Source organism: Carassius carassius, chromosome 36 (assembly GCF_963082965.1).
Source record: "Carassius carassius chromosome 36, fCarCar2.1, whole genome shotgun sequence".
NCBI classification, from domain to species: domain Eukaryota; kingdom Metazoa; phylum Chordata; class Actinopteri; order Cypriniformes; family Cyprinidae; genus Carassius; species Carassius carassius.
In genome coordinates, this window is record NC_081790.1 from 6,694,582 (window position 1) to 6,766,670 (window position 72,089).

General features: G+C 33.9%; 6 protein-coding genes across 12 annotated transcripts in view; 4 read left to right on the top strand and 2 right to left on the bottom strand.

Moving 5' to 3' along the window:
- nedd4l (NEDD4 like E3 ubiquitin protein ligase) overlaps nt 1-3,586 on the bottom strand; it is an 80,277-nt gene extending 76,691 nt beyond the window's left edge. For 4 of the 6 annotated variants that reach the window (XM_059526011.1, XM_059526010.1, XM_059526012.1 and 1 more), the window contains exon 1: nt 3,226-3,585. In XM_059526011.1, the coding sequence (XP_059381994.1) occupies nt 3,226-3,270 (45 nt within the window). In that variant the 5' untranslated portion in view covers nt 3,271-3,585. Of the gene's footprint in view, nt 1-3,225 lie in introns of all 6 variants that reach the window. The other 2 variants (XM_059526008.1, XM_059526007.1) reach the window with 1 other exon arrangement.
- An 8,343-nt stretch (nt 3,587-11,929) lies between these two features.
- prlra (prolactin receptor a) lies at nt 11,930-34,552 on the top strand. Its single transcript, XM_059526015.1, has 9 exons — nt 11,930-12,107; nt 22,586-22,679; nt 24,782-24,914; nt 26,524-26,693; nt 27,569-27,735; nt 28,468-28,609; nt 29,638-29,734; nt 30,415-30,484; nt 31,049-34,552. Exons 2-9 carry the CDS (start codon nt 22,616-22,618, stop codon nt 32,018-32,020), a joined length of 1,815 nt encoding a protein of 604 aa, XP_059381998.1. The 5' UTR covers nt 11,930-12,107; nt 22,586-22,615; the 3' UTR covers nt 32,021-34,552.
- A 915-nt stretch (nt 34,553-35,467) lies between these two features.
- agxt2 (alanine--glyoxylate aminotransferase 2) lies at nt 35,468-48,842 on the top strand. Its single transcript, XM_059526017.1, has 14 exons — nt 35,468-35,600; nt 36,334-36,422; nt 36,516-36,706; nt 36,918-37,041; nt 38,172-38,266; nt 38,385-38,478; nt 38,864-38,957; nt 39,653-39,753; nt 42,073-42,165; nt 42,594-42,726; nt 44,305-44,393; nt 44,884-45,033; nt 46,559-46,657; nt 47,891-48,842. Exons 1-14 carry the CDS (start codon nt 35,501-35,503, stop codon nt 47,990-47,992), a joined length of 1,554 nt encoding a protein of 517 aa, XP_059382000.1. The 5' UTR covers nt 35,468-35,500; the 3' UTR covers nt 47,993-48,842.
- A 646-nt stretch (nt 48,843-49,488) lies between these two features.
- dnajc21 (DnaJ heat shock protein family (Hsp40) member C21) lies at nt 49,489-60,226 on the bottom strand. The gene is made up of 12 exons (XM_059526016.1): nt 59,822-60,226; nt 59,538-59,631; nt 56,741-56,864; nt 56,223-56,351; nt 54,974-55,278; nt 53,658-53,827; nt 53,162-53,255; nt 51,826-51,984; nt 51,480-51,528; nt 51,226-51,389; nt 51,029-51,107; nt 49,489-50,110 (listed from the first exon to the last, which is right to left on the bottom strand). Exons 1-12 carry the CDS (start codon nt 59,916-59,918, stop codon nt 49,952-49,954), a joined length of 1,623 nt encoding a protein of 540 aa, XP_059381999.1. The 5' UTR covers nt 59,919-60,226; the 3' UTR covers nt 49,489-49,951.
- Nucleotides 60,227-60,782: 556 nt separating this feature from the next.
- LOC132116547 (drebrin-like) lies at nt 60,783-66,404 on the top strand. Its single transcript, XM_059525426.1, has 8 exons — nt 60,783-61,008; nt 64,086-64,141; nt 64,219-64,322; nt 64,399-64,473; nt 64,706-64,849; nt 64,992-65,069; nt 65,750-65,952; nt 66,110-66,404. Exons 1-8 carry the CDS (start codon nt 60,914-60,916, stop codon nt 66,402-66,404), a joined length of 1,050 nt encoding a protein of 349 aa, XP_059381409.1. The 5' UTR covers nt 60,783-60,913.
- A 4,227-nt stretch (nt 66,405-70,631) lies between these two features.
- LOC132117014 (uncharacterized) overlaps nt 70,632-72,089 on the top strand; it is a 4,165-nt gene continuing 2,707 nt past the window's right edge. The window contains exons 1-2 of one of the 2 annotated variants that reach the window (XM_059526018.1): nt 70,632-71,030; nt 71,907-72,089. The exon at nt 71,907-72,089 is cut by the window's right edge and continues 71 nt beyond it. In XM_059526018.1, coding sequence (XP_059382001.1) covers nt 70,643-71,030; nt 71,907-72,089 — 571 coding nt within the window. In that variant the 5' untranslated portion in view covers nt 70,632-70,642. Of the gene's footprint in view, nt 71,031-71,897 lie in introns of both variants that reach the window. The other variant, XM_059526019.1, reaches the window with a different exon arrangement.

Consider the following 72,089-nt stretch of genomic DNA (forward strand, 5'->3'; position numbering starts at 1 on the left):
GCAACTACAGCTCATGTATTTTTAATGAAGATGATGTGACAGCATGTACTGTAGCTGTATCACATTCCATGCTCATGATGCCAAGCGTGAGTGCGTAATCAAGTAAACGTTTGCGTGTCTTCCCTCAATGTAAACCAGATGCATTTTAGCATATTCACAGGCCAAATCATAAGATTATTTGAACAATGTGCATCCAAATTGAATGTGCATCCAACCTAAGCCTTCACCTTAGGTGTGCATGTCTAATCTATACAAGGCAATAAATCTGTAAGATGGTCCAACAGAAATAAAACAAATGGGGGTCTACAATTCTACAGGAGTTCAGTCAACAAAAGGTCTATAGGAATTGACAGACTGTTTCTATCGGAAAGCTTGTCATTCCTGTGTAAAGACAGTGTCTTGGGAACGGAGATCTATAGGAGCATGAGAAAGGCATGATCAAGGCCAGCAAAGAGACAGGAACTCAGGGAGCGAGTGATGGGATCCCACAGGACTGAGAAAATGTTGTGTGGTAAACAGACCCGCTGACAGGGCTGAGTCCCAGCCAACTTGACGGATACTTGCCGCATACTAATGAAGCGTTGCATGTCTTCTGTGTGTTGTGCGTGTCTGTCATCCAATGATTTGGGATAACACAATAGCATGATGGTTCTTTGGAGGAAAAATACTTTTGATGAATCAATAACTTGTATTGAGATTGCTAGTGTAACCCTGTGTATTACAGTAACACTTTATCAAATCAACTACAACCAAAGTTGCTAAAATAAATTAACACTTATGTGAAGCACCACTTCTGTTAAGGGCCATACACACTAAGTGTGTTTACATGTACCCAAACACCTCAATCGATCCAAACAAAATTTTGATTGGATTAAATGGAATGGTGTAGACCTGAGATAATCCGATCAACAGGATTGGGGAAAAAATAAAAATAAATAACAGTTTTCTCAGTCGGATTCAAAAGAACCTTGCTGTCAAGCGATTAATCACTATACTAATAATTGCATACAAAAAAGTTTTTATTTGCATAGTGTGTTCTGTGTATATTTATTATGAATATATTTTGAAAATATTTGCATGTCTAAATTTATATAATTTATATTATAAATAAATATATTTAATATATAAACATAACATATCTTTCTGAAATATATGCATGTGTGTTTATTTACACATAAACACACTCCACACATTATTTTGGATGCTATTAATCATTTGACAGCACTACACACACACACACACATATATATATATATATATATATATATATATATATATGTGTGTGTGTGTGTGTGTGTGTGTGTGTGTGTATGTGTGTATATATATATATATATATATATATATATATATATATAACTTTTTGCTCATGGCAACTCTGATTAGCTACATTATTATGAGGATTATCTGTTTTGTTCTGAATTCAAACAATTCATAAACAGACCTTCAGGATCTGAAATTGGAAAATATTACTTAAAGTAATGATTTAACAGAAGCGGTGAAAGATCATTTATTCTGTATTGGATGTAAACAAAACAGGAGGGTGGGGAACTGGTTCTAGCCATCAGCTTTTGATTAAATGGAGGCAGATCTGAAGGCAAGCTTGTAGTTTTATTAATTGTCTTTTGTAAGAAATGAGTTCAGTTGGATTAGATGATTGAAGAAGACCTGCATACTTCACTAGACAAAAAAAAATCTCAAATTTCACGGGAAGATCCATTTATGGCATTTTTACAATTAGCTACCATATGCATGGATGAATCACTCACAATTAGATCTATAACATGCATTTAGGAAATGGATAGGGTGAATTTTCACTTTAATCAAATCAAGTTTACACACATCAGGAGAACTTCCTCAGAAAGTGAATCAAGGCATGTTCAGTCTTTCTCCTGCTGTTTAACGTCCAAACACAAACATACTTTGATCATCCGCCGTTTAACCTGTTGATGAACATCTAGCTAGTAACATTCCTCTCTGTTTACATTAAACATATTAAATCACTGCAAAAATTATTCATTAACTTCTTTAGTCTTACGTTACAGTTTCAGGGTTTGGACGGCAAGTTCTTAAGTACTTTTCCACCTAAGAACCTGGTATGCTATACGTGCTACAGTAAGTCAAATATCTTTCTATAAATTGCTGACTGGCAAACTAAATGTGATAAAGACTTAAATATGTACCTGCCAACTTGTAATGACAGTAATACATGACTCAGATCTCTCCTTTGGACTCAAATAAAAAAAGCCTACATAAAAAAAGATAATAATAACTTCACTGATATTTACACCTATGAACACGTGGCCTTGAACTATATCATCATCATTAGCATTAAAAACTAAAAGACTGATCTAGTATGTCACGAAAAGCAGTAGTAATGACTAAAAAAGGCATTAACAGGGATCCAAATGAATCATAGGCGAACACCTGCTTCCTAAGACGGTCCTCAGGCTCTCAAGAAAGTTGACCTGAATTTTCAGATGGTTACACCAGGGTCCTGTTATGACAAACAACATAGTGTTTTGGTTGCTACATAATCTGTTGTAACATTATTCAAAACAACATAAAAATGGTTTCAGCTAGTAACTACAGATAAATCTTGATTATGATCCATTCATATTTGGCCCACATGGTTGCTTCAAGGCAGTGTTATGAAAATGCGGTGCTACCAACAACACTGTATTACGAATGCAGAATAAAATAAAAATAAAACACTCATCCTTTAGCCAATTATACTGTCAGTGTCAACAATAACAACATCCAAAAGCATATCAAATATGGTGGTACAGCATAAAACAAACCCAGAAATCTTGAAATGTCAGCCTGATATTTGACAGATGAGCTGTCAATCATAAAAATCAAAACATTATGCTTTAAATGACTTGAATCAAGAACAGATTTGGGTATTAGTAGGGAAATATAAGGATTTCAAGATTCCTTTACACTCCTAACATTATTTATCTAATTAAATTATATGGAAATGTGGGAAGCACAAAATGATCGTCAGTATCGGATTATATAAATACTTATTGTGATACTAAAATAATTATCTTAGGTTTGATAAAAATTTATCCTGATAATTTGTCACATTGGAACTGAAATCTGAATTGAAAACTGAAATCAGGTTATGAAAAACAATAAACATTTAATAACTAACGTTACAATATGGTGGGAGGCATGCACTGTCTTAAAGATGGTATAGTTGAGAAAAACAGTAACGTTACTTACTTCATCCTCGGAGAGTCCATAAATGGGTTCAAAATTCGTAGCCATAAAGCCAAATAGCAATTTAATACACACATACACAAAAACACACACACCCGCTCGTGTGAAAGATGGAACAATAGCAAAGTGTGTTCTCCTCAAATCTCCTGTGAATGCAAGTTGATCCAAAGCAACGAAGTCAGAGTCCAAAAATTATTATCCTTTTAAACCATATCGTGACGGAAGATGTACGTCCACCGGTTTAATCTCATTTAACGGTTGAAATTAAGTGGATACACGCTTAATTTTCCCAACAATGTGATTTCCCTTCGTCAAGTGCAAAACGCGAATCATTCACTTCCTCTCAGGATCCGAGACACTCCCCGCTGAAATGAGTGACAACTTATCTCGCCAATCACAGCGTTTACCGAAACTCAGGGAGGACAGACTATCCAATCCCTGTTGATTGGGGGCGGGGCAACATGGTTGGACTTTTGTGGAGTAATCAAGGATGGGTAGTTTCCTAGATCCCAATATTGTATCCATAGGTAATTGACGTTTTATTATATTACATACATTTCTGTCTGTCTGTCTGTATGCATATATTGTGTTAATTAACACAATAAAAATATTCAAAAAAATAAATAAATAAACACTTAGTTTATTTAAAAACCCAGTAATTAAGCTGTTTGAGTCTTGCAGCTAGTAACAGGACTCCTATAGCAGGGCTCTTGCACCCTCTACAGTTAAAAGAGCGATGTTACCAACATGTGCCAATTTATGATTAACAACCAAAACTGGGCAAAGTCCAACTGTTATGCATCATTCATGATTCATCGTACGTGAAATAGCCCAGAGAAACGGAACTAAAATATGTTTTCTGCTGGTTTCTACTGGTGTTAATTGCTTTTGGCTTTTCTACACTAAAGTGATGTTCAACAGACTGAAAATGAACTTGAAGATCAAACAGTGTAATTTAGAGGTGAAAACTGTAAAGGAGTCTGAAAATGAAAAGTTGAAAATAGTCATTAATTATTCTCCTAGATTTAATATGACTCTTTGGGGTTAAATGGTCTAATAAGTGTTCTAAATTAATAAAAAGAAAATACATTTACAAAAAAAATACTGTTAAAAACGAAAATACACAAAAGTTGGAAACCAAGTTCACAAGAAGAGGCTGTTCAAAAGTGCAAATGCTGAGTTACCTTGATTAATGTGTGTGTGTGTGTGTGTGTGTGTGTGTGTGTGTGTGTGTGTGTGTGTGTGTGTGTGTGTGTGTGCGCGCGCGCGCTACAGCAACTAACATATCTTTTTGGATTATCCGCCTTATTGTTTTATGACGAACATTATATCAACCAATAAAGCAGTTACAATACAAAATAATAATACAAATAACATAAAAGTGGCTTCTGACATGTGAATGTACATTTATGTAGGCCTACATAAAATTTAGTTAACAAGATAAGGAAGTAGAATTAGTTTCTCGGTAAATGAATTTTTTTTTTTTTTTTTTTTTTTTTTACAAATCCAAACAAAACATTTTCCCAAAGTAAAGTAAAATCTTTATCAATACTCTCAATAACAAACAAGGCAGGTCTTTTCACACCAATTTAGGGTAGTGCCATAATAAATGTACTATAGCCTCTGGGTATCTTTTATCTTATAAAAGAAATAGTATCCACCTTAATTTGATATTTTCTTTGAATGACAAATAACACGAAGAATAACTGTGCAGTATTGCACAACAAATCAGTGCGATTATGATAGTGAATTAAAACCACTTAATAACATGCAGATGAGTTTGCTACTGTATATCAAGCAGCACATTGGACTGTTTTTGTACAGGTAAAATAACTGTAAGATAATGATACCGGAAGTGTCGCACATTCAAGTAGCCTAAATGGCCTGCGTTTACGTTAAAAATACGGTGGATACATTCACATACATTTCAATGTATTAATCTCAATGTAGAAAAGAACAATTGGTATATGTTGTTTTAGAAGTTTCTCTGTGTACCAGTAGATGTCCTCATATTGCCGCTTAAAAACTCACTTTGGCCTGAACCAGTGGTAAAAACTCTGTGGTATAATTAATCAGGTAGGGCTTTACTTAGTTTCCAGCTCATTAATAAGTTCTAATGACTTATTATTATCAAATAAAACATTTGCCAAATGTATATTCAATTTATAGATATATTAAGACTTGCAGCTTGGTTTATTATATTACTTTGAGAATGTGGTACTGAGTTCAATAAAGCTTTTAAGATGCTTTTATTGACTCAAGAGCCTGACACAGCATTAAATATAGAATAAAACTGTGCGTAATCTTCGGATAACCTTAAATTACTAAATTTGGAATACATTAAGCCAGTAGACATAATGTCAATGTTCAAGAAAAAAATAAAATAAATCCATACCACAATGTCAATTCTAGATGGTAAAATTACGTAACACCAATACACACTGAGTAGGACAGAGAAGGATTTTTTTGCATTACCCTCACCAAACCATGAGCGCAAATTCAGTCTCTGGTTGGGAAACAGTTACTTGTTGGAGGGTTTCCGGATGTGGTTAATAGAAATCACCGGTGCCAGCCAGGTGCACAGGTGTGGGAAGTTCTCAATTCTGAAACAAAACAGATTCATGAGCTGCATTTAATCTTCCTATGTTCCTGTTTTTCAAACGCAGCTGTTCTTTAAGGTCTTCATCACACACATTAATGACTTCAATCACTCCTAAAGCAGAAGGGGCCCGAGTTCATTGACAGGACCATGATGTTAATGGATGTTGACAGATCCAGTTCAGTAGTTTGTGGTTTAGCACAAAATTCTAAGTAATTGTAAAATCCTGGATTTATTGCAGCATTAAAGAGACGATAAATGCTGTCATTTACAGTAGGGTAAGAGGAAGGACTTTTAAGTTGAGTCTTTTATTCATTTTATTCATGCAACAGATAGTGATTGATCCGCTATTCTCATAAGCATTTGTGAAATATACAGATTATTCAAATGTTTTTCAAGTATTCAAAGAACCAATGTTGACATTAGGATACTACAAAAACTGTAACAAGAAGCAAGACTCTTTTGGGAGAGTTTTGGAATGGGGAAGATGTACTGTTCTACAGAAGATTTGGCAATAAGACAGATGACTGACAGCGGCAGAGAGCACATGGCAGTGCACATGATCAGTGTTGGACAGCTGGCGTGAGCCTGACATGCAGTCGACCCTTTCTGACCGTGATGATGGCTCAATCTCACAGATTAGAGGAGAGAGAACTGAGCCTGTGTGCACATTAATTCAGAAGTCAGGTGCATGCCAAGAATACAGAACATACTGTATTTAAACATACAGTAGGCCTACCATTAAATAGATTGGGGTCAGTAAGATTTTTTTGTCTGTTTGTTTGTTTGTTTAAAAAAAAAGCATCTTATGCCAACAAAGGCTGCATTTATTTGATCAAAAGTAAAGTAATATGATTAAATATAATTCTGATTTAAAAAACTATTTTCTATTTTGATCTTTTTTAATGTTTTATTTATTCATGTGATGCAAAGCTGAATTTTCATTAGCATTACTCCAGTCTTGGTGCTCAAGAAGCATTTGAATACATGTTTTGCCACTTAATATTTTTGTGGAAACAGTTTTTTCAGGATTCTTTAATGAATAGAAAAAAAGCATTTGCTTGAAATAAAATTCTTTTGTATCATTATTAATGAGTCCTTGCTGAATAAAAGTATTAATTTCTTTATTTTCTTTTTTTTTCTTAATTAAAAACGTTTGACACTAAACTTTTTAATAGTAGCATAAATCTCTAAAAATGTTGTAGTAATATTGTATAGTAACGGGATAGGTTATCCAATGAATGCATGTCCACCGCACACTTGAATGAATTTATCAACATGTATTTATTTAATTAAATAATATGTAATATTAATAAATTATTAAACCTTATTTAAACAAACATTTAAAATAACAATGATTCCACAACAACTAATACAACAACCAAGTGGCCAGAAACAGATAACTGTATATGTTATTTTGTCTCAATTTTACATCTGTAGTGGCTCGTTTCTGGGTTAAGCTCAGCTTGAAATCTTTTGTAGCCATCATTGCCCACCTCCTATTTCTCTCTTGTAATTCTCTCTCTTGGTAATTAGCATTCACTTTTTATCCATACAGACTTATAGTACAATAACCTTAAGCATAGTCCCCAAGAGGTGACCTTGTTTAAGTGCTTCACTCTAGGACACAATTCAATAACCACACAGTGCACGGGACAGCCAACATTAGGATTAAATCTGTGATGTTTTGATGCCACTCGAAATTCTTCCAAATTCAGTGTGTGTGTGTGTGTGTGTTTTTGCATGCAAGCATGTATACATGTTTCTGTGTGTATTATTTACATTTATTCATTTACATTTATTCATTTAGCTGACGCTTTTATACAAAACGACTTACAATTGCTATATATGTCAGAGGTCGCACACCTCTGGAGCAAATAGGGGTTAAGTGTCTTGCTCAGGAACACATTGGGGTGTTATTTATAGTGTTCCTGTACCTCAAGTGGTAGAGCATTGTTCTATCAAGCGCAAGGTTGGGTGTTCGATTCCCCGGGAACACATGATAAGTAAAAATTGATAGCCTGAATGCACTGTAAGTCTTAAATTTAATTTATTATATTATATTACATATTATATCATGCAACCAGAAGCCAACTCTCTCCTTATTCAGGTCAGTAAAATCCAAACTCATCAGCAAACGGTGATCCTTGCCTAAAATAATTAATGTGTTCATAGTGTTCACTAGTATTATAAATAAACTACTGCCCTATACACCATCAAAAAGCCACCTTCACTTATGACTTCACATTATGAGCTTGTTTTATGACTTATGAATATGTTTTCCAGCCCATTCCATCTACCCATAAACTGGTACGGCTAGTCTCTCAGCTGATCAGAGAAACATTATTTGGCAGAGGTCACTGTGTTTTTTTATGCCTGTGTTTGCTTCAGATGCTCACAGGCAAACTCGTTTGATCTTTGAGTTATGATTTCCTTCTGTCTGCTAGGGTTAAGTGTTTCAAGCACATGGGCTTGAGTCATGTCATGCCACTTGAACATGAGCCATGGAAAGGTTGAAAAAGTCAAGTTTTAGTTTTATAACAGGTGCTTTGGCTCAGTGCTTTGATCCTTTTCCATTTTAAAATAACAATTTTAGTCCATCAATGACTTGAATTTTACCTTAAAAGAATAGTTCACTGAAAAATGGATGTCATTGTTCATTTTTAAGTTTGAAAACTCCATTGCCCTTTATATGATATTATATATACTGTATGTATATGTGTGTGTCTGGTGTGTGTGTGTGTGTGTGTGTGTGTGTGTGTGTGTGTGTGTGTGTGTGTGTGTGTGTGTGTGTGTGTGTGTGTGTGTGTGTGAATGGGATTTATAAATGAAAAATATGAAATAAACATTAAAGCTTTCCGATTCACCTAAAAACTGAAAGAAAAAAAAACTTTAAATCACAAATTCTGAGTTTATCACACAGAGTTCATTCAGATTAAATTTAATTTATTCAATTGAAACTTTACCTCTGGATGAGTTTGTAGTATATTTTTAATGACTTATGGAATGTTTTCTCATCCACTCAGTACAAGTGCACTGAACAGTGGATCCTTTACTCAGCATTAGAATTTACTGGAGATCATTAGAATTATGCTATTATATTGGACTAACAGAAGCAATTTCGTAATTAATTATAATTACAAAATTGCCACTATAAATAAATGACACATTGGCAATAATGTCTTCTGTATATTCATTTTGGGGAATTTTATTTTAGGAATTACAATACATATAATACAATATTCTTCATATAATTTAATACATTTAAATGAGTACTGTATGCTGTTAAGAGTTTTTATTAATGCATTAAAATCAAAGTGGTTAATATCATATTTATCTATTTTATCTGTTCTTTTTTCCTATTCTGGTTGTGTATGTACAGGTAAGCAGTCACATGATCAAATGATTTCACAGGTCAACAAACTCAATGTCTTCAGGTTCAGTGAGTTCAAGGAGTCTGGTAAGTCTTAAGGATTTGCAAAAAAGCACAGTAGCAGTAGGATTTGCACTAAAAATGGATACATATGCTATAATATTTTTGATTTATTATTTTGCCATTCAGTTGTTTCTTTCTTTATTAAATGGCACCTTTGAGTCATACAATTTGATACACGTACAAAGTGGAGGAGGTTTGGTTGGATTAGGTACGGTAAATTTTTCTTATCAAACACATCTAGTCACATCTGCTTTAATCCTTTGTGTTATATATGTTTATTGTATTTTTATGCAATGCAGTTAATGCATTACATAAGTCATTCAGTTAAATGTTAAACCCCGGTTAAAGATTGATAATGGTGTGAAAACAAGGATTTTCACTTGCCAGTTCGCCCCAAATATGGAAGGAGAAAGAAATAAAAACATTTATAATGACATAACTAATGTATTGCACTTTTTGTGATGCATAATGGAAAATCAGTGTGCTTATAGTCTACAGAATATGGCAAGAATTATTTTGTAAACACCTCATAAGCATTAACATAAAACATAAAAAAGTATGAATGTCATTGCATTACAAAAAAACATCTAAATATATATATATTTCTTTTTAGGCACTGTTCAGAGACATTTGGTTCTGATGTTTTTGAAATGCACTTCTAACAGGGTTTTTTTTTCTTTTCTTTTTTTTTTAACCTGTTTTTTTTTTTTTTTTTTTTTTGAACTTACTAATGGAACTCTTACTGTGGGAAATATTTTTAAAGTCCTGATGTCATGGTGAAGCATTGTTAAACCTTATTGAAATACTTTGTTCCTCCTCAGATGCATGAGATATTGTCATATTTAAGACCTATTTGTACTGTATGCCACCTCTAACCTTATTGATTAAATTGCTCTCTTTATGGCATAATGGTATGCAATAACCTCCGTCTGGATTTAAATACCAATGAAATCCTTGGCTGTAGACCATTGGTGATGGAAATTTAAACTGTAAAATATTGTGAGAATGTTGTAATGACTGTGAGTTCTCAAGCATAACGTGGGCTTTATGAGAGGAGCTAAAATGTGTGATTTATCCAGTAATTCTGTTTTTTCTTCAGTTAAAGGCCAGCTTGAATCCTCTTGTGCTTTTTCACTTTAAGACATTCTACAGTATGAGTCTTTTCCCCTCACTTTTCACTCTCAGTATCTATTTGTTGTCTTGTTTTATCTTGTTTAATTCCTTGAAACATGATGTAGACATTAGCTTAGCTTTTAGCTGTTTTTTTTCTTCTTCTTTTTTTTAGCTGTGTTTTTCCATGGCCACTAGGAACACTGCAATGTCACTAAATAGAGGAAGTTCCACAGTATCCTAGTAATCTTTCAATTTATTACCATGTCAATGAGACACACTGAGCGGCAAACAAAGTACTTAAGAGCATGATGTGTAGCCTTGATCTCAACAGGTTTTACAGTGTTTGACCAAGAGCAGAATCTGTACAGTCATGTGTTTGGAATGAATAGCAAGTACAAGCAGTTTAGAGTCATGAATAACTGACAGCTGTATCATATATTTAAACAGGCAGTCTGTTTTCTGTATTTGTCTCTAAACCACAGAGAACAGCTGGAATGTACCAAACACTTCAGTTGCACAACAATGCAAATGTAATGTCCCTTTTATAAAATTTTAATCATGTTGAGCACAAATTTGATGTTAATAAAGCAAATAACAGACTTTGATTCAGTACTTCATCAATTAACAAAACAAAATGAGGGAGATGTATGTCTGTTAAAAATGAAATACAAATAAAAATTAAAACTAAATGAATGTAAAATGTAATAAATAATAAATGTAACTTTCATAAATTGAAATCTTGGGCTGTAGACCATTGGTGACAGAAATGAAATCGTAAAGTACTGTGAGAATGTTGTAATGAGCACAAGGTCTCAAGCACAACATCTGAAATACTGGGCATGTGGGCTTCATGAGAGGAACTAAAATGTGTTTTGGACAAAAAAAATTAACCAGTAATCAATGTGATTTGTTCAGTTATTTGTATAATAAGGCCAGCTTGAATTCTCTTGTGCTTTTTAATTTAATACTTTAATACTAATTTAATAATTTAATACTTTTAATAATACATTTCCATTTCATAAATAATATAAATATATTAAATTATAATAATCAGAATAATTATATTTACACCCACAGACACACACACACACACACACACACACACACACACACACACACACATGTATATATATATATATATATATATATATATATATATATATATATATATATATATATATATATATATATATATATATATATATATATATATATATATATATATACATAAATAAATATATATATATATATATATATATATATATATATATATATATATATATATATATATATATATATATATATATATATATATATATATTCATTTAAAAAGGTAAAGTGTTGTTATTTTATTTACACATTTATACATTTTTATTTGAGACCCCGCAATTTTTTATCCAAGATTAACCGTTTATGTATTATAAAAAGTACCTCAGAATCACAGCTTCAGCAGCACTGACTTACTGAACGCTCAGTACCGCGCAAAGAGTGGGAGGAGCTGGACAATGAAGGCGGCGCCCACTGTCAGACAGACCGGTTAGACGGGAGAGACCCATCGCCCGAAGGCATTTGACTTACCTGAGAGTTGTACTGAGGAGCGTACATCTGCTCAAGATCAACTAATCTTTGCGATTGTTTGGTTACATAAGCAAGAACGGCAGAAATCAGCCAGTTCAATGTAGCCATCCTGCTAGCGCGATCATTAAAGAGAGCTCTTCATCTCCTCATGAACAGCAGGTAAGCGCAGAACTGATCCTTTCTGCTCTGTGAGATCTCGACGTGTATTGAATGCACTTGATTGAATTCGAATGAGAATAAAATTAGGCTATAGCATGCCTGCATAAGTAGGCTTAAAATTGTATATTTGTAGGACAGTACATGATCAAAAAGTTGTGCTGAATGATTTAACTGAACTACATATTCATCTTGTCATTAATATCACATTTAAATCTACTTAATTTAAGCATTTTATATTTACTATGGTTGTTATAGTTATTAAGAACGAACATGCAGTGTGGCAACATCTAAATGAACTGCATTTATTCAAGTAAAATAGATAGATAGATAGATAGATAGATAGATAGATAGATAGATAGATAGATAGATAGATAGATAGATAGATAGATGGATGAAGGATGGATAGATAGATAGATAGATAGATAGATAGATAGATAGATAGATAGATAGATAGATAGATAGATAGATAGATAGATAGATGAAGGATGGATAGATAGATACGGTAGTTTTGGTAAACTTTATAGAGTTTTTAAAAGTTGAGTCTATATATAGTAAAATATTTATATAAAATATATATTTTTTGTAATGTTTTATAAGTTTCACAACGGTGTTTCTGAAATCGTGCAAAATAGTGGTTTTGAAAAAAAAAAGAAGTTAAATCAGTGTGTAAAATGTTGGTCACACTTTACATTAAAGAGGTAATATACAGTATATTTACTGTTGCATTAAAAATATGGAATCTTTGAATCAATATGAATGAACTGCAGCTGCACACAATTACATATTAAGTAATAGGCTGCATGTTATCATTTTGCACTGCTATTATAATTCATATACACTTACCAGGCACTGTGGTCTAAAGCGTGACTTAAATCTTTTTGATTTTGATGTTATCATCAAGTAGCCTCACACTGGCCGGGAATCAGAGCAGAGCTTTACAGTCTAATTATATTAGCGAGTGGAAAGTGCTGATATAGGCGTTCGTTATGTAATGAGCTTTGCATTGGTCTAATCCTGGGAATAAGAGGACAGAATGGCTGTGAAGTCTTCAGTGTTCTAGTTTGTCAGTGCAAGTCAACAGTTTAATAATAGGAGACTTGTTTTGTTTGAGAGTTAAGGGTTGATTTGTATTGTCATATTTGATTCTTTTGTCAGCTGGAATGGAAATGCAGTTAAAAATAACCTTAATTGTTCATCTTGATAAGATCAACAGAGGTCAGACAAAGTGTATGAGCAGAAATCTTAAAAAAAGAATATTAATTTGCTGTTCATATGGAGAGAATGATTCGAATCCAGGTTTTGTGCATGGCGTTGGGTACGGAACACACCGGAAGAGCACACAAGAGCTTCTTAACCTGATTAAACTGAGACCTGCCACTTCGTAAGCAACCATTTAGCTGACTGTATCAATGAAAGTGTTCAACACACTTACATATCACTCTGCTTGTTTATTGATCTGGCTAATAAAACACCTGCTTTCGCAATAGTCTGACTTTTATTGATTGAGGGTCTGGATCGCCAGCAAGAATCAAACGTGTGGAGAGTAGATTGTGGCCAACTTTTCTGACTGAACAGTTGCAGTAATTGATGTTATTAACATTATATATATATATATATATATATATATACATAAACCAGTATTTGTAGCTTTTCATTTACAGTATATTGCTCTTAATGTTTTGACGAGGAGTTTGTGGGATATCAGTTTTCTGTTCAGCCCTGACCTATTTACTGTTCACTTGACAAACTTGTTCACTTCTGTGTAACTTTATGTTTTTATTGCATGGCATCAACAGATCCTATGTCAGAGTGATGTTGTTGTTTAGTCATCGCAGACTGTTTGCACTTCAGAATTAATCATTTTTGGAAAGCTGTGTTTACTCAGTTGGTTCTCATGTTGCAGTAAAAAAAATTCATTAAAAAGACTGAAATTTCAGTTGTTATTCATTGACATCTTGTTCCTTTTCTTGCAGTTTTCTAGTTCCCATAGTTTTAGATAGCTTCGGGGGTTAAGATTTTCATTGAATAATTACATTTCATTCGGTTCTTCCTAAAAATCCATTGTATAGATGCCAGCAGACTTGATATAGAATGCATATGGACTACTTTTATGGTAATTTATGGAATGTTTTTTGTTCTCTTTAGAGCTTCACAGTTGAGACAATTCAGACAGGTGTTAATTTTTTCTCAAGTGTTATTGATGTAGGACTGTTCTTTGCTAAGAAATAATGACTGAACATAACCACAGAGCTTTTGAATTAGATGACTGATTAATGGACATAATGGAGCATCAGTTTGGCATTCGGGTAATTCACTGCAATTTGCTGAGCTGATGTCATTAGAAGTAATTTAAAGTTCATTAAAAATACCATTTAACATTAGCAGATTACTGCAGTACTGAAATGTACTGTGGAAATCTGGGTGAAGCAACAGTGGATGAATCTGTCTTGGTCTTGCAGAAACGTGAGTTGTTCACAAGCAGAAGCGCTGTCAGAGAGCTTGTCCGACTGGTTTCACCGTTAATTTAAGTCGTTTTGTTTATTCCAACAACAAATGCACATTTTTATCTTTAACAAATAGTAAGGAGTATTTTGGGTTCTGCTCAGTACACGTGCTACTTCTTCTCTTTGCTTTTTGTATTTCTTAGACAGCTTGTTAATATAAAGCAAGACTTTATATCAAATTCAGATGAATTCCTAACAAGACTGATTCATAATGGTGCCCACTTACATTAAAGGGATAGTTCACCCAAAAATGAAAATCCTGTCATTAATTACTCACCCTCATGTCATTCCAAGACCTGCATTCATCTTCGAAACACATTTTAGATATTTGTCTAAGAGCTCTCTGACCCTCCATAGACAGCAATGTAATTATCACGATCAAGCTCCAAAAATGTTGCAAGGACATCGGTAAAATAATCCATGTGACATCAGTGGTTCAACCGTAATATTACAAAGCTACGAGAGTACTTTTTATATGCAAAGAAAACAAAAATAATTACTTTATTCAACAATTCGTCTCCTCCGCATCACCCTATAGCTCCATTTTGGAGAGAACGTAAACACTGAATGTAAACAACGTATGCTTTTGTGTTTCAGCTGCACCACGCGGATACTTTGTTTTCCTTCAGAGCAAAGCAAAAAAAGAACATTATCTACGTTGTTTGCGCTTTGATCTGAAGGAAAACAACATTTCCATGTGGTGCAGCTGACACAGCACAGTATACATTGTTTACGTTCATCATTTACTAACTGTTCCAAATAATACATAACAAATAACAACTTTTTTTTTCTTTCTGAAACACAAAAGAAAGTATTTTCAGAAATGACTAATTTGCCTGATTCAGCCTGATTTGCAATTTTTATTTTTTTTTGGACACCATTTACATTAAGTGTATTGACATTGTATTAATTTCATATTTTGTGATCTGCAGAAGAAATAAACATTTGGAACAGCATTAAAGTTAGTAAATTATGACAGTTTTCATTTGTTTGTTTGTTTATCCATTCATTCATCCATTCATTCATTCATTCATTCATCCATTCATTCATTCATTCATTCATTCATTCATTCATTCATGTATTTATATTTAAATTTGCCCATTCGTTCATTCATTCATATATATTTATTTAAAAATAAAATAAAAATAAAAGTGATATATAAACTCCCAACTGCAAGAAAAAAAAGTCCGAATAATGAGATTGCGATTATGAAAGTCACAATTACCTATTTATATCTCACTTTTTCCTCCGAATTACGAGATGTAAACTCAGAATTCTGAGAATAAAATTAAGAATTCTGAGTTTATATCTCACAGTTCTGAGGAAAAAGTGATGTGAAGAAAGTAAATTGGAAACAAGCTTCCATAACTATCCCTTTAAGAAAAAGGCAATTCAGTAAAGACAAGTCTGTTATTTTATTGCTGCAATCTTGTAAACCAATGAGTAAATCAAGTAATTCATCATGAGTTTACATCTTCATTGTGATCTGATTATACCTGAATGACGGCAGACTACTTTAGAGATTTGTGTTGATTAGTCTAACGCAGTTATCGCCGCCCACATAGACTAGATATGTCCCCAAAGACACAGGTCCACCCGTCAAAGATGTAATGATCCTAATCCCTAACGTTAATCTGGATTTGGCTCATGGCCGATCACCTTTCAGGTCTGTCACTTACTAGTGCAAATCTACACCTCTGATGAGGTGGGCTGGATCTGGCTTGTGCTGGATGGTTATAGATTGTATTGTGCAACTGCTGCAGAGTTTTGCTGCGGGGGCTGGAAAACAGTATTTGAAACAACAACACGCTGAAGACTCACAAATGTCTGAACTGTCAAAAAAAAAAAAAGTGTTTATCGACCGTGAAAGTTTCTATTTAACAACATCTTTGACAGTTGATTCCTGCTATTTGTTTTCCACTAAATTCTGGATAATATCTAAACAGATGGTACCTTTTCTAGGAAATATTTAATTGTCTTTCTTTGACAGACATTTGGCATGTGACAACATGCCCTATGTACACTGAAAAAAAGGGTGTATGTAGATGCAGTTTTCACTGAGAAATTGCTTGTAAATTTCATAATTAGTTACAAAAAATTGGCAAGTAACATAATGTAACATAATGAATTAAATATGACATTTTGAAGTAAAAACACTGAAATAGTATGTGCTCCAATGATCTGTATTAACAACTTTTGAAAACCAATTTTTACAATTTAGAACCAAACCTGTGGAAGATTGTTTCAGTCATGGAATAAAAAAAACCTATTCTTACAATTCTGAAAAAGAGTGAGATATAAACTCTAAAAAGTTGCATATACACAGCCTACTACTACTACTGCTAAAATGAAACAAACATTATTTTTTAAGGATTAATCACACAATATTTCTTCCATGTTTTAATTTTAATAGTATATCCCTGTTGTTTGCCAAAAATAAAGTTTTCTTAATTTTCAATAATTAAAAGATAAATGATAAATGAAATTAATGTTTTATGCCTTCATTTGACAACCAAGAAAAATGTAAATACACAACACAGAATGTCTGAAGGAAAAAAATAATAATATTTAAATATAAAAAAATAATTAATAAATTAAGTTGTGTATACATTCAAATAATTAGACATGCTTAAACACAGAATTTGGTAACAATAAAAAATATATATAAATAATATATAGAGAAAAAAATAAAACATTTCATAGGGCCCTAAACATGTTCATAGGGCCCTAAACATAATCTTTGTTAAACTTTTAATAAATTGATGTTACAATGTATATGTTTTAATGATTTTAATTCATTAGACATGCTTATTAATTAAAACAATTTAATTGAACTATTAAAAAGGAGATAAAATAAGAGAATAAATAAGAGAAAAAAATAATTTTGGAAAAAATAAAATGGATTTCATAGGGCCCTAACTATCCCTCAGCCTTGCTGCACCCCCCAGTTTGAGAACCACTGCTTAATTATTTTAAATTGATAAATTAATTGTGTTTATTTTTTATACATACATACATACGTACATACATACATACTTCTTTCAAAAACATTAAAAATAGTAATGTTTCCAAACTTTTGGTCTGTACTGTATATATATATATATATATATATATATATATATATATATATATATATACAGTATATATTTATATGGAAATCATGTGGAAATCAGTTTACTGAATAATAAACTTGACTAACCTCTTCACTTCCACTTTAAAGGGATATTTGTGTTGTTTATTATTTATTTGTATTTATACTATTTATAATTTTTGTGCAATTACTTGCCTATCAGTTGAGTTTGTGGCAAAATATTTTGCATTGTTTCATGTTGTTTATTATTGCATAACTTTTTTTTAAAATAGATGTTTAATTTCTAGTACAAGTTGATTTCAAAATGCACCAAAATAGTTTTGCATTTAGTTTTTTTCAGTGGAATAAAATACTATTTTTCCCTATATATTTTATTATTGGTCTTGTGTCTCGTCTCCTGGTATAAGTGTCTCGTCACACCCCTAATATAGATATTTTTTGACTCAAATACTTTTAATAACCATACAAATTGAAACATTATAGGTTTAATTGCATATGACTGTGCATTTCCTGAAGCAAGCATACAGTTATGTTCTCTTCTCATAATAAGGGCTCTAATGCACTGCTGACAAATGATGATTCACAACCTCCCCTGGTCCAGAGAGGTTCAGGGTAGAAGTGAAAAATGTTGCCATTTTGTTGCCATGACTACTAGCACCATGTCATCTTATGACTTAACAGCTGTGTTGAGTGATAGGTTAAATGGTAAATATAAAATTACTAATTGGAAAATGTTGATATGTGCTGAAACAACCCATATAACCTCACTGCTCTGTGACAATACTATGACTATGACACACAAAAATCTCTAGTCTGGTCAAAATTATCGATTTTTATTTTATGCCAAAAATTGTTAGTATATTAGGTAAAGATCATGTTGTATACATCTAAATTTCATGACTGGTTATGTGGTCCAGGGTCACATATTGTTAACACCCATTAGCGTAGTTTAATTCTCGCAATTCACAGTGCAAATGTAAAACCTCCTATTAGTATAATGATGGAGCAACATTAGGTCAGGTAATCCTCCTAGATCTTTTCTTAGCTTTAACCTGACAACATTAACTCCTAATGCCAGCAAGGGCTCTCAGAGGTCTATATGGAATTATAGGGGACAGAAATGGCAAAGAAGAGTGGAGGGTGGGTGAGAGAGAGAGTGAATTGCTAGATAATCTTTAGATACGTGCCGACTTGTCGACAAGCCCCTGCTTGCAACCGTTCACCCGGCTTAGCAGCTTACCCACCCCGTTGGAAGTTATGTAAGATAGCTGTAAACAGTAGCAGGGAAGTCTTCTAATGCCAATTATCAGATCAAAAGGAACATTCTTAAAATCAAGAGTGGATAATGCCATCAGGAGCACAAACGATAAACAAATGGCTGCTGTCCTGCTAGAAGGAGATGATATTAATATTGTGTTTACCCTCACCGCAGGCACCACCATGTCTGAATTTTCATTTTACATGACAAAGTTACAAGCCAGTTGGGTTCACTGATTGTCAGTGACTTTTCCACAACAGTCCAGAGTGCAGCATTTGTTTGCCAATGAACAAGCATTAAGTGCATTATTCTAGTCAATAAATCAATGCAAGATTACTTCTGTTTTGTTGCCATTGCTTCAGGCCATTATCGCTACTTCATTTCTTGGGAGAAATAACTTGAAGAGCAACAATGATATACACATTGCAGTCAGATATGCCTGTTTGTGTTGTGCTGTCTCATTACTGTATTAAACTTGGTCCAGGATTCTGCCTTGACGATTACAGGGTCAGCAATCCGCACACCTCTATAGCTTTACTGATTGATTGCCAATTAAGGTTAATAAACAAAACTAATTAGATGACAGTTAAGGGACAGTTAGTATGTTTTTGTTTCCTTTTCTTTCTGTTTACTATGTGTTTTTCTTATAGAGGGTTTACAGGGTTGTTATAGTTAACTAAAATTGAAGCAAAAAATATTTTTTTACAATTTTTTTAACTATAATTAATATAAATATAAAAATATGAAAAACATTCACCATCATCATCATATAATATAATAACCCATAATATAAAAAAAATACATTATTATTTCAGCTAGCTGCCAAGGCAACATTTCTCATTTTCATTTAGTTTATTTCAATGTACCAAAAAAACGAAAACTGAGGCTGAAAAAAAAATTGAAAAAAAAAATCACCAGTCATCAGACATATTTAAAAAAAGAAAAAATTCAAAACTAATAAAATTGACAAAGATTTGCAACAAAATTACTAAAAGTTAAAATGAAAATAAAAACAGAAAATATTAAAATAAAAACATTCAAAATAATATAAACCATAACATGATATCAAAATAACACTGCCATTTTAAAGTGTGCCATGTCCGCTGGCTTGACATTTGATTGATTTATTTATTTATTTTTTGTATTGCTTATACTGTAAAGTGAATTGAAAGTGAGTGTATTCAGAGTAGCCCTCTTAATTATTATTATTATAATTATTAAAAAAGTAATTCTTATTTTTTTTAAAAGAAAGTATTTTTGTTTAAAAAAATAAACAATTTCTGGGTGGTCTTGGTGGTATTTTAGTCTTGATAGTCTTGAGGATTTGGGCAGCTGTCCTGCTGCTGTCCTTGGTACTGAATGGTATTTAATGCTGACCTGAGTTGGGCAACATGAAAAGATATGAGACAGATCCCATTCGCCTCATCTAACTATAGGGATCAGGAAGGTTAAGAGAAGAGTTTAGTTTCCTTTTTCCTTCACACCATAAAATCATGGCTTAGTCAAGTTAAAAACCAACCCTAGATTCAACAGATACTTTGGATGCTTTGGCTTTCATTGATGGTTTTGGATGACTGACAGATGACAAAAGAGAATCCTAAATGTGAAAGGAACAAGCTGAAACTAGAGTAACAGGGCTGGGAGAGACGTAGTGGGGTGGTGACATGCCTCTGAGAGATGTTTAATTTCTAGGAAAGCAGGGCGTGAATATTAAAGGGTGAGTAGATAGAAAGAATAGTGTTGAAATGTTTGGAAACTTTTCAGTGTGTCTTTCTTTTGAGAAATACAAACAGAAAAGCTCCATAGGGCTGCCAGCTTGTGTCAGGTCAGCGTCATGCACTATTCCACTTTGCATCGCACTGGAGAATGAAGCCCAACACAGTTTGACTTGGTCTTTCTGTTATGATGATATAATCTCTTACGTAATCAGATGTGGAGTATATGCCAGCTGGAGAAGATTTTTTTCCTTTTTTTTAATCTGTGATTCCACCCTGTTCACAAGAGAAAATAAAAGTTCTTTGCTCTCTCTCTCTCTATTCCTCTCATTTTCTATCCGTCATGTTTATGTCTATGTCAATCTGTGGTCCTAATATCATGCTTTCCATGTGCTTAGTGCTTATTTTTGTCATCAGATTAATGCTGGAGATTAAGCTGATTCTGCAGAGGAGTCAGATGCCAAATGTATTTGCATATTATGCACACACTGGTAGCACTTAATATCATAAAGTGACAGAAACTGATACTTTAAGTGAGAAAACAGTCTGCATGACAAAATAAAAATTTAATTCATTGATTAGCTTGTGCTCACATGCTTGTTGGCGCAGGTGGAATTCATTCTCAAGGCTAAATGCTAATAAAAACAAATGGCTGCAGCATTCATGGCTATTTAGTTTCCAGAAAATTCTCTGTCATATTTTGCCAGTATCAGTAAATTATATTTTGTTTCCTATTTAAAAGCTTAAAAACTGGAAATTCGTTTAGCTGTGTGTGTCTGTCATGATGATAGTTCAATTGTTTCCATAGACCTTTAAACTTTTCTTTGGAAGCATGGATCTGTCTGCCTGTTTTATGACTTGAGCAATTCATTCTGGAACTTTCACGTATGCCAATAACAGTATTTCGTCTGAAAGGAGATGTTAAAAAGCACAGTGTAAAACCTTTGCCTCAAAGTTGTAAACATTCAGATATTACCCATAAAACTAGTGGAAAAATTCCAACACTAGGAGTGCTCTTTTACACGATGCTTTGGGCAGGAAAAAAGTAGAAGGTGGCAGTTTGATGTCCGCTATATTTTTAACTGGTAAGCAGTCGGTTGCAAAACCTCATAAATTAGAGATGGTACCTTTCAAGTTCAAAGTAACTAAAGGAGTTGGGCTGATCAGAATTGCTCTGTTCTCTAAAATCAAACAGATCATGATTCATATTGTCCTTTGATAAGACGTACCAAAGGAACCTATGATTGAGAAAGTGTTGAAAGGTGCAGATGTGATGGATAGGCATTGTTTACTGCATGTCCAGTGAGTGACACATTTGATTATTGCGAAAGCGCCTCCTGTCATGAGTACAAGTATAAAATGTTATGTCTTCAGTTTGATGTACAGATAATGAAGCATATTTCAACACAAACAGAAATGATAAAATCTGACCTTAATTTTTTTTTTTTTTTCCAACGAATGCTTATTCAGAAAACATTTGATTTGTTTTGAGCTAGAACTGCAATTTTTGGATCATATTTGTAAAATTCATGAAATATCAAAAGTGGCTTATTTGACTGCTCTGGTTTAAGGAGCTGTTATTTTCAAGTGACAACGAAAGTTTTTTTAGTGAGTTTGGTGTTTGTTTCATTGTTGTGGTTCTTCATACTATATACAGTATCTTATGTTGATACTGAACACAAAAAGTTCATGAATATGTGAATCAGTTACAGTTACTGTTTCTACTCTCTTCAGTTTTAATATGTAGTCGTTCATTTTTAATTTGCTTGAAATTTTTATTTGTGAAAGATATGTTTTGTATTTTACAATAATTTCCCCATCTGATAAAGAATTATTGGGTTCATTATGTCAATGGAAACCATACAGCTGTAATATCTCACTTTTTTTTCACTCTTGTCTCTCACTAACAGATCTAAGGATTTCAGAAACCATCAGGGACGATGAGGAACTCTGGCGCTGTGCTGATTTTGAGCTTTATTGCCAAATTAATATCACAAGCAGCAGGTGAGCAGCAAGTGTTAGGAGTTCTGTTACTGTATGTTGCTTATGAAGCTAGCAGTACAACCTGACAAACTTCATTTACTGTTCAACACTGTTCAAAAGTTTGGGGTCAGTAACGTTTAAAAAAAACACCTTTATTCAGCATTAAATTGATGAAAATAACAGTGAAGACATTTTAAAAAGTTTTTATTTCATATAAATGCTGTTTTTATTAATCAAAGAATGTATCACAGTTTTTACAGAAATATCAAGCAGCAATTCAGCATACTAGAATGATTTCTGAAGGATCATGTGACACTGAAGACTGGAGGAATGATGCTGACAATTCAGCTTTTACATTGCAGGAATAAATGACATTTTAACATATCTTAAAATATGTGTTATTTAAAAGTTTGTATAATATTTCACAATATTGCTGTTTTTATTGTATTTTTAATCAAATAAATGCAGCTTTGGTTTATTAAAAAATCTAACTGACCCCCAAACTTTTAAATGGTTGTGTACATAAATGACTTTGTTTAGTTCAGTGTTTTTGTAGTTCTGTATATTCAAATGAAAATGGTGTAAACTTGATTAAAAGAGCAAGAACTCACTTAAAGGAACACTCCACTTTGTTTTGAAAATTGGCTCCCCTAGAGTTAAACAGTTGAGTTTTACCGTTTTCGAATCCATTCAGCCGATCTCCGGGTCGGGTGGTAGCATTTTTAGCTTAGCTTAGCATAGATCATTAAATCTGATTAGACCGTTTGCATCATTCCGGCATATTCAATAGTTCACGCTTACATATAATTAGCTGAGGTATGGAATGCGTATTTGGCGTGCTGTCCGGGGAAGGGCTCCGAGCTCGGGAATGGCCCGAACCTAGAGTACCCCCCCTTCCCCGTCTATTTATAAAGTGAACTTGAAGTGAGGAGATGGGGTGGAGGAGGGATGCTGATAAACCGTCAATGGATAGAGGTAAGTCAGCGATATTTATACTATGGGATTGATTACTTGATTATGGTCCACCTGTGTTGGTTAGGCTAAGTATCTGACGCGCTCCTCCCGAATCTTATTAATAAAATTACATATAATCAAGGAACTTTGCTGCCGTACCATGGGTGCAGCAGGCGCAGTGATATTACACACCGCCTGAAAATAGTCCCCAGCTAGTTTGTGTAGTTGCAGCAATAGCAGAGTTGCTGGGGACTATTTTCATTTTCATAATATCATTGCACCTTCTGCATCATTGGTACGGGAGCAAAGTTCCTTGATTATTACACCGGAATGAGAGTATAGTTCCTAGCCATATCTGGCTAGAAAATCACAACTTTCATTTTCCGTCAGTCTTAGTACACAATGTAACTACAGAAGAGTCATGTTTTAAATAGGAAAAATATAGAAACTCTTTGGTAATTTGTAAGCGAGATGCTAACCGTCTAATCAGGTTCAATGATCTATGCAAAGCTAAGCTAAAAGTTCTACCGTCAGACCTGGAAATCGACTGAATGGATTCGAAAACAGTAAAACTCACCTTTTAACTCTAGAAGAGTTGGAAAATGAGCCTATTTTCAAAAATAGTGGAGTGTTACTTTAAGTTACTATCAACCTCACTATTTAAAACTAAGTAAAACTTTGGATCCGATTCTCACGTTGTGATGCATTGATATATATTATGGAACTGAATGATTGGTTGCACTTTATTTTACAGTACGTGTACATGTACTTATAGTGTACTTACAGCGTATTTATCTAAGAAAGTTCTGGTAATACAAGTTAACTGCATGGGGTAGAGTTAGGTTTAGGGGTAGGTTCAGGGTTAGTAACCAGTTATTACATAGTTATTGTAATTACTATAATAAGTACATAGTATGTACACGAGGAACAGGACTGTAAAATAAAGTGCTACCGAATGATTGCCATATTATTTACATAGTATTTACATGGTACTTAAAATACAAAGCAAACAAATTTTCATAAATCCTATGTTTTCTCAATAAATTCAATGTGAAACTTTACATATGAACTTTGTATGTTTCAGAAAAATACATATTTTACAAGATGTTAATGTAACATGATGTTGAATTCAATAATGTAGTCTAAATGGGCACAATATACGTCCATAGGTGTCAGTGCGCCAGGCAAACCCAGACTCACAAGCTGTCGCTCTCCAGAGAAGGAGACCTTCACATGCTGGTGGGAACCTGGTTATGATGGAGGTCTTCCCACAACCTACGCCCTCTACTACCGTCTAGAAAAGTCAGTCTCTCTTCTACTTGTTCCCTTTCTAGAGCCGTTCTTTATTGTCTTAAGAGTAGTATTTTAATGCTAGTCCTTACTCTTTTCTTTGGCTCCTAATGAGGTTTCAAAAGTCTTGCTGTGTCTTGGCCTTTCCTCCAGTAATAAGCATTTAAAGGTTTTTTTTCTGCCATGTGTTTATTTCCCTCTGTTTCTGAGCAAGTATGTGAAATAATCAGAAACGCATACATGACTTACCTCCAGCCAATACACACACATGCCCACACACCCTGTCCAATAACTCCTCAGATTTTCATCAGAGCGCATCCTCGTTACTGCTATGAAGTGTTTTGCCAACATTACGGACTGAGATTCAGCAAGTACTGTACACAAACATCATATCTAATACCGTGTAATACTGCACCGAGGGGAGTTCATAGAATTAATTGTAATACAGTTGGTCCAACTGAGTTGGATGTGCTGAGTTGGGATATTTCAAGGCTGCAGTGAATAAATAGTGATATTGGTGGGGGTTTTTAAAGAGCAAATTTTCTTACCTGCATTGACAAACACTGGCTGAACCTTCATTTTCACTTTAATAATGAAACATCAGCATTTTGGGGCCATACAAAAAGAAAAAAATATTATATTTTAATTGCATATAAAAAAGCAACAAAAAAGTATATTTTGTGAATTTTAAATAGTACACTAGCATATATACTACTGTTCAGAAGGTTTTTTTTATAAGTATAAGTCTCTTATACTCACCAAATCTGCATTTATGTCATTAAAATACAGTAAAAACAGTAATAATATTAAATATTATTACAAAACTCTTTTCTATTTCAGTATATTTTAAAATGCATATATTCCTGTGAAGCAAAGCTGAATTTGCAGCAGTTTAACATGCACATGATTTAATGCGCAAAAAAAAAAGTTGTGCTGCTAAATATTTTTTTACAGATTAGCATCAAAGCTACTAGACATGGACTAAACGCAACTAAACTCAGTTTCTTTTTGGCCCAAACATAATAAATGCACTGAGTGAGAGTATTTAATATTTTTATGATATCAGCATGATTAGTATTGATGTTGCCATGTATCAGAAGCAGTGTTGCCAAGTCCACGGTTTTCCCATGGAATTAGGCTTCTTTAACACTAAAGTGAAGTGACATTCAGCCAAGTATGGTGACCCATACTCAGAATTCATGCTCTGCACACACCCAGAGCAGTGGACAGCCATTCATGCTGCAGCACCCGGGGAGCAGTTGGGGGTTCATTGCCTTGCTCAAGGTTCCACGCTCAGTTGTGGTATTGCCGGGCTGAGATTCAAACCCACAACCCTAGGGTTAGGACTCAAACTCTCTAACCACTAGGCCACGACTGTTCATGTCAGTGGGTTTAAGTGAACCCAATGACGTGATTTTTAGCCCCTAAAATGTTAATTTTACTCTAAACTTGATTAGGCTAGTTTTGAATAGAAATTGGGTGGGTTTTGTTGTGAAAACCTGGCAACTCTGATCAGAAGAGCTTTATTACCAAGTATGTTTACACTCAAGGAATTTGACTTGACGACAGGAGCTCTCAGTGCAGACATAATTATATCATAAATTATTTATCTCATATGCAGCTCGGAAACGATCTATGAGTGCCCAGATTACAGAACGGCGGGCGACAACTCGTGTTTCTTCAACAAAAACGACACATCGCTTTGGGTCAACTACAACATCACTGTGGTGGCCACCAATGCCCTGGGAAAGAACATCTCAGACCCTGTGGAGGTGGATGTGGCCTATATAGGTATGCTAATGAGTTTCCAACAATTAATTTGCACATATAATTTGTATTCTATCATCCCTTCTATTTATTTCTCTTTTTCCACTCCTCTCACCTTATGTTCCTGCATAATGTGTCATTTGTTTATAATCTTGTGAGTTAGCACATAATAGACTACAGTTACAGATTTTACTGCAGTGGATCCATCAGTAAAAGGAATGTTACTGCTTCTTTATGGGATCACTGTTGCAAAAGGACATAATTTGGTTCTTTGGGTCTTGAAATTTCGTCGGTCACAGGCTCTCTACTGCATTACGCCATAAGGCAGTTTAAAAATTAAAATCGTCATTGTTTACTTTTAGTAGCAATTTTAGTTTTATCCCGCACAGTTTGAAAGGTCACGGTCCTTTGATCTGACGTTTTGTTCGTTCAGTGCAACGCCATATTATCATTAACTCATATGTACATCTATAACTGAGACTAATCTTTAACAGATGTTTTTATTTATGCTGAAGGGGCGAAACATTCATTTGCAATACGAAGCACACTTTTCTGTTCTTTCTTTTTTGCTTCTTCAGCAAGTTTGCGTGTAAAGGTCACTTAGTTTGACCTTATTAGGTGTCAACTATAGTTTCTCACCCTTGAAAAAACTAGTTTTGTGCTGAATTTACAGAGTGTTAAATCCATAGTTCACCAAAAAATAACTATAGGGGCAGTCAAGACCAAAACATGTTTGAAATATAAGCAAATCAGATTTGATTGCTACAGTGGAGAGTAGTGACTTATAGTTCAGTCTTTTCCTCATACAAAGCTATATGGCTTTAAAAGTGAGTGAGCGGTAGGTTTGACTGTTGTATATTTTTATAATGGACTTCCTGAGCTCTCCTTTTCACCCACAGTTCAACCAAACACTCCAGAGAACGTGACAGCAGTCGTGGTCGATGAAGACCAGGGTCCGTTCGTGAGAGTGTCCTGGGAGAAACCCCGAACTGCAGACACTCGCTCAGGGTGGATCACACTACAGTACCAGCTACGAGTCAAACAAAAAAAAGATAAAGAATGGGAGGTGGGTTTAAAAACTAATCTTTGTGTCTTTAGAAAATGTTTGATTATCAGTTACGTCTGTAGCAATTTAACTAGATTGAAGTCTAGATAATATTGAGATGGACTTTTGCTACCCTGTTCAGACATCTAGAATACAGTTGGACATCTTCACAATATACTTCACATGCTTGGTATTATGGATTACTATTGCCGAACCAACTTGTTAAAAGCTGAGCCAACAAGTTAGAAAATAGTTCAAAGTAGCTGTTGTTTGTTTGTGACTTTATCCAAGATCTTAAATGAATGCAATGCTAAGGGCAAGTTAGACTGAGCAGTTTAATCATTGACTGTCCCAGTCTGGGTTTATGTCTCCATTAGTCTGCAGAAACCTGAGGGAGGCTAGATGTGCAGAACAACAGTGACTAGATCAAACCAGATTTTTCACCCTAAAGGCTGCACTTCAGTAACACAATGAATTAGTGTAATGAACAATAATGATTGCCTAGTAACAGAATAACCTGAGAGCAGTAGTATTGGCTCATGAACCGAGACAACATATGTAACTGATGATTATTGCTGATGATGTATCTGTCTTCAGTTTAAATGCTAACTAGATAAATATTTAAGTAAAATCTACTTGGATCTGAATTCATACAAATTTAAGCGTATGTTTTGTATCTTCATATTGATCAGTGAGACGTACAGTATAAAAAGTGTTTTAGTGGTAGCTTATGCTCTCTTTATCTCTATGTAGGAATATGATGCTGGCATGCAGAAGTACTACAATGTGTTCAGTCTTCACCCTGATAAAGAGTTCATGGTGCAGGTGCGATGTAAACCTGATCATGGGTTCTGGAGTGAGTGGACCCAAACCACCTACGTCAAAATGCCTGACTGTAAGTCTTTATTTTTCTTTAGTCGTTAATGCAAACTTGGTTATTATAAATATTTTCGGGGGAATTACCAAATTAAAAATTAAAATAATATTTGTAATAATATTTGGGGAAAAAATACAATATATAATATTTGTTTTTATATTTATTTAAATGCATTTTTACTTATATTTAATATAGTAAAACCATTTATTATAATAAGTTGACATAATTTAGTTATTATATTACCAGCATAACAGTTTGAGTATATTATTCATTTCTGGTTTAATTGACATCTGTTATCCCAAATTTTCAGTTGTCAGACTTTTGAACTTTTAAATATAAAAGATGTAAGACATTGAAAATGACAACCCAAAAACGTATAAAACGTGCACCAGGAGTGATCCAAAAAATGGTCATGTCTGAAAATATGTGCTCAGTTTAGACACATGTAGGACAAGCAAAACATTTCTAGTCCAGCAGGTTGAGGCATGCATGAGGCCTATTTAATTATCATCTAGCAGAGAGCCGTTTCAGGACCACAATCTGTGTCTCCATGGTCTTCTGCTGAGCCTGAGAACAAATCTGCTCTACACATATGTATCTAGCAGCTCAGACAATTCTAGAGGGAATACTAACAGGCCTTCAGTTTTCTCCAGGGAGTTATGAACTCATCTTCAGCTAGCTCAGCTAGCACAACCTCAGCAGTGCACGTTTTTGAGCCGCAGCTCTGGCTGGGCCTCAGTTGCCCGGGAGCTTCCGTGGAAAGCCAGGCCCGATGGGAGTTTCACTTAACAGTGGCAAAAATGAAATAGAGCAAAATGAGTCAGAGATTTTTCCAGCTCAAAGCATTTAAAAAAAAAAAAAAACACTATGTCCCAACTTGTTTATTTTGAGAGTGTGTTATTTTTAAATGCAGTGACCCAATTTTACCTACTGTTTATCCTGTTTTTTTTATTATTGTTATGATTTGTCATAAGTGGAAAAACAAATTGCAGTAGAGATGTACTCTATTAATCACCATTTCCTGATTTTGTGTTTGCGATATGTAGATATACCCAGAGAGCGTTCCCTGTGGATCATGATCACGATATTCTCTGTCTTCATCGTCCTCATCCTCACCTGGACTCTAAATGTGAAACGAAACAGGTGCGTCTTTGAGCCTGAAATGTTTCCTAAAAACATTTTTTATTGATTGTATTTTACTTTTTATTTTAAATGTAAGGTTTTGCATTTTATTCTACATCATCTTACCATCTTATAACCATCATTGGCAAATGATAAGACCATTTATATATAAGCTATATTTGCCCCTTTGATTTTGCTGACGAATACTCGTTATGCAGGATTAAACTGCCATTAGAGGATTGATCCAGATCTTGCAGTACCACACTTTACTCTCAAATGTAGTTTTTAGGCCAGCTTCTCTCAGCACAGATTTAAATAGACAAAGATAGACTAATTACATTGTCAAATAACGTGAGGCATTTTCAACAGTACAAGGACGAACAGGATCCAAAATTAATCTTTTAATCCTGTCGGGAAACGTGGAAGCTTTTGTTCCGTATTCTAGATAAGTCCCTTTTCAGTATCCATAGTGCTTATATTATGATCAAGCAGGATAACATATTGAAAGACATTAATCTTAACTGTGCAGTGACATAGAATTAAACTCCCAAACACCTCAAGAAAATATCATTAAAAAAGATCTAAATTCAAATTAAGCACATTTTGTATACTTAAAGTATTAAACGGTTTATTTAACCTTTGAAAAAACAGTTCCAAATCAACTTTTTCAAATTTATTCTGATTTTTATATTTGTATTCAGTGTGAAGCTTTGTTTGCTGCCTCCTGTTCCTGGACCAAAAATCAAAGGATTCGACAAACAATTGCTCAAGGTAATAAAAAAATCTATCAGCATGGTATATTGAATCTTAGCTTTTGTGTGTTTGTTTTCCCTTCAAACAGCTGATATTTTGCATATTTTGGAATGCTATTAAGTATTATGTTATGCAACCTTTTATTTATACAGTATTTATTTAATACAGATTGCATCAAAGCAGCTTCACAGTAATAAACTGGACACCCAATAGTTCACCCAAAAATGAAAATTCCATCATCATTTACTTGCCCTCAAGTTGTGCCAAACCTGTATGGGTTTCTTTCTTCTGTTGAACACAAAAGAAGATATTTTGAAGAATGTTGTTAACCACACAGTTGCTGGTAGCCATTGACTTCCATAGTATTGAAAGAATAGTATCCTCCAAACATTCCAACATTCATCAAAATATCTTCTTTGGTGTTCAACAGAATAAAGAACCTCATAGAGGTTTCGAACAACTTGAGTGTTAGTAAATGATGACAGTTTTCAGTTTTATAAAGGTCTTGATATCTTCCTTCATGCCACATTTAATTGCATTTTTGAGGAAGTTATCTCACTTGCTTTTCTTGCTGTTTTACAGAGCGGAAAGTCAGAGGAAGTTTTCAATTCTCTGGTGATCCAAGGTTTCCCCCCAACCATTGATTACGATGACTTACTGGTGGAGTACCTAGAAGTGTATGACAATGAGGAGCAAGAATTGGTTTTGGACAGTAAAGATCTATCAGAGGACTGCATGAAGTCCAAAAGCCCGTCAGACTGCGACTCGGGTCGTGGAAGCTGCGACAGTCGCACTCTGCTTTTGGAGAAGTGCATGGTGAGACGGGAAGGGAGCAGACGCGATCAACATCAGTACAGCCAGCATGGAGAAACAAGCTGGGCTTCAACTGAAAGCAGTGAATGCCAGGGTCTTGAACCTGGTTCTCCAGAGTTCTCTGATGGACGTGTGAAGACCTGGCCTGTTGTGTTTTCGTCTCCGCAGCCTCACCACCATTACCAAGTGGAAGCTGTGAAACCGGTCTACCACAGCGTCCCAGAGATCCTCAACCATTCATCACCACATGCAATGCCAACCAACTACCAAAACCTACACCATCAGGACATCCAACAACAGGAGGGCCGCTTCGGTAAACCAGCCTGCAGACATTCCCAAAGCTACACCCACTTTAACCTGGACGGCCTCGACACTCCTGCTCCTGGCGTATCTCCGTCACGTTCTCTGGAATATGTGGAGGTGCAAAGGGTCAACCTGGAGAATATGCTACTGCTTAGGCCACTTTCAGACCAAAACCGTGAACCTGAGGGGTCCGATTATGCTGGGGAGGACTACAGCAAGGTCAAAGAAGTAACATCAAACAATATTCTGCTTCTGCAGAGGGATACGTCCCATCAGTGTGCGGACGATTACAGCCAGGCTGGTCAATGCACAACCCAGCAACCACCTCACCCCTGCAAACCTGTCATCTACCAATCGCACAGTGGGATGCCACAGGAAGGCATGAGGGTGATGGGAAATGGTTATGTGGACACAACAGTCCTAATGCCATCCTACTAGTACATATGGTCCATTGCAATGCAGCAAAAACAATAAGCTGAACATAAAACCACTACATTTTAAGAGCTCATGCCAAGCCCAGAGATAAGTGCTTTTTCCCCTCTCAGATCTTGCTACAATGATTTAATGAAGTAGATTTATATTTATAAAAATAGTTGGTTTTAATTATATTGTATTAGCAAGAGGGTCTAGTTTCAGAGATGAGGTCTGAACTTTTATGCAAGCACTGTAAAGAGTCTGGACTCATTGGCTTTGAAGGTTCCATGAAGAACCCTTTAACATCCATGGAACCTTCCCATTACACAAGAGGGACAAGGTTCTTTAGACTATTAAAATGTTCTTCACACTAAGAAAAAAAAGCAGTTTTAAGAACTATGGACTAAAATGTTCTTTGGGCGTCGCTGTGAACACCGCCCCCCTCCCTTTTTTTGGAACCTTTTTTTAAGTGCGTGATAAGTCTTCGATTTTCTTTCTTTGACTGATTGTGTACTTTGATGAGGTGACTTAAAAACACCAAACACAGTTATCTTTACCCTTAAATCAAGTCTTTAACGTTAACATGAGATCCCATTTACTGCAAAATTCACTTAAATTCTGTATGTTCTGTATTCTGTATGTATGTTAGTCAATAGCACCATTTAGATATTGTGATTTCACTGAAAATTCTACTTTTCAAGATCCAGCAACCGCCACTGAAATTCTCCAATACCTTTATGCTGGTTTACTCAGAAATTTATGGTATTTTGAAAGTAAAATTGGCTGGGAATGCCATTTCTTGTTAACTTTGAATGACTTGTCATGTTGTGAGATTCATGAGATTTGAAAACGTAGCACTTAGCATAGTTGCCCTCAGCGATCCACTATGCATTATGTTGTATGTATTTTCATCATGGCAGTGTTTTTAAGACACTATTTTTTTATGCCGCTGTTCACTCCTAAACAACATGATGTGTTCTGTTGCTATAATGTACATGGACTTTGTTTTATGAACTGATCTTAAGTATTGTTAAAGCATTCACCCAATTCAAAACTTTTGCTTGAATGAATTTTAACTATAATGGCAGTATGCTGCATATTATATTAACACAAGAGCATTATTTGCGGTCAGAGTCATTTTCTACCTTCTGTAATCCTGCTGGAAACACAACATAATCTCAGCCATACAATTCTAAATGTCTTTGCTTATTAATGCAAAGTAAATAAATGAAAAGGGATTTGAACTGATTGTAAACTCTTATAATTTGAAAGAATTTGCCTTTGGTATATTTATAACTCTTTTAGGTGGAGGAAAACTTACTTAAACACTCCTGCCGAATGTATGTATCAGAAATGTTATTGGCACTGATTTCAAACACAAAAGCAAAACCGGTGTAAAATGAAAAATTGCAAACTGCCAGCATTCAATTATTTTTCCAACTGTGTTACAGTGAGTTGTTCACTGTAAGAATTTGTGTGTTTCTGTGAATGTTAACCTTGTGAGAATCTATTTTTCTAAGTCTGTATATCCTTAAATCATAGGTAGCCATTAATTCAGCTCTGCAAATTTTTACGTTTGATATAATATAAATATTTTTTTTAATAATAGAGATTGGCATATATTTAATCCGACTAAACAGTTATTATCTTGTGCATATACAAACAATTAAAACAGTTACATGGAGACACAGAAGATTTTAGCCCTTGGAGTCAACCTCCACATGTTGCCTTATTTTATGCATAAATCTCTGAAAGCCGACTGAGGTGTATTTTTATTTATGTATTTTTTTGGAAAAGGTCATTTACTAAATATATATTTATGTCTAAAGTTGCATTACGCATACATTTAAATATACAATAATTATTCAGTTGTTAAATATAATGTAGAAATGCATTTATATACCTACAAGTAATTTATATACTGATAAATAGTTCTGTTAGTTTTGCCTAAGCGGTACAAAAATCACCTCATCTAACTTTGTTGATTTGTGAGTGGCGTAACGTTTTCTTTGTTGCTCAAACAGTCATATATTCTCAGTTTCATAATAAATCTGCATGAAAAAAGCACAATTTTTTTATAGATTTCTAACTCAGGCAATGTCAAATCTACAAAATGTGTGATTGTTACAGTATACAGTACAATGCAGAAGCCTTGGGGCTACAGTGTGAAATAATATTTAAGTCTTTTCATCTGAGAGTTAGATATCTTACAGTAAAGAAAATGGATATGAAGATTTTTTCATGTAGGGATTACATCTTTCTAACTGAAATCACATTTTAACTTCATTCAGCCAAACCCAAAACCATCTGACTAAAAGAATTGTTCAAATCACAAAAATGTGTTTTACACTTAGAGTACTATTATTATTATTTATAGAATTATGTTGCTATTTTCTTTACTGTCTTTTGTCTTTACTGTCAAGTCACTGGAGGTGCTGAAATTAAATTTGTGTTGTTAACCAATGTAAGAAATACATCTACTGTGTGTTCTACTTTGTTCTGCTTTTATTTGTGAAATTGCATAGCAAAACCATTAAAACATATGCTCAGATTGTTTCAGATGTGTTGGGGTGGTTATTCTGAGAATGTTTGTTTATTTTGCCTGTAAAATTTTTACCAAAAACAATCAGGCAATGAATACACAATAGAACTGTTAACAGCAAGTACTGTGTACTAGAAAATACTGTAATACAAAGACCACAACATTTATTCGAATTCAGCTATTATGTTCTTGAATTATTATCATTAGGCCTATTATTATTAATTTGCTCATTTGTTTATACTGTATCTTCAGAGATTTGTAATTGATTACTTGACCATTTTAAGTGATCATAGTTTATCAAATCTAATTCATCTTGTTGGATTTTTATATTTTACACACACACACATACACCCACACGCGCGCGCGTGTGTGTGTGTGTGTGCGTGCGTGCGTGCGTGCGTGTGTGTGTGTGTGTGTGTGTGTGTGTGTGTGTAAAGTTCAAATATAAAAATACAATGGTAATTCAGTTTTAAAAATTACATATAAAAAAATTTAATCGGGGAAAATTATGAAGGCATAAAGTTTTCCTATTGATAAAACAAAAACATGTTGGTTGTTATTATTGATTTTATTATTTTTATTATTGTTGCTGTTGTTTTACACTACAGTATATATTATATTCTGAACATTTAAATTTATTCATTCATCATGTTCGCAACCTGATGAATTAAACAAACTGGATTTCATATACTTTTAGCCATATTACATGAAACATAAGATAATACCACTGATCTATAAGTGAGCAATCCAGTCATTTATATAAATGTGAATAAAACCCAAATGAATAGCTCAGCTCTCTGTGGAGCACATCTCTTCAGTTAAAGGCCTCAGGACAGACTTTAACCCCACATATCATTGGCTGAACTGGCCCCTCCCCGAACACTTTTGGGGTAGAATTCACTGCTTTCTACACTTTAATTTTTGGATTTGCCGCAGAAGTATTTGTCTTAAAAATATCAGCAATGCATAAAGTTTGTTCTCGGCTGCACGGTCCGTCTATGTTCGGGAAAACGGACCCGTGGAATTCAGTGGATGCGTGTGTGAAATTCCACAAAGGTTGCGGTAAGAATGCAATGTTTGTCTCACATTTAAAGTGACCGGAATATGTCAAGTTTTTAATATAGTAACGTTACATGAATTGCGCTTGCGTATTTCGTCTCGAACGAATCTATAGTCCGGATTCCTGAGCATCGAATCACGAACACATAACGGCCCTGTCATCATAACAACAATCTAAATAAGTTTGTGTTTGGACATGACCATGACAACACTTCGGTATTTAATGACGAATGACTGCCCTGTCAATATTATAACAATTCTATCTATCTATCTATCTATCTATCTATCTATCTATCTGTCTGTCTGTCTGTCTGTTTATCTAGACAGACAGACAGACAGACAGACAGACAGATAGATAGATAGATAGATAGATAGATAGATAGATAGAAAGAGAGATGGATAGATATAATATACATATCAGTATCTATCTATCTGTCTGTCTGTCGTTAAATATTTAAAAAATTATAAAAAATAATATACAATATACTCATACTACTTAATACTATACAAATAATATGATAATGATGGATGGATGGATTCATTATGCCTATCCTAGGCTATATCAGCACTGTAAATCTTCTGTGCCAGTGCATGCAAGGTTACTACTGGGAGGTTAGCAGATCTCAGGGCAGGGCTTTCCTGCAGCTTAAAAGATAAAAATATCCTCTTTGCATATGAGCTGGCAGGAAATATTGTGACCCATGGATTACTAAGCACTGAATGTACCTCTGCTCAGGTGTGCTTTGCCAAAAATCAGCCATGAAACACCCAACACCTGTGCTGCCCCAGATTCCCCCATGTGACTTTAAACCTGAGCCGTATCAGGTAAGAGGTTTATATCTGAGGGCATTCATAATAATGATAATAATCAGAGAGAAATCAAATAATTTTTAAGCACAAATGATTTTCTTCCTTTAGGGCATGTCTAAAGACCGTTTACTAGACATAAGGAAAAACAACTGCAACCCTATGACTATGAAGGTAACATACTACAAGAACCCAGTCTTCATAAACCAGGGTTACATGCAGTGGCTGTGGGATGTGGATGGAAGACGCTATCTGGACTTGTTTGCGGGGGTCGCCACTGTTAGTGTAGGACATTGTAACCCGTAAGGTTCAGTTTGTTGCCATGCAGCATTTTTGTTTATTATGTAAATGTATGCATTACAGTTAGCTTGAACTGCAATAAATGACTAAGCTGTAATAAGACTAATGCTTATGGACTTGTATTGCCCAGAGCTCTTACATGGGCTGCTTGTTTTTTTTTTACAAGATTGAATTATTTCAAAAATCTAATTAGAAGTTGGAATATGGTTGCAGGAAAGTGACCGAGACGGCCGAGAAACAACTGAGGCGTCTATGGCACACGACAGCCATCTATGTGTATCCACAAATCCAAGAGTACGCAGAGAAACTGGCCTCTCTTTTGCCAGACCCGCTGAAGGTACTGTATGATGGAGCCACTACCATCGCTGAAAGTGTTTTTAAAAATAAAATCATAATTAAAATCCTAATCATAAGAAGTAATCATACAGAATCTGACCTAATTATATTTCATTGTCCTTTCTAATGTTGGAATTCATTAGACTGTCAAAAAATTTAGAGACTGATATAGAAGTAACAAAAAATAAAATTATTATGAATTCAATATTTTCCAAATTATTTCTATACGTATACATGACCGTTAAAAATTTTGGGATTTTATTTTATTTTTTTATTGAAGTTTATTGTGCTCATCAAAGCTTTATTCATTTGATCAAAACTTTTAAAAAAACTTATTTTGTGAAATATTATTGCAATTTAAAGCAACAGTTTCTATTTTAATATACTTTAAAATGTAATTCACTCCTGTGACGCAAAGCTGAATTTTCAGCATCATTAGAAGCAGTTGTGCTGCTTCATGTTTTTTGGAATCTGTGATACTTTTTTCAGGATTCTTTTATGAGTATAAAATAAATAAATAAAAAACAGCATTTATTCATAATTAATTTAATTAATTTATTAATTTATATCATAATTTTTTTCTTTCATTTTATGAAAGTAATTAATACTTTTATTCAGCACGGTTGAAATGGATAAAAAGTGATAGTAAAGACTCATGTTGTTAGAAAAGATTTTCATTTTAAACAAATTATTTTCTTTTGAACTTTTTATTCATAAAAGATTTTAGTAAAAAGTATCAATTTCCAAAAAATAAGAATAAAACAAGCAGCACAAATGTTTCCAACATTGATAATAAATCAGAATATTAGAAGGATTTCTGAAGGATCATTTGGCACTGAAGACTGGAATTATGATGCTGAAAATTCAGCTTTGTCATCACAGGAATAAAATTAATTTTTAAATATAACATTAATATATTAAAATAAAAAACCAACATTTTAAATTGTACAATACAATATTATGGTTTTGCTGTATTTTAGATCAAATAAATGCTGCACAAGAGACTTCTTTAAAAAACGTGGAAGAAAATAAAAATTACCAACCCCAAACAAGTGGTAATTTTTATGTTTTATACTGTGCACATAGCCTTTTGTGGTGTAGCATTAATATCATGATGGTCTTCTTTTCTAGGTTGTCTATTTTACAAACAGTGGCTCTGAGGCTAATGACCTTGCAGTACTAATGGCCCGGCTTTATACAGGAAACTTTGATGTCATCACACTGAGGTGATTGACCTTTTTGTCAATTTTTGAACAATTGGAAGATGGCGAATTCTTGGGAAAGCTGAAAGATCAAGCATCCCTGTACACCAATAGATAGTCATTATATCATCTGTGTGCTCAGGGGTTCGTATCATGGTGGCAGTCCACAAGCGACAGGCCTGACGTCCAATGTATCTTACAAATATCCTGTCCCTTCTTCAATGGGCTGCCATAATGTACGTCTCACACCCACACATTTCTCCTTCTGTCAGCTACCTGCTTTGTAATGTAATATCCCTCGGGGTCAAGTCTACAAATCACATTAGAATAGGAAACATCATAACCTATGTTTGTATTGTTGTTTAATGCAAAATACAATTACTGTCAGACCTCATGAGCTTGAATAACAACCTTGAACTTTATATGTAAGACAAGGCCTGTCCCACAAAAAAAAAAAAGTATTTTTATCAGATTTTGCATGTTACATTGGAAATACAGTGTGTTTTCATATTTGAAAAGCATGTCTTATAACTGTATGCATTTGAGTTGTGGGATCTATTTAGCAAAGCTTTGATACATTATTTGTCATTTTTGTTCCTATGTGGATTGTGTTCATCGTAGACCATGTGTCCGGATGTGTTCAGGGGTCTCTGGGGAGGAAGCCACTGTAGAGACTCCCCAGTTCAAACCATCCGAGAATGCAGCTGCTCCCCAGGTACACACACATACTATCAAAGCTTAATGAGGGCATATCATAGACTTCTATTATAAACTTTACAGCCCAACCCAAACCTTTTGAAATTTCAAAGGTTAAAAATATTAAACAAATGGAAAAATGTGTATGTTTTAATAAAAAAAATTTAATTGGAAATTACAAAATGAATGAAACTAAGTCTGTGGATTAAATGTAGGTGTTTGCTCTTTCCTTTTGTGCATGTTACTGTAAAGCTGTGTATGATTACCAGTTGTATATGAATAGTGTAAATGCATGGTGGCATAGACCTAAACAATTGCCTTGCCTACCTGTACCATTGTTTCTTTTCCTTTTTCTTTTTTTATTAAACACATATAATCAATTATTCCCTGTAAAATAGCTCAGCACAATGTGTTTAAAGTACAAGGTATGATTGTCTCATCAGGTCAAATATTTACAGCAGCAACTATATTAAAAAAGAACCACACAATACATGATCAGAACCTGTTAACTCTGCACTATAATTAGTGATTCTTGTAGAGCAGCATTACTGGGAACATCCTAGAAACATGGAAAACCACTTCTAACATCTCAGCAGTCACCCATAAGTTTTGCACAAACACAGACCACTTGGATTTTCTTCCAAAAATATAAAAATCTACTTGTTAGCACAAATTGTAGGTATTACAGATCAGTCTGTTTCTTTCTGTTTTCAGGTCACTGTCAGGCCAATGACATGTATATGAGAGAGCTCAAAGAGATGTTCGCAACAACCGTTCCCAATCGTATCGCTGCTTTCTTTGCAGAACCCATCCAGGTTTGATTATACCACACCTGACATTGAAACTCAAGTATGAATGTAATTAGATTAAACATAAATGCTATGAAAATATGAACTGAGTGCCCTAAAAGATCAGGACTCTGCTGTAGTTAAGATGCTTCAAACCGTATTTTGTCGCAAAAGTGGGTCCGACAGTGATCGGCATTGTTCACCATATACTTTTACAAATAAAAGCTATTTTTGTAAGGTTCCATGAAGAAATTTTCCATTGATTAAAATTTTCTTCATACAAAGAAAATTGGCTATTTTAAAAAAAAAATTCATTGAAAGGTTATTTGGGGATCCTATAATGGCTTTTATATGGCATCACTGTGAAAACCCCATTTTGGAACTTATATTTCTAGGAGTGTAGGGCATTTCAGTTGTCATAGAAACAAACACTGACAAACAAATTCTAAGCCATTACCCAGAACATTGCTAAAAGATGTCATAAGTTACTAAAAGGACATCAATGAAAATAACTTCCAATTCCACATCAGAATGTCAGTACATTGTTCTACAGTATATTGTATATTCCAACATAATCCAGTTAATGGGAGATTGCATTTAATGTTTACTATATATGTATATGTATAGTTATATGTATATATATAATATTTGTGTGTGTGTATAGTGCCTTGCGGAAGTATTCAAACCCCTTCATTTTTTCACATTTTATTATGTTGCAGCCTTATGTTAAACTGCTTTAAATTACTTTTTTCCCCACATCAATCTACACTCCATACACCATAATGACAAAGACAAAAACAGAACTGTCACAACTTTGTACATTTATAAATAAAAAAAAGAAAGAAAGAAGTACATTGCAAGTATTCAAACCCTTAACTCAGTTCTTAGCTGAAGCACATTTACAGCCTCAAGTATTTTGGGGTATGATGTGACAAGCCTTGCACACCAGCCTTTGGCAATTATCTGCCATTCTTCACCTCACCCGTTCACCTCTCAAGCCCTGTCAGGTTGGATGGGGGCAGACACACATTTATAGGTTTCTCCAGAAATTTTTGTTTGGGTTCAAGCCCAGGCTCTGGCTTGGTCACTCAACGACATTCACAGAGTTGTCTATAAACCACTCTTGCTGTGTGCTTAGGGTCATTGTATTGTTGGAAGGTAAACTTTATCCCCAGTCTGAGGTTCTGAATGCTCTAGACTGGTTTTCATTAAGGCAATATCTATATTTAAGTGCATTGAGCTTTTCTTCTACTCTGATGTGTCTCTCAGTCCCTGCCACTGAAAAACAGCCCCCCAGCATGAGGCTGCTATCACCACACTTTACTTTTGGGATGGTACTCTGCAGGTGATGAGCAGTGCCTGGTTTCCTTCAAACATGATGCTTAGAATTGAGGTTAATCAGACCAGAGAATCTTGTTTCTCAGAGTCTGAGAATCCTTTAGGTGCCTTTTTGCAAATTCCAAGTGTGTTTTCATGCGTCTACACTGAGGAAAGGATTTAGTCTGGCCACAAGGGCATAAAGTACCGATTGGTGAAGTGTTGCAGTGATGTTTGTCTCCTATCTCCACATATGATCATGAAGCTCAGGTAGAGTGACTATCAGCTTCTTGGTCACCACTCTAACCAAAGCCATTCTCCATCATTTGCTCAGTTTTGCCAGGAGGCCAGCTCTAGGAAGAGTCCTTGATGTTCCTAAAATCTTCTATTATGCATAATGAAGGCTACATGCTTCCGTGAACCTTCAGTGCAGCAGATTTTTTCCCTGAACTCTTCCCCAGATTTGTGGTTTGATGCAATCATGTCTCTTAGCTCTACATGCAGGTTTTTTTTTTTTTTTTGCCTTAGGACTTTGCTTTAATATGCATTTTCAGCTGTTAGATCTTTTATTAAGATGTGCCTTTCTAAATCATACCCATTCAATTCAATTTTCCATAGGTTAATGCTACTCAAAGTGTGGTGACATTTACAAGCAAAATGAATTCTCCTGAGCTAAATTTCAACTGTCCCAGATAAGGGTATGAATACTTATAAAAGATAAAAACAAATTATTCCATTGCATAAGTTTGCAAAGATGCTAAAAACCTGTTATTTGCGTTGTCATAATGGTGTATGGCGTGTAGATTGATGTGGAAAAAAACTAATTCAAAGCAGTTCAACATAAGGCTGCGAAATAACAAAACATGATTTGATGAATTAATGAATGATGAATTAAATGATAAATTAAAAACTTTCACAAGGCACTGTCTATCAAACTCTGATATAAAATTCCACAAACACTAACTCATTGCTTTCAAATATTAACATGTGGCAAGTTAAATCCTGATTATCATTTTTATCTTTCTACAGGGTGTTGGTGGGGCTGTTCAGTTTCCAAAAAACTACCTTAAAGACACCTACCAGCTTGTTCGAGAGAAAGGAGGAATCTGTATAGCAGATGAGGTCTGAATAGTTTGCTTGTAAATCCCATTCTGTACATCAGTGAAGCCAAAAACACAGGTTTGGTGCTTCAGACAGTTCCAAATTTTCAACAACAAATAGAGTGTTTATCACTCTAGTACACAGAAACACCTGTGCTTAACCCCGCCCCAATTGCAAGTAAATGGGGGGGTTTCAAAGTGTACAGTTATAATTTCTGTGTAAAATTTCATTTTTTTTTTTTACTTTATTTTTAGTCAGCTAATGGTTTAACAAAGATATTTTAAAAACTGAGATACAGAAAATTATCAGTTTAAAATTTTTTTTACACAATTTTTGTTTTGGTTTGTTTGTTTATTTGTTTTAAGGCTTTGTAATATACAAATGCTTGCTTGATTACTTAATAATGTTATTATTTATTGCAAATTTGTTGGTAATTTTGGTTCTTTTAGGTCCAGACTGGTTTTGGCCGCACAGGGAGCCACTTTTGGGGTTTCCAAGGACATGATGTCATTCCAGACATGGTTACCATGGCAAAGGGCATAGCGAATGGTTTCCCGATGGGGGCTGTAGTCACCACAGCAGGTGAGACTAAAGTGAAATTCCAGCAAATTCATATTAACTTTTTGTGTGACTTGCTTATTCAAGCTGTCTGTTGCTTTGTAATATTTCTTCAGTTTCTACAAGTGTGCGTTCATAGATTAAATTAACTGCATTTAAACCTGGAGGTGTTTTAAATAAGGTACACACACAGAGGGTTACTCTTCAAAGTGTTATGAGGGATTGTGTAGGAAGACAATGGTCAAACAGGAAGTGGAATTAATCAGCACTCTGAACCCAGTGGTGAGCTTGAATCCAAGTTTCAGCATTGCACTTAAATGCAATATTCATAGAACAAAATAAACCACTAATTCTAAATTACATCTCTCTCATGTTGCTTTTAATAGGCTTACTGTTGTGTTCACATCAGTGCTTTGTGATTTTGAAAAGCTCTGCTTGAGTACTAGTGTTCCATAATGAAAAGCTCTGGTGCTCTGTTAATGCAGGACAACCACCTAGCAGTCCATTACAATAGTCCAGTCTAGAGGTCATGAATGCATGAAGTAGCTTTTCTTTATCAGAAACAGGTAACATGTTTCGTAGCTTGGCAATGTTTCTAAGATGGAAGAATGCTGTATTGTAAAATGGGTAATATGATATTCAAAAGATAGGTTGCTGTCTAATATAACACCTAGATTTATGACCGTAGAGGAAGTAACAGTACAGCCATCTAGTTGCAAATTGTAATTGAAAAGATCCTGTGTGCTGTTTTTTGATCTCTTTCTTATCCTAATTTAATAGGAGAAAATGATTGTTTATTCCAATTTTTAAAAATAATTAGTCTTGTTGAGATATGTTATATATGTAACATATATATATATATATATATATGTGTGTGTGGCTCAATTGGTAGAGTACTGCGCTATCAAGCACAAAGTTGGGGGTTCGATTCCCCGGGAACACATGATAGGTAAAAATTGATAGCCTGAATCTACTGTAAGTCGCTTTGGATAAAAGTGTCTGCTAAATGCATAAATTAAATTTAATTTTAATTTAATTTAATATATAGTTGAGTATTATCAGCATAACAGTGGAAACTAATCCCATATTTTCTAATAATATTACCAAGGGGCAACATTTATATTGAAAATAGCAGAGGATGTAGGACAGATCGTTGTGGCACTCCATACTTTACTGGTGATAATTGAGATGACTCAGCATGTAAATAAACAAAGTGTTAGCGATCAGACAGGTAGGATCTAAACCATCTTAAACCCTGCACTTGAATACCTGTATAGTCTTGTAATTTATCTATGAGTATGTCATAATCTATGGTGTCGAACGCAGCACTAAGATGAAGTAAAATTAGCAATGAGATGCAGCCTTGGACACAACTTTTTCTAAAATGTTAGTCATAAACAGAAGATTTGAAATGGGTATGTAATCTGCCAGTTCATTAGGCCAAAAATTTAGTGTAGAAAGTGTAAAACCAGAGAATATGAGTGGACCTAATGCCTAAAGTTGTGCCAAATAAATAAAACCACACTGGAAAACACCTTGTGAGTGGGTTGCACGCACATTGATTGCACTGATATGATATCATGTGAGTTGTGTATTTTGCAGAGATTGCCAGGTCATTTGGGAAAGGAGTTCATTTCAACACATTTGGAGGAAACCCATTAGCCTGTGCAGTCGCCTCATCAGTGTTAGATGTAAGTACAGATCATTTTACTTGTCAGTTGTGCAGTTACTTTAGTATAAGCAATAGTGAATGCATAAATTGTCATTTTGAGTGTGATACATTTTATATAGTAGAAAAATAAACAATAAAAATAAATTATATGTTTGTGAGATAATAAAATTGTACAAAAATATACATAAAATATCTGATGCCAGCAGTAGTAAATAAAATGTTACTGTGAGATAATACATGATAAACTAGTAAAAATATCTAAATAATAGTATAAAATAGCATACAATGTAGTTAAAATAAAGAGATCAGTGGTACATTAAATACAAAGAATATCTGGTATGAACAATTGTGAATATATAAAATGTTGGTGAGTGTTATCTCAAATTATAAACTAGTATAAGAATCTAAATAACAGTAAAAAATATAACTAAAACAAAACAAAATATCAATGGTTTATAAATAGTATTTGAAATAATACTTGAAACTGAATGCTGTATATTGCTCTCAAGACCATAAAAGAGGACAAGATGCAAGAGAATAGTGCTGAAGTGGGGACGTACCTGCTGACCGAATTGGCCAAGCTCAGGGACAAGTACGAGATCATCGGTGACGTGAGAGGAAAAGGTCTTCAAATCGGGGTGGAAATGGTCAAAGACAAGGTGAAAGCAGCAAACAATAAAATACATTAAATGCATGTAGCTTTCATTCATATTATACTATTTATATTTTTAGCCAACACAACAAATATGTGTTTTAAGGATCTATGGAAGCCTGTTTTTGTCACAGGTAAAAAAAAATAAAAAGGTAATTTTTTTCTCTAAACTGAGTTTGCATCTCACAATTTTATTTTTTTGTTTCCACTACAAAATAGAAACGGTAATTGCAAATAATCTCAAATTTTAGAATTTTTTCTAGCAATTCTGAGCAATTCTTTAATTTTTAATTTATTTATTCTCAATTCTGTTTTTCCATGAAAATAGAAATTACGACTTTTTTTTTTTTTTCTTTTTGCAATTGCGAGTTTATATCTTGCAATATTTTGTTTTAAATCTATCAAATCAGACTTTTTTAAATTGTGAGCAAAAAAAAATAAACTAAAAAAACATCGCATTCCAGAAATAATGACCTGCTGAACATGATTTGGATTAATTATTTGTGAGAATACAAACCATTTATTCATATCTTGATAAGACAAATAAATGTCTTAAATAACATTGACTGAAATGAGTCTATAAATATTATATTTGCTATAGAAACTAAACTATTTTTTTTGCAAAATGTCAGTAAGAATCCTTAAGTTCAATCTTTCCACATTACAAAAGCAACAAATTGTCCTCAGTTGTCAGCTGAAGGATTGTGTAACTCTTGAGTAACAACATTTCAATCCACCTAAACTAATGCCTTGAATACACAAAGACATCTGGCGGTGCACGTGTTTGTCTGCGCAGAGCTTTAATGATGGAAACTGCTTCTCTTCAGATGCAGTAACCTTGCTTATATCTTTCCAATATAGGAAAATAGCAGCTTTTCTTCTGGAAAAAGCTCAATTTCAGGAAAACCAATAGTATTTTAGGCATAAAAGTATTTTAACATTAAAAGATGCACTTCAAAACATCTTGTTTTGTGAAAAGTAAGTCCAGTGACACTTCAGGCTTTTGCACAGTTCAGAAATCATTGCGAAAATCCTCAAGCTTTGTGATTGTGCATCCACTTCATTAAACTTTATTTGCAGAGCAATCATCGTTTCTTGACCTTGAGGTATGAGAGGAGTCACCAGTAGGAGTTACTTTAGCTCCAGATGGACTAGTTAATGATTCAGAGTGTTTGTTGTTAAGTGCATGCCATATTCCTCACAGGAAATGAGCTAGAAGACTTGTTAGTCATTAACTAGAGCAGAGAGCAATGAGACACCATGTTCAAACATTCCCAGAACACTCCACTCTCCGCCTGAGATAAAAACACCCGCTGAACCTCACTTACTTGTGGCTGTTTATACTGGAAACTCTTCGAGGATGTTTCTGGAAAAATGACACACAAACCACACTTCAGTCACATTTCACTGTGTGGATAAGTTCGGCTGAACTGAAAACCCCTGATTTTTCAATCAAAGCTTGTTTCTTCCATAGCATACCTGAAATTGTTCTCCTAAAACCACCTGACCGTCTCTCTCAAACCCATGTGTAGGCCAGCAGGGACCCGCTCCCTCCTGAGGACATGGCTGAGATCTTTGAGGACACTAAAGACATGGGCGTACTGATTGGAAAAGGGGGGCTGTATGGACAGGTAGGCGAGGGAATCTGAGAGGCCACATGTAAAGCGATTCTTGCAAAGGTGGAATATGAATGCATGGGGTGTGGGGATGTTGTGCAATGGAAAAGGTATTTCAGGGATTCAATATAGTCTTGTAGTGACATGGACGCTCAATGCCTCAGGAATCCTGCTTGTCTGAACTTATGGAAATAGTCATAGTAAGCACTGAATGTACACTTAAAGGAACAGTTCCTTTTTTTTTTTTTTAATAATGTATTTTAACATTTACAATTAGATGTGTATAATATAAAACTGTACAGAATATACTTTAAAACTTAAATTCATATTCAAGTGTAATATACTACATTACATAAAAAATACTACAGTAAAATATATTCTAAATGTATAATTAATAAAAAAAATATATATATATATATATATTATAAGAACCTAAAAAAAAAAAAAAAATACTTTGTTAACATTAACATTTTAGATTTATACATTAAATTCATATTGGTTTAAAATGTATTAAAAAAGATCATAATCATATATACATACATATATATATATATATATATATATATATATATATATATATATATATATATATATATATATATATATATATAAACAAATTGCATATTTATAAAATACATTTTTAATCTATTTGAAAAAAATATAAAAACTAATTTTGATTAACTTTTTTTGTTATATTTTAGTAAAATAAAATGCAGTATTGTGCAGAATTGTACCAGATGGGTTTGACTACTGTAGTAATTTCCATGAGTACAAATCCTGATGTTTAAGCATATAATGATATTCTAGGGAACTGTGTGCTTCTTATTTAATAGAACAGTTTGGACAGGACCCTTTTTTTATTCTAACTTGAAAATGCCTATTTGTATATAAAGCAAGGTACAGAAAGTAATGATTGATTCAGTCAGTGTGGAAGTCCTAATCCCAGCTGAACACCTCTGCTGTGACTTTAAATGCAGCCAAAAACTCATCACCAAACACCAATGACTTGTACATATGGATAAAGTCATTTTAGACACTCCCAAAACTGTTGCAACAGAGATGCAAAAATAATTTTTTAATACATTGTTTCTTTGTTGCCACAATTTTGAAAGTGCTTTTTTATGTTCAAAAGAAAGGGGTGTCTCAATACTTTTTGTACATTTAGTTATTGTACATTTATATTTAAGCTCATTTTCAAATCTATTTTCCTCAAATGTTTTTTTCCCTATCTCACCTGTTCTTTTCCAGACTTTCAGGATCAAGCCTCCTATGTGCATAACTAAAGACGACGCAGACTTCTTCCTCGCTGTGTTCAACCAGGCAATGCAAAACTATATGCTGAGAAGATAAGACATGCAGAACATGATGAAGGCACACTGACTCATATTTCATCTGGAGAATTATACGGTCACTCTTTATTTTAAGGTCCAATTCTCACCATTAACAAACCATTAACTATGACTTTTGCCACAATAACTCCTAAGTTGCTGCTTATTAATAGTTAGTAATGAGGTTGTTAAGTTTAGGTATCGAGATTAGGGATATAGAATATGGTCATGTAAAATATGTGCTTTATAAGCACTAATAAACCGCAATATGTTAATTAGGCATGCTAATAAGCAACTAGTTGATATTGAGAATTGGTACCTATACTAAAGTGTTAACATTTATACATTACATAACAGGTCGGGGCAGTTCATCTAAAAACTCATACATTGCTTAATGTATGAGAGCGATATGTCAAGAGTTCTTCTTATTGAGCCTCCTCCTGATTCACTTTTCACTTCACTTGAGTACAGTATACTTCAGAAACCTAGCACCTTCACAAGGTATTCAGAAGCACTTGAGCTTTGTCTCCGAGGCCTAGCAGACCATATAAGACCAGATCTTTTACTGGGTCCAGTTTTACTCTCAAATCATTTAGGAGACTGACTTATCAAACACTTTAATTAAAAGAAGTGTTGTAGAAAAACATAAATTATGCTAGTCATGTTACTGTCATGTATTCAAGTATACTAATCCAAGAACCAGTAAAGTCAAAAAGTATTAGTTGGTAGAAAATTATTTTAGTATCTACAATAACAATACAGCATGATATACTTGCCATTACAGGTTTGTGTTGTTTTACAATTACAGCTACATCCATTGATTTTATACATTAAAAATAAAACTTGACTGATTCCCGTGTGCAGGAAACAAAGAATCCGTTTCAAACTTTTGTTTTAACTTGGTAATTGTGTTTAGTGCTGAAAAATAGAACTAATATTGTTTCTTGTGATGCTAAATAAAGACTAAAGCACATTTGTAGAATTTACATTTGTAGCTTTTTAAATGCATTTCAACAGCAGGACTGCATTAACAGTAAAATGGCAATTTTATAAATACATAAATGTGTTTGAGAGGGATTAAATTCAAACCGGACCCAGTTCAAATGACACTCATAGTCTATATGATTAAGTCAAGCAAGGTCACTTTTATAATAAATAAATCTGTTGATCCTTAAAAACATCATGTGAAGCTATGGATATTTTTGTCCTTTAAAGAAAGCAACTGTATATTAAATAAGCATCTAATGTTTTTCCTGGTTCTTTTAAAGATCTTTTCCTGGAAATCCCATGATATTGTGTTGCATAACACTAAGCCTTTTTACACCGCAGCTGACCCATTACACATGGTGCAATAAAAATATTTCAATGTTTAGCTTTTACCCTTTTCACAATCCTAAACCCATCGGTCTTCTTACTAAAAATAACACTGTTATGAAATTTTGCGGTTCATAGCGCATTTCTCCTAATGAACTGTTCCATGTTCCAAAACATTTCCAATCAATTGAAAGCTCTCTGAAATATTGTCAAAAGCAAGTTCAAAACATCCACTGAAGTTTATTCCTCACGTAGTCTTTTGCAGGTCACCAGTCTGGAATGGTGACTATGAAAATGCATCTAAACCTGACATAAAATGTGCCATCTTTAGTAGCAAGTTCATTGCTTTTAATCTCCTAAAAACAAAACGAAACATGCACTGCCTACAAAAATATCCAAGTCTCATTTGCCTACAGAAGAGCTGAGGCACCAGATTACACCTCAATGATGGTGGGAATAAATGGCAGTTCTAGTGAAATCTTTTGGCATATGGCGCGTTACAAAAGTTAATGTCAGCCCATGGGGCACAAATTCATTATTCTGGGGACAGAAATACACACGCTTGCTGATGGTTGCCAAACTGCACTGTAAAAGAAAAAAACAGCAGAGGTTTTGTTTTCTTGGACAAATGTACATTCAGAGGGACAGTTTTCAGTCTGCCTCTTGGTTATCTGTTCTTCCTGGCATCCTTCTTTTTCTTGCACGTTTGGGCAGTGTTACTGGAGGAGAGAGCGGTGGCATGGCCCGTGGTCTTCAGGTGATCGAAAAGTTTGTTCCTGGTGGCGAATTCATACTGACAGGTCACACAGCGCAGGATGACTTCCTTCTATAAAGAGTAGACCAAAAAAAAAACAAAGTTTCATTAAACTTCACTACTTCACTACCACAGCGAAAACTGACTCTGAAGTTATTTGAAAAGAATTTAATTGCAAAAATAATAAGTAGTAGTAGTAGTAATAGTATTACACAATAAAATATTATTTTAAAAGTAAACTTTTCTGTTGTGCTTCTTTGTAGGATTGCATGATTTGTATTTTTTTGTTTTATATTAATATGGCTTAAAAACAATAATATATATAAAAAAATATAAAACAAAACATTACTATTATAATAGTTCACTGTAAAAAAAATAAGAATATTAAAAAAATATATATAATTCATTTTACATTTATACATTTTACATTTATTAAAAAAACAGCTTGTAGGATTGCACTGTTTTTGAATTTTATATCAATAGGGCTTAAAATTATTACTATTATAATTATATTAAATATAAACATTTCTACAACAGGAAACATTACTATTATAATATTTAACTGTAAAATAAAAAAATAATAGAAAATAGAATATATTACAATTATTTTACATTAAATCATGTTTTTTTTTTATCATATTGAGCCATATTGCAATTTCAAATATAATTTGATTAATCATACAGCCCTACTCCAAATTATGTAATTACTAAAAATGAATGCACAATGCCTTAAAATCAACAGTCTGGATTTTCAATTATACTACGACAGTTTACATGTTTATTTCAATATATAATGTGTAAACTACTTCATTACACCAATTAGAATGAATAAAGCTGTTATATAGCGCATATTACTCAATTGTAGCCATTACAGGAAATGACATTATTAAGTCATGAAGTTGTTTATGTCTGGATGAGGATTATAAAAGAGCTGTAACATCATAAAGGAGAGGCTGTTTGCTCACATGCTAACAAAGGTACAGTACACACCTCTTGTGCAACTTCCACACCGTTTGGTTTGCTGTTCTTAGAGTCTTTTCCACCTTTCTTCCCTTTTGTCTTGGCAGAGCTGTAAAAGGTGACATTAAAAGTTCATCACGGTTCATACCAACCACAATGCAAGAGGTTAAACACTTTACAAGAGGTTCAAAACAGTGGATTGTTAAAAAAAAGCATTTAAGAGATACCTTTTCTGGTTTGTGGGTTCACGTTCCTCTGGTTTTAATTTCTCATCTGGGTCCTCAGAGGGGAGAGGGGCGTCCTCGTTGTTCCCCGAGTCAGGGGCAGTTGCGGGACGCTCTTCTGTGGACTGTGGGACTGTGCTGTCAATCTCCGGATCTTCTGGAAGATTCTACACAACAACCCCATTAGGAAATCTAATTTAGATCAATTTAAATTTAAAATACATTAAGGGTTTGGAGGTTAGATTTCATTTACTTACATTTACATTTTTCTGCTGCCGTTTTTTCTTCTTCTGCCTTTTAGATAATCTGTAATCAGAAGATCCAATCGTTGATCTGGATTAGCCAACAATGCCTCTAGATGCTCTTATCCGATATGAAAACTTGCAAAGTTCAATCATTTTAAATAATTAAAATGTTTGAAATATTTTTAAGCACTGACATTGTCATCTTATATTTATGTTTATATTATTCATTTTACAATCATATTTTAATAATGTTCACACTAAACATTTTAAACATGATGTATTGTCAAATACTGTAAAATTTGCAGAGCAAAAAAAATCCAATCAATGAGGACATGGCAAGTGCTGACAGGTGTTTTACTTTTGTCTTGGTGTGTCATTGAGTTCATCATCATCATCCTCCTCTTCCTCCTCTCTCTCAGCAGAGTTGTGACTCAGCGATTTGTCTTCCTCCTCCAGCTGTTGCCGTAGCAATGCCACCATCTCTCTGTGTTTCTTAGACTTCTCATGGTTTTTCATACTGATGTGTGAGAAAAAAATATTATACTGCTGCATTAAATACATGTAATGACATTCAAGTCATCTAGTGTGAAAACATGCATTTTTGTTTAAACATTTAAACATCTACATTATTTTAAGCTTATTAGATCATATAGTACTACTGTTCAAAAGTTTGGGTCAGCAAGATTTTAAATTTAGTTAGTAAAAATAGTTTTTTGGAAGAAATTAATAGTTTTATTTAGCAAGAATGCATAAACTGATCACAAACTGGTTACAAAATATTTTTTTTATTATTTTATTCTTCTGAACTTCCTATTCATCAAATAATACAGAAAAATTGTATCACTGTTTTCAAACGTGAAAAGTATGAAAGCCTATTTCTGCCACTGGAAGAATTTTTTTTACATGTAATTGCAACTTTTTATCTCACAATTCAGACTTTTTTCCTGAAATTGTGAGTTTGTCTCATAATTCTGACTTTTTTCTCAAAACTGCGTGATATAAACTCAAAGTTGTGAGTTACAAAGTAAGTATTGCATGATAAAAACTCGTAATTCTGAGATATAAAGTAAAAAAAAAATTAAGATTCTGAGAAATAAAGTTAAAAAAAAAAATTCTGACTTTTTTTATCTTGCAGTTCTGCACAGTTTTTGCACGTTTGTATTATGCAATGTAAACTCGCAATTATGATAAAGAATTATGAGATTAAAAAAAATACTTATTTTTTATCCATAGAAAGGTTTCTTGAGCAGCAAATCAGCATATAAGTATGATTTCTGAAGGATCGAACTATGTGACAAAGAGGACTGGAGTAATGATGATGAAAATTCAGGTTTACCTCACAAGAATAAATTACATATTAAAATGTATTAAAATCAAAAAGTTCTTTGAAATTATAATATTATTATTTCGCAATATTACTGTTTTTACATTTTTTATTTTAAAATAATGCAGCATTGGTGGTCCTTTAAAAACCCTGACCCCAAACTGTAAAACAGTAGTTTAAATACTGTATATATACTTTAGAAATAAAAAGCAACTCGGGATCAGAACTGAAGTGCTATATAATTAAAAAAAATTTCAATGACCTAAAAATGTGAAATCAAAAAAGGGAAATGAAATATTTCTTTGTGAAGTGATGGAGGGTGGGCATGGAACGTGTCAGTGCGGTGTATGTGGGCGCTCCATTCACTCACGCTTTATCGGATTTGAAAGATTTGTCACAGGCAGGGCAGTACAAGTCATCATAATAGTCATTCATTTCCGTGGCACCATCTGCCTGCACCACATCTGACAAAAGTCATACAGCGGTGAGATATGTGTGCAGTCCATTACTCACAAATGTTTACAGTCTAATTGAGCAATTTTTCAGGACTTGGTGACGCACTGTGAGTCACTGCATTTACGTATGAATCACAGATGATTGCTTTGACTCGTCCTCTATATTCTATAGTGACCTCAACAAGTGTTTGTACACTGATGTCACACGTAAAATATCTGAATGTCACCGTATAGATCTAAAAATAACAAAACTACTTCAACATAATTCCTTTTGTGACATGCTATGCTTAAAAACTGCTTGCAATATCTTCTGAACATTTTTCAGTCTCAAATCATTTAATGTGCACTGAACCTCTGACCTCCTCTACCCAGAATCCACTCAAGTATATGTGTATGTGACATCAAACTCACCTCCCCTGTCCACATTTGCTCTCTCCTGCCCATTTTCCACCTCATCCTCGTCCTCTTCACTCTCTGATGCATCACCGAACTCTTGACCGTACTGTGCTTCCATCTGCTGAAGTTCTTTCTCCAGCTCTGACATGGCGGCCCAACTCTGTTCCTTATAGTTCTCTGCCAGTCTAACGGCATACAATCAACATTTATTAGATATTTAACAATATTTATGTATTTAATATGAACTAGATTTACATGCATTTAATACATCATTAAAACACATTAACTAAATAATAGAATCGCATTTTTTATATTTAATAAAAAGTAGTAATATGTGACCCTGGACCAAAAAAACAGTCATAAGGGTACATTTTTCAAAAATGAGATTTATTCATAATCTGAAAGCTGAATAAATAAGCTTCTCTTATTTGAAAATCTGGAATCTGAGGGTTCAAAAAAAAAATCTAAATATTGAGAAAATCGCCTTTAAAGTTGTCCAAATTAAGCTCTTAGCAATGCATATTATTAATAAAAAAGTATACGTTTTAATATATTTACAGTAGAAAATTTACAAAATATCTTCATGGAACATGATCTTTACTTAATATCCAAATTAATTGTGGCATAAAAGAAAAATCTATAATTTTGACCCATACAATGTATTTTTGGCTATTGCTACAAATATACCCCAGAGACTTAAGACTGGTTTTGTTCTCCAGGATCTCACACACACACACACATACATATATATACACAAAATGTATATATTTCGTTAAAGTATACAAGTTTATCCAAAGAATTTCCATGATTTCTCCAAATTTTAGGTTCCGGTTTGTTTCATTTCTAAATAAGGACTTTTAAAACCCCACAAAAAGTAAAAGTTTGCTGATTTTAGGTTTTAAAATGTTGAAAACTCATATTTAAATAAATAAATAAAATAAAATTTTGAGAAAAAAAAAAATGAACATTGTATTTTTATATTAGCACTATATTTTAGGCATTCTACAAAATTGTATTTTTATTTAATGCTCTTTTTTTTGTTACATAATATTTATTTATGTTTTTTTTTTAAATAACCTATTTAAAATGGAATTATATTATTTTTATCTATGACTTCTATTAATTACTTATTATGATTTATCATTTATATATTATGATTATATTTATTTATTTGATATATTTACATTTTTAAAACTCTGTGAGATTTCCAGGTTTCTATTTAAATATAATACTCTTTCTATATATAAAAATCTAAAACATCACATTTTAACTGTTGCATGATTAAAATATATATATCACCCAGTTCTATAAAATGGGCCAATCTTACTCACTTTGCCTGGTGGAGCTTCTGTTTTCTCCTCAGTTCTTCAACTTTTTTGGCCTTCTCTGCGTTCTGCTCTTCCACCAGCTTCTTATGAGCCTGAACGCGCTTGTCGCGTTTTCGAACGAAGGCCACTAGTTGGCGCACCAGCTCGCTGTGCTCTTTCCTGGCCTTGTCCCTGGTTTTCTTGTTCTCTTTCTCCATGGCTCTCTTCTCCCAGCGGTTGGAGGCTTGTCGCGTGTCATACTCCTCTTTCCATGCAAAGTTTTTGCGTGTACAGAAGCTCTGCCAGTAGCCATAGAATAAATGCACCACCTAAGAGACAAATAAACATAATTTAGGGAAAGCACAGATAAATGCAAAGACAAATGTAAATCCAACTAGATTTTATGTGTAGGCTTCTTAGATGCTTCTTCCCTTTACCAAAATTTTAGGAGGCTTATACATTCATCCTCTGTTCATCTGCTTCTTGCAAACACTCCAAAACATCCATTAGGTAAAGTGCAAGTACAAGCCACACCAGAATGGGAAACGGTTAAGATCATTTAAGATCCTTCAGACATAATTGGAGTGGGATGAACTAGTGGTCTCGGCAGCTAAATGAGATGCTGGATCCCTTGAACCTTCCAGCTAACAATCTGAAAAATGTTTCCAGAAATGAAAGCGTGCCATCTTGCTACATGTAGTGTATTCATAGATGGAATACTTTTAGTTCCATTAATCTAACAAGCTAATTACCCACGGTCTCATTCGGCTGGAAGCTCTAAAATGCACTAGAACACTGATGCCATGTTTTAACACTCAAGTCTTTCATCTGCATGGTATAAATACATATCTCTTTAACAAACACAATGCATGCTCTCCTATCATCAGTAACAAAGTAACAAATTGATAAATACAGTTTGATTTTTTTTTTGGTTCATCAACCAGCTCTTAAAGTCCATACATTTATTCTGTCTAAAGATCTGTTTCATTTTCTAGGGAATTTAATGATTCTGTTTCACTAAAAAGAACAGTTCAGGACAGGGGTCTGTAAGATCTATTTATCTATCTATCTATATTTGTATTTTTATTTATATTTTTAAGTCTGACCAAAGCTCAATCTATTTGATGAAAATGACAGTAAAAGAATAATATGAATTTTAAGCAGCCATTACTCCAGTCTTCAGTGACACAGGGTTTTTTTTTTTTCAATATCGACAACAGTTGTACTTGAATATTTTTTTGGAAAACTACTGTATGTGCCAGTGTCTACATACAGTGTCATAGTCACTCTGAGAGTCTCCAAATGAGGGAAACACGTCCTCCTCCTCTTCCTCATTTTTGCTGTGCTCCATCTCTTCCTTTACGATAGTCTCAAACACATTCCTGTATACAGCGTAAAAGCCCTACAGAAAAACAGTTTGCGCTATTAAAACACAGAATACATGCATTTCCACAACAAACTGTCTGAATCTTTCCAAACTGAAAGCCTTTTCAACAAACTTCTACTGCCCTCCAGCTGTACAGAAGGGTATAGCAGACATCTGAGCTATGCATTATAAACAGATCAATAGATATAGCTATGTAAAATAATACATAATACATCAAAAATATACAGAAAAACTCTCATTTAGTTCAATTTCAGCTACATATGGAAAGCAGTAGTCTCAATATGCCCTTTTTTTGTTGTTGAAAACAGATCAAATGCAATGGTAAAAGACATCTTTCTGAAATATTTCACACATTTCAAAGGGAACACAGATGAAAAACAAGAACATGAATTTGAAATATTCACCTTTTCATCATCTCCGTAACCTGAGTAGCAGGTGACAGTGAAGAACTGCAAGAGATCGGTGCTGTCATCCTGGTACTCTCCACTGACACCCCCTTTCAGCAGCGCCTCTCGGTGGTTATCATACCTTAAGACAAAAGTAACAGCCATATTGAAAGAAAGAAATATTAACGGAATTATATCAAAGGCTGTGATAGTCATTTTAGTATTAAAAAAATGCCGAATACTGAGTAGTATTACTGGTATTTTTTTTTTTAAAACAATACATAAATTACCCCCCCCCCCCCCCCACTCAAAAAAAAGTGCTAGAAAACATTTTCTTTTAATAATATTTTATAAAAGCGGATTACAACAGAAATAATTGTTTATTTGCAACAAAAGCTGGGATTTATATAGACAAAAATTGCTATACATTTACTTTAACTGCAATGACATTCACTGCAAAGTATACACTTTGAAATATAATATTATTATTATTATTCATATTAGTATTACTGCTTTGTTTTCAATTTTCAACCCATTCCTGATGCATCCAGTACTAATACAAGTCTATTCATACAGCCTATTCATACGTTTTGGCAAATCCTCATTTTTGTTACACAGCTAGAACATGTAAGCCAGTAGATTTTGCATTTTATATTTAATAAAAAGTAGTAATATGTGACCCTGGACCAAAAAAACAGTCATAAGGGTACATTTTTCAAAAATGAGATTTATTCATAATCTGAAAGCTGAATAAATAAGCTTCTCTTATTTGAAAATCTGGAATCTGAGGGTTCAAAAAAAAAATCTAAATATTGAGAAAATCGCCTTTAAAGTTGTCCAAATTAAGCTCTTAGCAATGCATATTATTAATAAAAAAGTATACGTTTTAATATATTTACAGTAGAAAATTTACAAAATATCTTCATGGAACATGATCTTTACTTAATATCCAAATTAATTGTGGCATAAAAGAAAAATCTATAATTTTGACCCATACAATGTATTTTTGGCTATTGCTACAAATATACCCCAGAGACTTAAGACTGGTTTTGTTCTCCAGGATCTCACACACACACACATACATATATATACACAAAATGTATATATTTCGTTAAAGTATACAAGTTTATCCAAAGAATTTCCATGATTTCTCCAAATTTTAGGTTCCGGTTTGTTTCATTTCTAAATAAGGACTTTTAAAACCCCACAAAAAGTAAAAGTTTGCTGATTTTAGGTTTTAAAATGTTGAAAACTCATATTTAAATAAATAAAATAAAATTTTGAGAAAAAAAAAGAACATTGTATTTTTATATTAGCACTATATTTAAAAAAATGCCGAATACTGAGTAGTATTACTGGTATTTTTTTTTTTAAAACAATACATAAATTACCCCCCCCCACTCAAAAAAAAGTGCTAGAAAACATTTTCTTTTAATAATATTTTATAAAAGCGGATTACAACAGAAATAATTGTTTATTTGCAACAAAAGCTGGGATTTATATAGACAAAAATTGCTATACATTTACTTTAACTGCAATGACATTCACTGCAAAGTATACACTTTGAAATATAATATTATTATTATTATTCATATTAGTATTACTGCTTTGTTTTCAATTTTCAACCCATTCCTGATGCATCCAGTACTAATACAAGTCTATTCATACAGCCTATTCATACGTTTTGGCAAATCCTCATTTTTGTTACACAGCTAGAACATGTAAGCCAGTAGATTTTGCATCAACGACATTCAATACATCTCTGTCATTCCAAGCCCATATGCTGTTTTTCCACTGAACACAAAAGAAGAATTTTGAAGAAGCTCAACAACAGAGGCCACTTCTGTCACACTCCAAAAAAAAACATCACAAAGGTATTCATACCACCATATGGGAAATAGCTCAATTCACCTTCTTCTTTACATGGAAAAAATAACTGCAATATCAGTTTGGAATGACGTGACCATGCGAAAAATGGTGAAGTACTCATTTAACCAGCACCAACCTAAAGCCATGAGGTTGATTTTCATAGAACTGAATATCTGCAAACTTTTTTTTTAATGGAATTTTAGGATTCCTAAATGACCAAAAATGACACCTGATGATCATGTAAGGAGTTCTCATAATTAAAACCTATACTATGCATTCCACACCAAAATATACATGAAAAACATTCCAGAATTTAATATTCATTTCAGAATTCATTTCAAATTTCATAATTCACAATATTTTGTTATTTTTTTATTTACTTATGTTTAATTACTACAAACATGCCTTGCAATTTCTCAGTCCCAGACAATATAATTGTGCTATAATAAACCAATTTGTATTCTGGATCATGATTCTGGAGGGCAAGAAACAGAATTATTATTATTGTTCTTTTAATGTTCATTTTTGTAATGTTAAGTTTTGATACTATAAAGGTTCTTTGAAGATGTGAATGAGATTTGAGAACATTGAATAACTTAAATTTTGGTTTGTTTCATAAAACTATCATAAAATACTGAGTATAGCCCACATGTCTTCAATATAAAGCTTGGCATGAAAAATCACTATCCACTTTTAGGCTACATCAATAACAATGGTTTACATGTTTTGCTAAAAAATCGATCATGTTGTGGAAGAAAATATAGGTTTGCAACATCACAGTGGTGAATACAATATTCATTTTTGGAAAGAAACCATAATTTTTAAGCATGTTCACACAGGGCAGGTAACTTAAATAAAGCCTGAAGTGGAATCTCATTCATTATGAACTAAGCTAGATATATTTCCAGGTACGGTGAACGTAGTTGTTGTTCATCGGAGATCTTACCAGGCTCTCTCCTGTGGATCACTCAGGACCTCATACGCAGCCTGGATAAGTTTAAACTCCTCTGCAGCCTCGTCGGCGTTATCCAAGTTCTTATCTAAAATCAAAATGAATAAAAATATGAACTGCATTATACATCGTTAAACTAATGTTAGTCCTATAATCAACAGCAACCGACAGATCATCTCAGTAATTGTTAGTAAACATGCTTTTATCAACAGCCTTATTTATTAATACGGGACAATAACCTCTATGAATTATCAAAGAGATCAGATGAAATCAAATACCAGGATGCCATTTCAAGGCTAATTTCCTATAAGCCTTTTTCAGGTCGTCGTCCGATGCGTCTCTTTTAACGCCCAACACCTCATAGTGACACTTCATCCTGGTCTAGGCTTGATTGAGATCCTACAAACACTGAAAAGGCTGTGTTTTCAAATCAACTGTCATTAACTACAGTAACATTACACACGAAATGTCGTCAATGAGCCCACGTGGATCACAAAACTAAAACTACAACAGCGCTAACCGAAAACTTCACTAAATATAATACATACAAGACAATAATTAATCAAATAATCGGGTTTTTTGGTCGAATTCTTTAACAGTTTAATTTTCACTCGATAGACGGATCGCACGAAGCCGGTGTCGCGCGTGTGTAGCCGCGGCGCGTGAATATGATGTAACACATGAAACGCGCTGCTGCTATTGGCTGAGAGTTGTAGCTTACGAGTATGCACTTCTATATAAAATAGATACAAATTGTAAAATATATATATATATTATAATATTTACTTATATGATATTTAATTTGTGTGTGCATTAAAATATAATAACGATTAAAATAACTTTTTTAGAATAAAATAATATTTCGGAATGTATTCCATCTTTCCTAGCTCGCATCTAATATGTTTTTATTTAATAACCAATATGTTTGTAAGCATAAACATATGCGATATAACCTACATAACTGACATAAAATATTGATTAAATTAGTCTAAAAGCTTATATAAACATGACACATGTCTTAAAAATGTCTTAAAAAGCCAACAGTGAAAGTTATTTTTGTTATTTATTGTTCATTCAAAATGAAACATTAACTTAGTATTGTTCTATTAATTTAAATCGAATGGGTGGGATTTATCAGTGGCTAACCTTTGCCTAACAATGAAAACCGCTATTTATTCCGCGCAGGAGTGGCTTATGGTTTTTTCTAAGCTTCCTAAGAGTTTGCATACAATTGTCAAATGCTGGCTATTTTAATCTTTCAGGAGGACATATAGCTCCTGCCATAACGAGATCTGCTGTATGACTGCATGTTATTATAGTCACGTTTGTTCTGCACTGGAAATTATTAGGCTCCCTTCTAAAGTAACATCATGAAATCTATGAGGGAAGTTGATCTGGATACATACAATTTGTCTTTACTTACGGCAAAAGAAGACATCCTGAATCCACGCTCGTCAACAAACTGGTATGATGACGGTTTTTGTTTATTTGCTCATTTTTTTAAATCCATACGTAATTAATTACAGTACAAAAAGTAAAATAAATACAAATAGTGAACAGGATACGCAAAGCTGTTTCAAGTTTAAAATATAATTTTTTTGTTTGTTCGTTTTTGTTTTTTTATATATACAAAGAAATGTGTCTGACCATCGCACATATTTTTTTATGAAATAGCAATAATATAGCAAATGTTTTTACACAGCAATAATAAGTAATTAATAACAAAAATAATAATAATACTTGTGTAATGCATCCAAATATGACAGAACCCATACATGATATCCAATTTTGTAAAGGTGAAAAATTGTTAGCAGAGGATGGTTTCGATCCATCGACCTCTGGGTTATGGGCCCAGCACGCTTCCGCTGCGCCACTCTGCTAGGCGGTATTTCAAAGGCGTGTTTTGGGGTATTGAACAAAATACAATTTTCCATTGCGTTTATTCAACTGCTAAACTGTTATTAATTATTCATTAACACCAACAACCACATAAAACAACACTATTCTCATGCTGAAATTCCTTGGAAAGAAAATAAATACTGTGCAGCTATTCCACTACACGTATGGCTTTGCTTAACGTTATATGTGTGTTTGTTAGGGAGATCTTTCCTCAACGTTCCTAGACGACCCCGTTTAAATTAATAGGACACATTAACGTTTAAAAGAATTAAGGTATAATTCCACAAAAAAAAGTCACATCATGACTTCGTTTTGAAGGTTTTTTTTTTTTTCGTAATTTCATCCAAACCTACTAACTTAGTCCAGTATAGACTTCATTGCTGCAGTGTCTTGATCTGATTAATTACATTTTAGAATGTCCTTCTTATCTTAATGAACAAACAACCCCCTCCCAGACCAATTTCCTCTGTAAATACCCCTGCTTATCTAAATGACCATGTTTATCTGCAAAATCAGCCTGTATGACAAACTATCCTACAATCTGAGATGATAAAGCTAAAGCAAGGAGGTGTGTGTGGGTCAAGCATCTGTTGAACATGGTACTTGAGACATGAGTGTGTCAGAGATTGTTTGACCATGCAGACCACAGACCACAGACAGAGCAAGTTCCTGTTGATCTGGCTACTGTTGTCACAGGAAACGTTTTAAAAGAGAGAATGTCGCTGCTAGAAGGACTTTTCAAAAGAAAGAATGTTGGTTGTTTATGAGCTAAAAAAAAGTTTGTATGATTGTGAACTTTATTCAGTCAGTGTGTTTCTGATAAGAGAAACCTTTTGGATTCTTTCCTGACATTCAAACTGTCTTTCATTTGATTTGATGGTAAAACTCTAAGCTGTTTTTAAACCAAGGCCTCATTAAATTATTCAAACCATGTCCTAATTTCATCATGTGTAGTTCAGATCTGTATTAGCCTACTTTATTTAGCTTTATCCACTTTAGGTTATCAGATATTTCAATTTTAATAATGGATTCAAGCACATATTAAACAGAGACAGAAAGTGCCAATCAGATGCCTTACAAAGGTGCTAGTCTAAACACGGAAGTCTGACAAAGCAGGATTCTGCATTTTCCTTCCTGTCTCTGTCATTTCCTCAGCATTTTATATATTATAGCATGTAATAGTATGTGTATCTATAATAAAGCATAATGTTTTGTGTTCTACAGAACATTTAAGAGGTGAACAGGGTAAAAATTTGAACTAATAATTTGAAACCAATACTTTCCCCAGATTATTACAGTAGCCTTACAAGACAATAATTTTCTGATATCCTGTGTTTAAATATTGCCATTTAACTTGCATCAGTTTCCAAGACAGACATCTGAACATTGGATTCTTGTTGCTATTTGAGAGTTTGAGGATTTAGATCTCTCTTTTGGTCACTCCATATATCAGAAAATAGTCAACAGCCAGAAAAATAAATAAAACATTTGGAATAAAATGTTTTATAAATCAGGTCAAACAATATATGAAGAAACACTTTGATAACAACCTTAAAAATAAGGATATATAATAAGTGAAATCTGCAGATGGCCAAAGTCTAATAATAAACACTTAAATGTGTATTATGGATATTTTCTTTCACTAAAAATATCATGTTATAGAAGCAAAATAACCAAAAATCTTAAAACAGACCACTGAAAAACACTGCTGCCTGTAGTGTTTTGCATCATTAAGTAACTTATGAAAAGTCACATGCATCACTACATAATATTAACATAACATAATAGCACCCAAGTAGCTTAAATGTGTGTTGTTAGCAAGTTAGATGTAACATGCTTTACAGTGTCTCGTATGCAGTCAACGGCTTCAGCTCAAGACATTTGCGTAAGCTGCTTCTTTTAATATAGCTCAAAGCCTAGAAGTTGAAAAATGTTTGGATTAACAGTCTATGTGATTATTCTTCTAGCCTTTCAAGAATGACTGACATACTTATAATGATTTCCAAGAATGACAGACATAATGGCTCCAGTGTGCAAATAACCAAATTCATAGATTTATTTCATTTTTAATGAGCTCAGGGTTGTACTTCGTGTTACTGTATTTATTATTGTATGTTCTGGCATTGTTGTCATTAGAATGTGGGAAAACTGCCCTTTTGTTTTTGGGTGTGACCAGTTTACAGAAGACCCTAGGGATCCAATAAGAGTCCTTTATATGGGCGTCATTCACAGGAAACGGTGCCATTTGTGCCTAAAATTAGTTTTTATTTCCCCTGTTTAATTTACACTATACAGAACTTTCAGTGCGTCCCACCGTAAGGCTGTCTATTGGATTGTATATTGTAAAATATATGAATTCAAATAATGAATTTTTTTATGTCTATACTGAAATAGTTTTTTTTTTTTTTTTGTGATATACTGACTTACATTTTGTATGGATTAAACATTAAAAGAAAGCTATCAATGAATCATACATACAGTACATGCATGCAAAGAACCAAAACTCAAACATCAGTACAGAAGAATTCAAATGCCTGTTACTAAAATGTCAGAGAAATTGCCTAAATTGAGTTATCCATCTTAATGAAATAAAGTGAAAATGTAATATTCCCTCTGACTGTTTCCTTCTATCTCTGTATACAGGGCTTTATTTACCTATGATGGAATAATGAACAGACTCAAACTGGCTGATTCTGGAGGTACAGTCAGAGCACAAAAAGCTTGATAAATAAGGTTTGGTGTTATGTGGGTTTGTTTATATGCATGTGTTTTATAGTAGGTGGATTGAAAGAGCTGATGGCTAAACTTCACCCTAGACTGCCGCTTTATGGGATGTGTAGGGTGGGCAAAGCTCAACCCCGGAACGCTATGATATTATGGGTTAGTTCATCCTCCACACAGCTGAATGTAAAACACTTTGATTATTCCCCTTTAACCAGTGTTTGTGGTCTCTCAGGTAGGAAATGAAGTGGATGAGTGCCGCAGAGCTGAGTGTGCCAGTCATTTACCAGCAATCAGGGCCTTCTTTAAGGTAAAAGAGGACAGGGATTATGGGATGGCTTTAACTGTATTCTGAGAACCTCAAAACTTTACATTTTGGAGTTAAGTGATTTATGCAACATAATAGTGATTCTTGTTTTGCGAGATCTTAAAGTAATTTTTTTTTCCATTCAGTTTGTGTTAGTTGGGCAGCGTGTTTTAAATCAAATAAAAATATAAAGACATGAAACATCTATGCTATCTTTGTCTTTCTGATGCTTCAGGAAGTTCACATCTTTCTTCCTGCCCACACTCTGGAAGAAATCACAGAGGAGAGGATCTGTACGCTGACCTATAATGCTGCAGTGGTGACGCAGGGGCCGAGAGGGAGACCTGGCCGCCGGACAGGAGACAGACAGGCCATTGTGGTATGAGATCATGACAACTCCTTACTACAAGGCTTTATTAATACTAAATGATGAAGTTGTTTTGAAAATTACAGTGGCAATTAAACTCTATAAAAATCAGGAGACTTGTAAACAAATCAAACTGTCTCCTTACTATTTCCAGGGCACTAATTACAAGCGAACAATCGCAGCTGCAGAGATCCAGAGAATTCAGAGAGATTCTTTTTGGGCACAAGCGGAGGTACGGAGTGACTTTTTATGTTTGCTTTTTTGTTGTTGTTCTTTATTCTTTTTTAGAGTTGATATTATCAAGTATGAATGTTACGGTATATTTTGGACTTTGGACCACAAAACCAGTCTTAAGTCACTGGGGTATACTTGTAGAAATAGCCAACAATACATTGAATGGGTCAAAATTATAGATTTTTTTGAATGCCAAAAATCATTAGGATATTACGTAAAGATCATGTTCCATGAAGATATTTTGTAAATTTCTTACCATAAAAATATCAAAATTTAATTTTTGATTAGTAAAATGCATTGCTATGAACTTCATTTGGAAAAATTTAAAGGCAGTTTTTTCAACATTTAAATTTTTTGCACCATCATATTCCAGATTTTCAAATAGTTGTATCTCAAATATTGTCCAATCCTAAAAATCAATGGATAGAATAAAAAAAGGAAAAAAATAAAAATGGATCCTTATGTTTGGTTTTGTAGTCCAAAGCCACATATGCAACAAAGATCAAAAGATCAAAAGATCAAAAGATAAATCACATGCTGCGGTCATTTACTACAACACCTCAAAAAAAAAAAAACACATGGCATGATGTAAAATGTATGAAAATTGATCTAAAAATATAAAAATGTCACAAACAATACAAAAACAGACAGAGGTTAGTTTCTTTCTGTATTTTCCAGAGAGAAGAGGAGGAAAGGAAAAAGGAGGAACAGCGGAGGGCAGCAGAGGAAAAGAGGCAGAGAGAGAAAGAACGAATGCTTCAGGAGAGGAGAGATGCAATAGAGAGAGAGAGGAGGATGAATGAAAAAGAACAGAAAATAAATGAGCAGAGGTCAGTCAAACAGTCTCATGCATGCATGCAAAAAGTTCCCAAGGGTCAAAGGTGAACTCTTTATTTATTTATTTTATAGGAGAATAAAGGCGCAAATGGAGGCAGAGGCCAAGAAACGTGAGAAAATAAAATGGGTACGATTAAATTGTTTCTATGTGTGTGCATGTATGTTTGCACATATATGTTCGTAATCTATATTATATCACAGGAGCACGAGGAAAGGGAGCGTGAAGAAGAGGAAATCAGAGCTAGATATTCAAAATCTCAATCAGTGGAAAAAGCTGCGGTTAGTTCTGTCAATCAAACCTGCACTTAACCCATCCCTTAAATATTTGCCCTGTGATCTTCATGCTGTTTATTATAATACTGTTTATGGCCACCAGGAGGCAGCAGCTCTGGTGTCTCAGCGTACTGTAAACCCCAGAGAGTTTTTCAGACAACTGTCCTTCCCAAGTGTCCCCACAGCCTCCAGTCCCAGCTCCACATCTCCAGGTAAAGTGTAACACACTGAGATCCAGCGTGTGTTTCCATTGACTGAAACGACCACATAATTTTCCCACAAACAAATATTTAATGCCTTACATTTGAGAACTTATTTTACAATCCAAAGTAATATATTTTTGCATTTTTATGGCATCTCTGTAAAGGCTATACATTTTCATTTTGTTAGCATTTATCGGTTGCTGTATTAGCTATTATAAAATGACAATGAACAATAGAGTACATTTACAGCATTATCTGGGTTATGTTTCAGAAGGATCTTGTGACTCTGAAGCCTGGATTGATGATGCTACAAAAAATTAGCTATGCATAACAAGAATAAATTACATTTTAAAATATATTAAAATAGAAAATAGTTCATTTATTTTCAACTCTAATGATATTTCAGAATATCACTATTTTACTGTTCAAATAAATAGAGCCGGGGATAGATTAACATTAAATCTAATGAACATTAACCTAGAATAATGCTGTAAAATATGTTCATGTTTAGTTCATAATTAATGCATTAAGAAATGTTAGCAACTAAAAATTACTGGGAACTGTTGTCAGTTATGTAAATGCATAATGAATAACATTGTTGAACATCAAAAAAATAAACAGGGTGGTTCAATAAATCTGACTACACATCAAGTGGCAGTAATGTTATACAGATAACTGCCACTTGACGTGCAGATAGATTTGTTGATTATAAGAACAGTAGACTGGTTTTGTTTTGTAACTACACTTTTCATATTTTAGTAGCCTACAGTTTGTTTTCAAATCTCTTTCTCTTTTTGTTGTAGTCAGTAGTCCCTACAGACGACTGCATCGCAGTCAGACAGACAGTATCTTCAGTTTCAATGAATCACCTTCGTCTAGACCTACATCTCCATACAGATCATCAGTGATATCACCTTACTTTCTGTCTAATCCCACATCCCGGAGCCCAATCCTTTTCCCTAGCACTATGGCTTCCTCACTTCAGAATGGTGCAATGGAATCTACCAAAAGCCAGATTCAGCTATCTTCACCAAAGATGATGGAGCCATGGTTCCAAACTCAACTATCACCTACAACCAATGCAACTGAATCTGATATACTAGATAGTCTGGTCTTTTATCCACCTCCACCAACCCCTGAACAGCTCCAACCAGATGAATCCGAGATAGTGGATGAGTTTCCTCCACCTCCCCCAGGTTTTGAGAATTCACCTGAACTATCTGTGAAGCCGCCGGAGACACTTGATGTCCCCTTAGACCCTCTTCTTCCTCCATCGTGTGTTTTGGTACCTGAGCCACCCACCAGGCCACTTCCTGCTCTGCCCGTTGATCCACGAATGCTGAAAGACCTGGAAGCGGAGAAGGATTTTACTGCTCGGGCATTGGTTATATCTACGGTTGAGGAGGAGGAGGATGAAGAGAATGGAGAAGAAGAGAAGAAATATGAGGGGAAAGATGCGACTGAAGAAGAAGAAGGGAAGGGAGGTGGAGTTGAAACTGGAGAGAAGAAGAACAGAGGACAAGAGGAACATGATGGGAATACTTTGGAAAAACATGAAAGTGAAAAAGAATCAAATGGTAAAATGACGGAGAGATATGAGAGTGAAAAAGATGGGAAGATGTTGGAAGAATGTGAGGGTGAAGAAAAACAAGATGGAGACATTACTGTAGAACATGAGAGTGAAGAAGATAAAATTGTGGAAGAATTTGATAGTGGGAAAATTATGGAGGAACAAGAGAGTGAAAAAAGGTTAGAATGTGTGCTAGAAAAAGAGCTGGATAGGGAAATTACAGAAAAGCATGAGGAAGATCGAAAATATTTGGAAGAACAGGAAAATGAAGAAAACATGGAAGAATATAAGCAAGATGGGAATGTTGTGGAAGCATTCGACAGTAAAAAGGAACAAGACAAGAAACACATGGAAGTATTTGTGACTGAAAAAACACAACATGCAAAAATGATTGAAGAATGTGAGCTAGATGGAAAAACTGTAGAAAAATGTGAGGAAGAACATGAGAGTGAAAATGAAAAAGCTGGGGAAATTATGAAAGAACAAGAGGTTGACAAATTACAAAATGGGAACATCACGGAAGAACATGAAAGTGAAAGGCAAGATAAAGAGGAAGCTGGGAAAATGGTAGAAAAATGTGAAGAAGAATATAAGAGTGCAAAAGAAATTGATGGAAAAATGATGGAAGAACATGGAAGCAAAGAAAAACGAGATGGGAAAATTATGGATGCATTTGATATGAATAAAGAACAAGATGTGAACATCATGGAAGAACATGAAAGTGAAAGGCAAGAAAACGAGGATGAAACTGTAGAAAAATGTAAAGAAGAATATAAGAGTGCAAATGCAATTGATGAAACAATTATGGAAGAACATGGAAGCAAAGAAAAACGAGATGAGAAAAATAAGGATGCATTTGAAAGGGATAAAGAACAAGATAGGAACATCATGGAAGAACATGAAAGTGAAAGGCAAGAAAATGAGGAAGATGGGAAAACTGTAGAAAAATGTGAAGAAGAATTTAAGAGTGCAAAAGAAATTGATGGAAAAATGATGGAAGAACATGGAAGCAAAGAAAAACGAGATGGGAAAATTATGGATGCATTTGATATGAATAAAGAACAAGATGTGAACATCATGGAAGAACATGAAAGTGAAAGGCAAGAAAACGAGGATGAAACTGTAGAAAAATGTAAAGAAGAATATAAGAGTGCAAATGCAATTGATGAAACAATTATGGAAGAACATGGAAGCAAAGAAAAACGAGATGAGAAAAATAAGGATGCATTTGAAAGGGATAAAGAACAAGATAGGAACATCATGGAAGAACATGAAAGTGAAAGGCAAGAAAATGAGGAAGATGGGAAAACTGTAGAAAAATGTGAAGAAGAATTTAAGAGTGCAAAAGAAATTGATGGAAAAATGATGGCAGAACATGGAAGCAAAGAAAAACGAGATGAGAAAAATAAGGATGCATTTGACTGGGATAAAGAACAAGATAGGAACATCACAGAAGAATATGAATGTGAAAGGCAAGAAAATGAGGAAGATGGGAAAACTGTAGAAAAATGTGAAGAAGAATTTAAGAGTGCAAAAGAAATCGATGAAAAAATTATGGAAGAACATGGAAGCAAAGAAAAACGAGATGGGAAAAATTTGGATGCATTTGACAGGGATAAAGAACCAGAAGGGAACATTATGGAAGAACATGAAAGTGAAAGGCAAGAAAATGAGGAAGATGGGAAAATTGTAGAAAAATGTGAGGAAGAATATAAGAATGCAAAAGAAATTGATGGAAAAATTATGGAAGAACATGGAAGCAAAGAAAAACGAGATGGGAAAATTATGGATGCATTTGACAGGGATAAAGAACCAGATGTGACAAGGATGGAAGAATGTGGGCAAGAAAACATAGTACATGTAGAACAACATAGTACAAATTTGGAAGTGTTTGAGACTGAAAAAATACAATATGTGAAAATGATGGAAGAATGTGGGCAAGAAAATGAGCAAGATGGAAAAACTCTAGAAAAACATGAACATGGGAAAAGTTTGGCAGAACACGAAAACGAAAATCAGCAGAATTACAAAATGATAGAAGACTTTGGGATTGAAAAAATACATGATGGAGAGTTCATAGAAGAACATGAAGGTGAAAAAGAAGATTGGAAAGTGGTGGAAGTATTTGAGACTGAAAGAATACAACAAGTGAAAATTATGAAAGCATGTGAGCAAGAAAGAATAAATGTAGAAGAACATGAGACTGAAAAAGAGGATGATGGTGAAGAACAAGATAGTGAAAGGTTGGACGAACAGGATTGGAAAATTCTGGAAATGTTTAAGGGGCAAGATGAAAGACATGTAAATGGGAAAGAACAAGAGGGTGAAAAAGAACAGGATTGGAAAATGACAGAAAATTGTGAGAGTGATAAAATTCAATATGGGAACATCAAAGAGGAAAATGAAAATGAAAACAAACAAGATGGGATGATTGAAAACCAACAGGATATACAGAGCCAAGATAAGGAAGGAATGTCACATGTGGATGTCGATAAAGCAGTGAACGTGACTGTGCTCAGGAAGGAGGAATCATACACAGAGATTATAAAGAGGGATGGGACAACAGAAGTAGGTTTCGAAAATGAGAAGGAACCTTTAATCCAGAAAGAGGAGACTGACACAGATTTTTCCCAGCATGCACCACTTTACCCAGAATCTCCATCTCCAAACAATAAAAACGAGCTACAGATGTGCTCAGCTCATACCTCATCCCAAATAAACTTACCAACCATCCAGGTCGAGTCAGATCTTTCTAGTTTGAGCAATCAAAGCGATTCAGACATAAAAGAGAATACTGAATCTATTGACTCTCAAGTTTCCTCAGAGATCTCCAAGAACAGCCCAGATGCCACATCAGCAGAACAGACTCCTGCAGTGGAGGATGAACAACAGACAGATGCAGAAATGCTTCAAGAGGATGAGATTGTGGACGGCAGCAATGATTCGGGTGAGGGGATTGATGCTGAGTCCAAGAGATCACCTTTATCTGAGGATCAAGCCAGGACTGGACAATCAGATGAGGGGGAGGGGCTTGTACCTGTCAGTCATTTCCCCGAAGACACAGGTAATGATAACGGTGTCACCGATAGACAGCTCTTTAAGCAACATCTTAATATAAAGCTAGTTACATTAAAGACAAATAAAAAATAGCTTAAAAATAAATCAAAGTATAGGTCAAACAATGCACAGACGGAGCACAAAGAATTACAAAAAAAATGTAAACGTAAAACTATTACTGATGTCTTATTTAATGCACACTACCACTCAAAAGTTTGGGGTTGGTAATTATATTTTTAATCAGCAAAAATAAATGCCGAAATTTATAAGTTTTAAATGCCATCATCCATCACAATAATAAACTACATTTTTAGATATATTACTATAGAAAACACTATTTACAGCTTTACTGTATTTTTAATCATATACTTACTGTATTTTTAAGCAAATAAATGCAGGCTTGGTGAGCATAAGAGACTTATTTTAAGAACATTAAAAAAAAAATCTCACTAACCCCAAATGTTTGGATGATGTTTGAATAAAAACTCCAGTTAAATCATTTCTAGAATTACATTTTTTTCTCTCAATAAAAATGTTTTTGACAGGCAACATTTCAATGATTATTGACTATAGTTTTGAATAGAAAGATAATTGTATTATTCTAATAATTGCATTAGTTTTTAAATTATAAAATATAATTTTATTTTATTAGAAAGCTGAAAAAATATTTTTTGCACTTCGGTGCATTCATCTCAAAATGTGGTTTTGTTAAAGTAACTAATATAATGCTACAATGGAAAAAATGCATAAGACAAAAAAAAATTATAAAATAGAAAATAATAAAATACAGTATCACACTGGATTAGAAATGTTTGATCAAAAATGATTTTTCCCTTAAGCTGTGTGATTGCTACTAAGTGATGAAAATTTGTCTTTTTTGTAACAGATTCTGCAGTGGACCTAAAATATTGTATTACTCATCAGCTGGATCCGACCAGTGACATTAGTGATGCAGAAGTAGGAGAAGAGGCTATATCACTCCTAGCCAGTGACACAGATACAGAGCAAAACTTAAAATACGATTCTGAACCTGACCAAGTGATTAAAGACATTAAACATGAAATTCTGCAGAACTGCA

What these genes read in the sequence shown, in the direction of transcription:
- prlra (XM_059526015.1), top strand. Translation starts at nt 22,616, where the DNA reads ATGAGGAACTCTGGCGCTGTGCTGATTTTGAGCTTTATTGCCAAATTA. An exon ending in AAAAAGATAAAGAATGGGAG is followed by an intron (nt 27,736 to 28,467) that starts GTGGGTTTAAAA and finishes ATCTCTATGTAG; the next exon opens with GAATATGATGCTGGCATGCA. An exon ending in CTACGTCAAAATGCCTGACT is followed by an intron (nt 28,610 to 29,637) that starts GTAAGTCTTTAT and finishes TGCGATATGTAG; the next exon opens with ATATACCCAGAGAGCGTTCC.
- agxt2 (XM_059526017.1), top strand. Translation starts at nt 35,501, where the DNA reads ATGCATAAAGTTTGTTCTCGGCTGCACGGTCCGTCTATGTTCGGGAAA. An exon ending in TTAAACCTGAGCCGTATCAG is followed by an intron (nt 36,423 to 36,515) that starts GTAAGAGGTTTA and finishes TTCTTCCTTTAG; the next exon opens with GGCATGTCTAAAGACCGTTT. An exon ending in TTTGATGTCATCACACTGAG is followed by an intron (nt 38,267 to 38,384) that starts GTGATTGACCTT and finishes CTGTGTGCTCAG; the next exon opens with GGGTTCGTATCATGGTGGCA.
- dnajc21 (XM_059526016.1), bottom strand. Translation starts at nt 59,918, where the DNA reads ATGAAGTGTCACTATGAGGTGTTGGGCGTTAAAAGAGACGCATCGGAC. An exon ending in GATCCACAGGAGAGAGCCTG is followed by an intron (nt 56,865 to 59,537) that starts GTAAGATCTCCG and finishes TTTTGTCTTAAG; the next exon opens with GTATGATAACCACCGAGAGG. An exon ending in AATGACACACCAAGACAAAA is followed by an intron (nt 51,529 to 51,825) that starts GTAAAACACCTG and finishes TTCTGATTACAG; the next exon opens with ATTATCTAAAAGGCAGAAGA.
- LOC132116547 (XM_059525426.1), top strand. Translation starts at nt 60,914, where the DNA reads ATGAAATCTATGAGGGAAGTTGATCTGGATACATACAATTTGTCTTTA. An exon ending in CAAACTGGCTGATTCTGGAG is followed by an intron (nt 64,142 to 64,218) that starts GTACAGTCAGAG and finishes TGTGTTTTATAG; the next exon opens with TAGGTGGATTGAAAGAGCTG. An exon ending in CTTTTTGGGCACAAGCGGAG is followed by an intron (nt 65,070 to 65,749) that starts GTACGGAGTGAC and finishes TGTATTTTCCAG; the next exon opens with AGAGAAGAGGAGGAAAGGAA.